General features: G+C 43.3%; 2 protein-coding genes across 2 annotated transcripts; one reads left to right on the top strand and one right to left on the bottom strand.

The window, feature by feature from the left end:
* Positions 1-24,221: 24,221 nt before the first annotated feature.
* Positions 24,222-34,829, bottom strand: Clrn2 (clarin 2). Its single transcript, XM_031341918.1, has 3 exons — positions 34,517-34,829; positions 28,499-28,678; positions 24,222-24,694 (listed from the first exon to the last, which is right to left on the bottom strand). Exons 1-3 carry the CDS (start codon positions 34,767-34,769, stop codon positions 24,429-24,431), a joined length of 699 nt encoding a protein of 232 aa, XP_031197778.1. The 5' UTR covers positions 34,770-34,829; the 3' UTR covers positions 24,222-24,428.
* A 4,498-nt stretch (positions 34,830-39,327) lies between these two features.
* Qdpr (quinoid dihydropteridine reductase) lies at positions 39,328-56,487 on the top strand. Its single transcript, XM_031342172.1, has 7 exons — positions 39,328-39,539; positions 41,911-42,003; positions 45,180-45,276; positions 46,142-46,282; positions 51,136-51,244; positions 52,638-52,721; positions 55,835-56,487. The coding sequence occupies exons 1-7, from the start codon at positions 39,444-39,446 to the stop codon at positions 55,938-55,940; spliced, it is 726 nt and encodes a 241-aa protein (XP_031198032.1). The 5' UTR covers positions 39,328-39,443; the 3' UTR covers positions 55,941-56,487.
* The last annotated feature ends 15,602 nt before the right edge of the window (positions 56,488-72,089 follow it).

The following is a 72,089-nucleotide window of genomic DNA, read 5'->3' as shown; positions in this document are numbered from 1 at the left end:
AATCTAAAAAACTTCTGACACAAAATATCTAGAAAATTCAGGACACTATGAAAAGGCCAAACCTAAGGATAATACATGTAGAAGAAGGAGAAGAATCCCAGCTCAAAGGCCCCCTTCATGATAAAAGTCTTGGAGAGATTAGGGATAAAAGGGACATACCTTAATCTAATAAAGTCAGCTTACAACAAGCCCATATCTAACTTAAATGGAGAGAAACTCAAAGCAATTCCATGAAAATCAGGAACAAGACAAGGTTGTCCACTCTCACCACATCTATTCAACACAATACTTGAAGCTTTAACTAGAGCAATAAGAAAACTGAAGGAGATCGGGGGATACAAATTAGAAAGAAAGAAGTCAAAGTATTGTTACTTGCAGATGATATGATAGTATACATAAACAACCCCAAAAATTCTACCAGGGAACTTCTACAGCTGATAAACACAACACCTTCAGCAAAGTGGCTGGATACAAGATTAACTAAAAAAAAAAATTAGTAGCCCTCCCATATGCAAATAACAAATGAACTGAGGAAGAAATCAGAGAAACAATGCTTTCCTAGTAGCCTCTAATAATAGAAAAATATTTTGGGATAACTTTAACCAAGCAAGAGAAGGACTTGTATGCCAAAAACTTCAAGTCTTCCTAAAAAGAAATTGAAGATATCAGAAGAAGAAAATATCTCCCATGCTTGGGGACTGGTAGATTAACATAATAAAACTGGCCATTTTACCAAAAGCAATCTACAAATCCAATGCAATTCCCATAAATATTCCAACACAATTCTTTACAGACTCTGAAAGGACAATTTTCAGCTTCATATGAAAAAAACAAAATAACCCAGGACAGCTAAAGAAATCTTGAATAATAAAAGAATACTGGAGGTCTCATAATTTCTAGTTTCAAGTTGTATTAAGGTTATAGCAATAAAAACCACATGGTACTGGCATAAAAACAGTCACATTGATCAACGGAATCAAATGAAGACCCTGACATAAATCCATACACATATGAGCACTTGATTTTTTAACAAAGAAGTCAGAAATACTGGAAAAAAAGAAAAACATCTTCAACAAATAGCTCTGGTCAAACTAGATGTCTTCATATAGAATAATCAAATAGATCCATGCACACTGTCCTATGCAAAACTCAAGTCTCAATGTATCAAAGTTCCCAACATAAAACAGATACACTGTATCTGATAGAAGAGAAAGTGGGCAATAAACTTAAATGTATTGGCACAGGAAATGACTTTCTGAACAGAACACCAATAGCACAGGTATTATGATCAACAATTTATAAATGGGACCTCATGAAACTGAAAAGCTTCTGTAAGGCAAAAGATACTGTCAATTGGATAAAGCATCAGCCTACAGAATGGGAAAAGATTCTTACCATTGCCAAATCTAATAGAGGACTAATGTCCAAAATACATAAAGACTTCAAGAAACTAGATATATAAAAAACAAATAATCTCTTTAATTATTTATTTTATGTATATGAGTATACTGTCGATGTCTTCAGACACACCAGAAGATGGTTGTGAGCCACCATGTGGTTGCTGGGAATTGAACTCAGGACCTCTAGAAGAGCAGTCAGTGCCCTTAACCATTAAGCCATCTCTCCAGCTCCATAAGCTAATTTTAAAACGGGGTACAGATCTAAACAGAGAAATCTCTATAAAGGAAACTCAAAAGGCTAAGAAACACTTAAAGAAATGGTCAACATCTCTGGTGGTTTGAATAGGTTTGCCCCCCATCAATTCACGTGTTATGATGCTTGGCCATATGGAGCAGCACAATTAGGAGGTATGGCCTTATTGGAGTAGGTGTGGCCTTGTTGGGAAGAAGTATGTCACTGTGTAGGCAGGCTTTGAGGTCTCCTATGTTCAAACTTCACCTAATGTGGAATCAGAGCCTCCTCCTAGCTGCCTGTGAAAGGCAGTCCCATTCTGCTGCTTTTGGATCAAGATGAAGGACTTTCAACTCCTCCAGCACCAATTCTGCCTGTGTGCGTCCTGCCATGATGATAATGGACTGAACACCTGAAACTGTAAGCCAGTCCCAATCAAATGTTTTCCTTCATAAGAGTTGCCTTGGCCTTGTTTCTTCACAGCAATAAAATCCTAACAGAGACAACCCTAACAATCAGGGAAATGCACATTAAAATGGCTTCTAGATTCCATTTCACATGGTCAGAAGTGCTATGATCACAAACACAAGTAACAGCTTATGCTGGAGAGGATGTAGACCAAGAGGAATAAACACTCATCCATTGCTGATGGGATTGCAAACCTTGGCAGCCTCTATGGAAGCCAATATTGTGGCTGAACATAAAGTTGGGAATTGATCTACCTCAAGACTCAGCTATACAACTGTTGGGCATATACCCAAAGGATGCTCCATCCTACCACAAGGATACTTGCTCAACCATGTTCATTGTGACTTCATAATATCCAGAAGCTGGAAGCTACCTAGATGTCCATAGGCTGAAGAATGGATCAAGATGATGTGGTAATTTACACACTGGAGTGCTATTTGCCTGTTTTTAAAAATGACATCATACAATATACAGATTAATGGATGGAACTAGAAAATCATCCTGAATGAGGTAACCTAGAGTCAGAAAGACAAAAATGGTATTTTTTCACTTACATGTATCCATATTAGCAGTTTAAGAAATGATTGTTTACACAGTGTTTCAGCTGGCTATCTCTCGTAGCCACGTGAGGATTGCATTCAATTGAGCTTCCATGGGCCAAAGGGGTCCCATGGAAATCTCCAAACAACCTATGCTATTGCTAAGACAAAGTCTTGCTTTCTGAAAACCAATAGGGGTGGCCTCATTGCTGAGGACAACATCCATACAATTCATCGAACACAATTCACTTTAAGTCAAGTCAGTGCATACATGGGACCTTCGCCCATACCTTTTAGTCTCTTTGGTGTGGGAAGGTACTCTGCAGGCTACTGAAAGAGAAACATGGACACCAACCCAGTCACAAAACCTTTGATCTACTTTATGTTCTGCCTATAAAATAGGCTTGAGCAACGATGGCCCAGAACTTATGGGGGTAGCCAGCCAATATCCGATTTGACGTAAGGCCCACTCCATGAGAAGGCATCGGTAGCTGACACTGCTTGGGTAACCAAGAACGGGAGACTAGATAGCCCAGAGACCTAAGGTAACACCAAAGACTACTGGTCTGTAAATGACTCCTAGTGATATTCTGCTGTAGTCATAGATCAGTGCCTTATCTAGTCATCATCAGAGAGGCTTCTTCAGGCAGCAGATAAGAACAGAAGCAAACATCCACAGCCAGGCATTATGCGGAGAGAGAATCTAAGTACATTGGATGTCTCCATCCTTTTCCCTCAAAGACCAGGGAATGCTGCAGAAGGGGAGACAGAAAGATTGTAAGAGCCAAGGGACTGGAAGACAAAGCCTGTTGAATCAACTAAGTAAGGCACAGATGAGCTCACAGAGATTGAAGCAGTAAGCCCAAGGCATACAAAAGTCTGCACCAGATCCTTTGTGTCTATATTATAGCCATTGATGTTTTAGGATTTATTATGTATAATACAATGTTGCTGGTCTTTGCTACTTTGTGGGTTCTTTTTTATCCCACCCTTTATCCCTTGTCTGACCCCTGTCACTAGATGGAATAGAAAGAAGGATAGAGAGAGAGAGAGAGAGAGAGAGAGAGAGAGAGAGAGAGAGAGAGAGAGAGAGAGATCCCTGAATCTAATTTCTTTGCTTTTGTTTCTTCTTTGACCATGGCTACTAGCAAACCAAACACCAACCTCCCTAAGTGACTAACCACCACCACCACCACCACCACCCCTCACTTTGGGGCCCTAGTATTTTTATAACCTCTAAAAATTTCCCAGAATTCCAAACACCATACACTTGTAGAAACTATCTGCTGCTGGCAAAACCATGCCTCTGCTACAGCATGAGGCAAATCATCCATTGCTCAGCTGCTGTGGGCAGTCTGAAGCAGCCCCACATCCCTACACCTGGGATTAAAATGAAAGCACATTTTTGTAAATATTTCTTTGTTTTTTTAAAGAAACCAAAATTCCAAAATTGTCACTACATATATATGATATGTATTATACAATAGACAATTATATGATATATACAATATAGTATAACTTGTTATGTATTATAAATAAATAAAATTATATTATATATGTCTATATCATAACTAATCGTTTAGTGTTTTTATAAGACTCCTGACTATGGGAACTAATGAGTCTCTGACTCTTGTACTAGCTCTTGGGCGTCTTCTCCTTTTGCATTATCATTGTCTACGTTTGATATGATAATTTTGCTTCATCTTATTATATATTATTTTGTCATGTTTGTCTGTTATCTCTTAGGAGTTTGTTCTTTTCCAGTGAGAGACAGAAAGAGAGTGGATTTGGAGGGAGTGGAGAGGGAACTGGGAAGAGTAGAGGGAGGGGAACCATAATGAACCATAATCAGAATGTATTGTATGAAAAAAGAATCTATTTTCAATAAAGGAGGAAAATTGAAGAAGGAGGAAGGAAGAGGAGGAGGAGGAGAAGGTAGAAAGAAAGAAAATCAAAAGCCAAACAACACAACAAAATAAAATTCAAAAATTTGAGACTAAAACAAACCAACCAACCAAACAAACAAAAAACAAGTGGTAATGTGGAAGTCCCTAGAAATGGGCACACTCAGGAGAACCCTTGCCTTCAGGTTAGTGCCAAGGACCCTACCTGGGGTAACATGTGAGCTGAACCACAAGATACCTCAGGAAAAAAATATAAAGAATAAAAACAAACGATGGACACACTGAATTTGCTATCACAGACTGAATGTCAGAGGCATATGGCCGAGGGACCTAAGCAGCTACCAACCTCGATATTTCTCTGTGTGTGCTGCAGTGCCGTGTTCCCCTTGTGCTGTGGTGTAATGATTAGCTTCCATTAGTGTTGTGTGAATTGGACATTCTTTGTTCAGTAGCATCATTGAACTGTGCATGACTGGGTGCACAGTAAGTCCATTGTATTCCCAGGAAATGCACTAACTATCTGTTGCTTAGGCAGTGAAACTTGTTCCATGGTCTTGTGCAACAATCTCACAGGGTTTCTAAAAGCATGACAAGAGTCCTTGAAGGTGGTTATGCTCATTCCAGCCACTGTTGTAAAGTGCATGGCTGGGTAAGGGTACATCTCTTAAGTAAGTCAACTCCAGGGGTTTTTTTTTTGAGACAAGGCATTTGCCTTAAGGCTCCAACAGTCATTAGGAGTTAGGTTTTAATGTTTCAATGCTTGTTTTATAAGCATTTTAAAGTCATAAGAATCAGGCTCCAGGTAGCCAACCATCTGCCTGTTAAATTGTTGCTTTTATTTTTGGCCTTTTAAATCTCTACATTGAACACATAGATTCATCAATTCACAGCCTTAATTTCCTTGAATTTCAAATAAACTAGGAGCCGAGCTGATGAAGAAATTTGGGTTTATTTACAATTTTTCCAAACCAGAGAAAGAGAAAGGCTCTCAATTTTTCTCTACCTTCTTTTTGGCAGTATATCAACCTTGTGGAAGAGATGGGCAATCAGAATATGCTGAGTTAGCCATGGGACAGACGGTCAGCACTGGGTAAAAGCTCTTCCAGCTGACCATTCCTTCTGTGCCTTTAGGCTCCAGGACTCCTGAGGAAATTTCAACTCCTTGGGGTCTACTTTTATAGGAGCCCTATTTTATTCTGAGATACTGAACACAAGAGGTTGGTTTTGTAGACAGGAAAGGGCAGCAGTAGAAAAATAGATGATTGTTTCAAAGATAACTTGACTTGTAAAGGTTAAAGTGGAAGGATTTTCTTGTGATAGTGCTCTTGTTAAGACCTAGGTAGACATTGCCTTTATTGTAGCCATTTTGTTTTATGCCTCTAGCCAGCAAAGTTACATTGTTACAGAGGCTTTTTCTCATGTCCAAACTAAAGACTAACGGCATATCCTGTTAAGTTTCTATGTTTTGGTGTTCTTTGAAATCCCCCAGACCCTCTTCTTCCTTTCGAGCCAATAGCAACAAACAGCGTTGTGTAGTTAGCTACTATAAGCTTGGACTCGAACCAACCTCCACAACTGCCTGGCAGTACTTTCTGTACATTCGTATGAGCTTTTATAGTTGTTATGAGCTTTTGTTGGTTTTGCCTTTATAAGTGCTCCCTGGGAAACAGTCAGGGTTGTAGTCTCAGTTTCTAAGTCAGACCTGCTTGACCAACGAGTCCCGGGGTCTACTTGACTGAGATTGGTGTCTGAGTGGTCTGTGGGGTGATCTCTGGATGCCAACACTCAAGTTGGCCTATGTAGAGACTGCTTTGATTTCCTATAAGGTAAAGTAGGTCACCTGGTCTCTGATTCTAATTTGGGATTTTAGCATACATTGTTCTAGATTGTTGGACTGTGGGGCCTGGTGCAGTAGCTTAGTCTAAACCAGCAGCTTCTAAGAAATGTGTTAACAAATGAAAGAAAAGCAAGAGGAAGGAAGAGAGGGAGTGAGGAAGGGAAGGAGGAAAGGAAGGAAAGAGGGAAAGAAAAAGGAAGGAAGGAAGGAAGGAAGGAAGGGAGGGAGGAAGGGAGAGGAAATATTTAGTGTGTGGTATTTGAGCACCTGAAGGAATCAGAAACCCACATTCCAGTCCTTTCCATCATCCTGTGACTGAATCTGGGTAATGTGGATGAAGCTCTTGGTGCCATCTTGAGCTGTGAAGTCAAACACACACAGGGTGTGGGGCAGAGTAGACGTGTACCTGGTGGCTACGTGGATATTACATATTAGTCATAGATGTGACCTCTATGCTTCTAGTCACTTGGTGTCAAAGTGTAAATCCTACTATTTCAGCTGCTGTTGATTTAGACTTGTTACATGGTGCCAGATAAATTATCGACTCTCAGAGGTATGACGTGTCCGGTCCATAGCTGAACTATAGTCCTTAGAACAAGAATTTGGATCCTGGCCTCCTAGTTCTAGAGTTTGTACCTTTAACTCCCAAGTTCTAGAACTTCCAAGACATCAGAAAAGCCGAGAAGGGGAAAAAGAACTCAGAAACTTATGTTGACCGCAGAGAATACAGTGAACTTTGAACTTGTCATCAGTAGTAGCGATTGCCTTTTATTGCCAGGGCTCAGGAAGAAAGTGGTGGCCATTCCTTATCTTGTTTATTTAAACTGCTGACCCATCTGAAGGCCTGAATAGGCCTGCATGAGACATTAGAATAACTTCCCTATCAATTGTTTCATGGTCATCCTGTGATTGTGATGGCCAAATGCAGCATCTGTTTCAATTATTTGCAGTCAACAAAGGGCAGATATCTCTAAAATCAACAGAGGGCTTCCCTGTTCAAATCCTTTTGTTTGTGGGAAATTGACATAAACAAATGAAGTTACCTAAACCGTGTTTAATTAAATAATCTAATAAATGCATCTTTTTGCTTTGGGTTTTAATCTTGCCATACAACATTAGTTCCTTTCTTCTAGACAAGAAAATACTGGGAAAGCATCTCAGTAAGTTTATAGTCTTGTGTTGGGCTGCATTCTCAGCTGCTTTTGGCTGCCTGTGGGCACATGAGGCCTGTAAGCTGAAAGCTGGACAGGCCCATAAGCCAGCTGGTATTGGAACCTGGAAGTTGTGTGTAGCCATTAGGACAACCGATTTGCTCCCCAGGTGAATGAGGACAGGATGATACAAAGACCTCCAGAGGAAACAGCAGGCACTTCAAGACACAAGTGTCTGATGTAATGGTCATAGTTACTCTGTATATTTTTTTCTATGTATTTAAACATGAAGATTAAATGCTTAATTTTATCATCAGCAGAGTGAATGGAAGTGCAAATTAAAAAAAAAGACTCAAAGGTTATATAAAACACATTGTTATGTTCTATGTGGGAAAATTACACTTTTTAAAAGTTGAGTTTAATCTTTGTTTTAGCATAGTAGGTCTTTTTTTTCAATTACACACAAAGCAAAAGGGAAATTTCTGAATGTTTTTAGAAAGCAGATTCCTAAATATGACCTGAGACTGGTCCACACTGTTGTTATTGATGCTAGCTTGTTTGGATAGCTTTTGGAGATTCATCAAGCATTTACAGTGTTGAAATCAATGCAATTGTATCACATACCGTAGATGCTGAGTGAGTTCCCTGTGGCGTGTGGATCAAAGTTTGTTGTCCTATGATAATGTGTGATAAACTTTGTGATTCACACTTTAATAAAACAATCTTGTAAGTTGTTTTCCAGTGAGAAGAAATCTCATGTGCAAGGTTCACTGGCAGTTTATCTTCTGAGTAAGACCCACAAGGCTATAATTTGTTAAGAATCTAATCTGAGCAAGTTAAAACAAGTCATCCATTTTAATATCAACTTCCTTTCTTTCCATTTCCTTGATCCTTTGGTTTATGAATATATCATTGCTGCTATCAAATATTTAATTTTCAAGAGCTTTATTTTCTTGTTTGTGTGGGATTTGCTGTTACCTGTCTACAAACATTAGTTATACTTTCTCTAAAACTTTGTTCTGCTCTCTGAACTGTCTATTTCTTCTTTGTTTTTGTTTCCAGTTTTGCTGTCAGATTTCCACTCCAATGTGGAGTGATCTTTGGTTGTCTGGTAATATTTAAAAGTGAGATATCAAAGGTTAAACCAACCTATTTTATGCTCACGGTAGAAGCTTCGCAATAATTGTTGCCCTGGCATGATTGATAGAACCCAGTCCCTTCATCAGCACTCCCCAAAGTATCAAAACCTGCAGCCTTTTCTTTTGGTCAGTCCTTTGCCCTAAATGGGCTCTTCTTGATTTGTCTGTGCTTCAGTAGCCCAGCTGTTAGTTTTCGGAGCAAGTCAGGATGAAAGTGCTTAGTTTGAATAATCTAGTTTCTAGCTTTTTACCATAATTTCCCTACATTCATCTGGGTATTTTGTCCACCTTGAGCTTTTCCCAGGGCCCTGAGATCCAGAGAGTCTCCAATCTACTCATTAACGTAGAAGACTTGAGGAAAATACATTTACCAGAGGGAGGGAAAACAGACATGTGAAAAACTATTGCTGGCATAGGAAGGTGGCTTAGTGGCTAAGAGTGCTTGCTTTGTAAGCCCAAGGACCTGAGTTCAAATCTCCAGCATGGGGCATGGCTTAAAATGAAGTGCCTGCAATCCCAACATCAGGGAGAGGAGACAGGCAGATATCAGGAGCTAACTGGTTAGCTTCCAGTCCAGTGAGAAACCCTGTCTCAATGGACTAAGGTGAAAAAAGGTCATAGGCCTTTGTTGCCAGTGAGTTTTTGCTACATCACATTGGCTTCTGGCAGATTGAATGTGCACACCCTCCCAGGAACTATCTTTGGATCTGAGAATGAAACACATACACACAGACACACAGACACACAGACACACAGACACACACACACACACACACACACACACACACACATAGACACATATACTAGCTTATTCTTAAAATGCCTTGGCTACCTCAAAGGCTAGGCACTCCTAAACCTGCTCCGGCTACCCCAGGCTCAATCAGGGAATTGGCCAGTGGCCACTTACCCAGTCTCAGATGGCTGGTTGGCTTTATTTCCTGAAGCTCCTGTGCCCCAACCTTCTACCCAAAGTCATGGCAATTCTGCTCTGTTCCTCTCTGCATCCTACTTGTGCAACTCTAAGTATCCTACCCTGTACTCAGTCATTAGCCATTGGCATCTTTATTGATTGATCAAAATGCAATTGGGGACAAGGACTTTAGAGCATTAGAACCAATCTCCACTGGGCCCTAGGGGAGAACCTACTAAAATTACTCTGGTAAATGGCACAGTATTAAACTGACTCCTAATGGCACTATACACACAGAGTATAGCATCTTTCAGCTCTTGTGGAAGAAGCTTCTTACAGTCGATGGTGGTCAACACAGAGACCCACCACTGGTCAAGGTGCAGAAAGTAAGAGACTGGGGAGTGCTCAACCATAAATGAGACCTCTATATTATACTTCCTCCTCCACCCAAAGCCCTGAGGTCATTGCAGAAGAAGGCAATACTTTTTTTTTTTTTTAAAGAGGTAGAGATGATGGTTGACTGACTATGAGATATAACAAAGCATGTATGTCCCCACAACAGTTGTGATAGCATGCACAAGAACTGTGCACACCCTAGCCAGACAGAATCACAGCATGAGAGGGCATGTTGGCACAAAGTCCCGCCCCCAGCTGAGAAACAATTGGTAGCTGCTAGCTGCTCGTAGGAGAGTTGGTTTTCTTTAAACCTGTCCCGGTAAGTTGGCCATGCAGCAGTGGATGCCCACATACCCAAGAATATATGGGTAGCACAAATTGCCCTAGCTGGATCAAATCAAAAGGGTACATACATCTGTGTGGATGTGGAAGGGAGGTTGGATCTGAGAGGAATTGGGGAAGTGGTGCTCAGTTACATACATTGTATGAAATTCTCAAAGAGTCAATAAAAAAAAAATAAGCCAGAAAAAAAAAGAAAAACAACAACAACAACAACAAAAAGCCAGGAAAAAAGGATTGAGAGATATTTCTCAAGGAAGCCATATCACAGACCGAGTAAATGATCACACTTCCATTCTTACTGGATGCTTGCTCTCTAGCAGGAAGCCATATCACAGACCGAGTAACTGATCACACTTGCATTCTTACTGGATGCTTGCTCTCTAGCAGGAAGCCATATCACAGACCGAGTAAATGATCACACTTCCATTCTTACTGGATGCTTGCTCTCTAGCAGGACTGTTCCAAGTCCGAAGATGTAGCAGTTAACAAGACAGAAAAAGGTGACCTGAGTTATGTGAACCACGGGAGCTAGGCATTCACTTAGGTACTTGGAAGCCAGCTGTGCTAGTTAGGTTCCCAACACTATAGCAAAATACCAAAGACAATCAACATAATAGGAGGAAAGACTTATATTCACTCTTAGTTTCATAGTTCCATGATCAATTGACATTTTTTGATGTCATTACAGAGATTGTGTGCTGAACTAAAGGTGTACACTTCATAGAACTGGGAAGTAAAGAGGGTGGGCATAGACTGTGTCCTCAGTATCCCATAACTTCCTAAAACTAGATCTTACCTTCTGAAAGTCACACTACTTCCCAATGGTGCCACAGGCTGGTGAGAAGATCTTTATACAGCTTTGGGGAACATTTTAGGTCTGAACCATAGCACTTATGGCATACCATATGGCAGGTAATGAGCTAGACACTAGAAATCCAAGATAAATAATAGTCAGTCTCTGCCTTCACTCAGGGCATCATGCAACTAGGGAAGAAGGAAGATTTGATGGGCAACACCAGTGATGTGCAGTGAGTAAGGGCTAGACAGGAAAGTCAAGGGGTTCTTACCTATGTGAATCAGGAAACTTGTGTTAACACTGTTACGTGACAGGGGACACTGAAGCTGCCACCTGAACAGCACATGGATCTTTAAATAAGTGAGGAGAGAGGAGGCAGGTGAGGGGATCGTGAAAAGGCAAAAAGAGTATGAGCAGGCCATTGTGGCTGTAGGATGGACAGAGCAGAGACAACAGAGCAAGACTGCTAGGCAGAATCCAATGGCTGAGAGCTTGGTGGCACTCTGGGAAGAGCTGACGATGCTAAAGCAAAGAGGAGGTGATGGGAATGCCCATGCTAGTTGCAAGATGGGTTTGGTAATGGACTGAATTTGAAGAGTGAAAGATTTCAAAATGATCAAAGACATCTAGCTTAAGCCACAAGGCACAAGCCTTGCTTTTTAAAAAAAATAAATCTTGCAGGCTGGCATTAAACTTGATATGTAGGTAAAGGTGATACTGGATTACTGAGTCTCCTGCCTGCACCTTCTGAATGCTAGGATTGCAGGCATGTGCCACCAGGCCTAGCTTTATGTGGTGCTAAAGATCGAGCTCAAGGCTTTGTGTACGGTAGGCAAGCAGTCTACCAAGTGGGCTGTATTCTCAGCCCTATATGTCCTGCCTTTAGCTAGACAAGGATTTTCTGAGGAAAGCTGGGAAGACAGCCCCCGTAATTCCCAAGCTGATTTAAAGAACCCCGGGCCACCCAAGAGGGAGCATGCCACGGGCGTCTAGATGAGTAGGTGGCAGCTCAGTTGAGCTATCCTGGAGTGCTGCCAGTGAGTGACGCTTGAGCACATTGCTACACATGAGTTAGCCAAGGAAGAGCACTTATGCTCATAGGCTGTGAGCGTCACCTCCGTAACCATAAGCACAGGAGAGGAAAGGAGCCCGGGAAGTGGTCCAGACAGGTAGGTGGTAGACCTTGGCCGAAGGATAGGAGGGTGAGGAAAAGCCACCCAACAAGAATAACGACCTAAGGATCCTACAGGTTTATACTGTGGAGGTCATTCTTTATCTTGGCAAGAGAGAGTACAGTGGTTGATGTCATCGCCAACAGGCTCTGGAGAACTGTAAAGCAGACTAACGCCACTTCTCTGTTCGAAACTCCAGGCCTTCCCAGCCCCTTGCTTAGCAGACTCACAGGAAGCTCACACAGCCTTGGATTTGTGTGAAGCTCTTCACCAACAAGCAACCACTCGTGGGCCCCATCTTTCAATCTCTGCTCGGTTGGTCATGCTGACTCTTTCCGGTTGCTGGGAAAGCCAGAATGCCCTGGCACCTGTTTTGCTGTCAGGAATGATGCTCTTAGATCCTGCTGAACTCATGTCTCTGTTTTCTACAGGTTTTTCCTTAAATGCTACTTGTAAGTGACCTCAGCAGACACTTTATTTCAATCATTGATTCCCTGAAAGCTCTGTCCTTATTTCCTACTAAATAGCATCGTTTACCATTATTTTTAAAATTTATCTCAGCGTCTTCACAGTATAAGAAGAGCAGCCATACCTGCTTTATAAAGGCTATGAGAAATAGTACATCAAAAGCCCTTCGTATAGAGATTTGCCCATCACATTGGCAATAACTGTGTCCTCTCAGCCTTCAAAGACAGGCTACAAGGTTGGTGCAGAGTTTAGTGTTTGGCCTACTTTTAGTATCTGAGAGAACTTGGTGGATGTAGCTGGCAGTGGCTGTGCCTGTGAAGGTGTGACTGTTGACTGGAGCTCATCCTTTCCACAGTGACTGAGAATTATTTCTCTCCCACTCAATAATGCTGACACCTTCATAGTATTTTTTAACAGCAACTACAGCACCAGTGGCAAACTCATACAATCGTAACTTCTACCAGTATTATAGTTGGACAGCTGTCTTATAGATCCATACAGAGTCTCGAGGGAGTAGAGTTTGCTGGCATTTTGCTAACATTGGGGGTTTGCGTCAGCTTAGATGTTTCCCTGTCTTGAGAGCATGCTCTCTTGTCAGCATGAGTCACTGTTCTCTGCTGTGGGTGGCAGAGACTGGAGATCATGCCTCCACACTTGGGAGGCTTTTTTTTTTTTTTTTTGGCTGCAGTTCAATAGGCAGTTTGCACTGCATTATTCCCTAGCCTGGCGTGTTCCTTGTGCAATGGGAATGCTTACAAAGCCAGCCCTGCCTTGGGGGCTGTTAATTAATCCATCTTCACTTTTTGGGAGGTGCCCAGGAATGTGTGTGGAGTGATCTTTAATAGGCAGAAGCACATCTCTCAGAGGAAGCCATGTCCAAAAGCATAATTTCACCCAAGGGTTTACTGAAGAGACTGACTTCCCAGGTTCACCCTAGCCCCACCCCTCAGAACCCAACATATAGCCTCAAAAATCTGCTACTTTAAAATACTTGGTTAGGCCAGTTTAATACTCGTTAACTTTGTCCTTAATTCCCTGAACTCTGGTTCTAGTTAGAAAAATCGGTGCCAGACAATATGAGCGGAATACAGCCATAGACAGAAGCAACCACTTCCATCTATGCACGAATGCATTCTGAGGAAAAGGGAGTGTGTGTGCGCATGCGAATGATGTGCATCGGGTAGTGCACACTTGGCAAGGGGCAGGCCTGACTATGCTAAAGCACAGGCGCATGCCATCCTCTGAGAAGAGACTGGCTCGGAAAAAATAAATAGATTCCACTTTTACCAGTTCTCAAGTAAGAAGAACGCAACCTCACATTTCCCTCCTGAGCCCTTGAGATCTGTGTATTTGGCTGATGCTCTTACTAGAGGAGGCTACTGATCACTTACGGATTTGGGTAACTCTGCACTTATATTGGAACGTGTAGGCTGAGAGTCGGTGCGCCTGAGCTTAGGAATAAGTTCATCCCAGGCGTCCTTGGTATGGCTCACACAGCAGTACCCTCTATACTAGGGCGGTACCTCACAGGCATAGGGAGGCTTGCAATGCCTGACTGCAAGGAGGTACAATTGTCTGTCGGGCCTGTGAAGAGACACTCTCTGATTCTGTAGGACTGGGGTGGCCCTCAGATGGTTTTGCATCAAGTTCACTAATGTTGCTTCTGCTGCTGCTGTTGTTGCTGCTGCAGGCTCAAAACCTTGCTTCTCTGTTCTCCTCCCTTTTTGCATTTCTTCCTGCTTTCCTCCTTTGCCTCTTCTTCCCTTCCTCACCTTCCCCTCCCCCTCTGTGTGTGTGTGTGTGTGTGTGTGTATGTGCTGTGTATTTTGAATGCACCCATATATTCACATGTTCAGAGACCAGTGCCTTCCTCTCTCAACCCCTCACCTTATTTTCTGAGACAGGATCTCTCAATGAACTGTATAATTAGTTTTCAAAAGCATTTTGCTGCTGGGCGGTGGTGGCACACGCCCTCAATCCCAGCACTTGGGAGGCAGAGGCAGGTGGATTTCTGAGTTCTAGGCCAGCCTGGTCTACACAGTGAGTTCCAGGATAGCCAGGGATACACAGAGAAACCCTGTCTCAAAAAACAAAAAACAAAAACAAAAACAAAAAAAGCATTTTGCTGCTACTGGATGACTGGATGTAGCTTAGTGGTGGTTCAGCATTTGCCCAACATGAGCAGGGCCTAGTTTGGGGCCTACAAACAAAATCCTCCTGATAGATAATCCTGAACTTTGACCAGGGCACTTTGAACTTTGCTACTGGATTAAGTTCTTGTGTCTCCATATTGATCTCTTTACTCCCCCCAAATGATGTAACATATCGACTCGTCATAGTTGTTTAGGAAATCGAGAATTTAAGGAAATAAAAATACAACCAGTGTTTTAATCTTTATTTTCTTTCTCTTAAATTTGCATTTTATGAGTTTTGTATTATTAGAATGATAGGGACTCCCCCAAAAGGTGGGCATTTATAGGCAAAATATTGAGCCCTGTCATTTGTCATCATGCTTGATGGATTGTTATTTTAGTTTCTTCTTTCTGCGGAAGATCAGAAGACTTTTGTTATGTTCTGATGACAGATGTCAGATCTCTACAATCCTTTTACTGATCCCAGGGTCCTGCAATGCCCTGAGAAATGACCCCTACTATACATAGAAATAGTGCATAAGATGTGAAAAGGGTTTTCTAATTCAGTTGAGGTGGGAATTAGCATGTTAGAATGATGATTCAAAGTCTATTTATCCACCAGCCATCCAGCGACCCAGGCACTAAGGATCATGAATGAGTTGATAGGCGATAGCCTGCTTCCCCCTAGTGGTGTAGATGGCTCCGGTACTTGAGTTCCACATGTGTTTAGGACCCGAATTGCTTATGAATTATTTTGAATTAGTGACATGGATTGCTTTTATTATGACAGTGACAGCATATAGATTTGTGATGCTGTATCATAATGCTGAAACCATTTTGCAGTTACTTAACAACTGAATCAAAAATATCTAAGGCAATCAAAGCTAATTTCTGACTCACCATCTCAACTCATGAAACAAATGGAGTTCTGATTTGCTGCAAAGAAATCTTAAAGAAATGCATGTGATTGTGTTACTTACTGTCCTAGTAGATAGCTTCGATTGTTAGCCTGAAGTGCAGCCACCTGAGAAGAGAACCTGAACTCAGGACTCTCCTTCCCTACTCTTTTCCTTCCCCAGTCAAGCTGGTGTCCGACATTACTTAGGGGAGGTCCGTTGTGCTCTGTTCAGCGGACCAAGTTCGAAGAGGTGGTCCTGTTTTCACATTTGGCCAATTCCAACTTCACTGCAGTAACTGTGTCCATCCCTTTCTAACTTTTAAAATAAAATCAGCCAAGCACTTCTGTACCAGCAATTTCTCTGGAAACTCACTTTTGCCCTGGCACATGGTTACTGCTAATTATTTCATTTTTAAATCTACCACTGGCGGAGCAAGGCTGTGTCAGGATGGGGCTGGTCCAGTGCCCACCCTTTTGTAATGATCCAATGAAGTTATTTGTGCTTCAGCCTCCAAACAATGTCATATTCATCTTTGTATCCTCAGGACCCAGAAGCACTCAAGGGATAGTGTGATACTCCCAAGATATGGAGAGTAAAGCTAAACTAGTTGGATTTAGGAGAGAACAGAACAGGTGCAATACCACACACACTTGACAGTATTAAGACTGTCTTGCTAAAGGACTGGGAGAATAGGGAACAGGGTTCAAGGTTTGGCCGAAGCAAGAACAGATCAAGCTGATGGTCTGGAAACATGCTAATCAGCACATAGACTACATTGTTGCAGTCTCTCTGCTTTTAATTATATTTGAAATGTTCCCCAGCAAGAAGTAAAAACTCACATCTGTTTGAGATCCCCAGGTGCAAGAAGGAGCTGGCAGAGTGATAATGAGCCAGGATGTTACTTCTGCCTGGAAAAGCTTGTTTACTTTGCATTTTGTCACATGAACCCTTTGTGGGGAACAATGATTATGATACCCACCTCTTTTGGTGGAGAAGCCAAGATGAGGGTGCTGACTGCCTTGGCTTCTCAGCCCTTGCAATGGGTCTCAGTTTCCAAGGGATAAAACCCCCATTCAGCTGTGAGAAGTAACAATCGGATCATAAAGGGGGTATGGTTGTACGTCACTCCTTGGCTCAGATTCTGTAAGCCGATTCCTCTTTAACAATAGCCGGAACAAGAGATCACAGGAACTAATGGCATTGTCTGATGTGAGATGCCTGGAAATTTCCACTACAGGGGGATGATGTCTTGATACCAAATTTAGCCATTAAAGAAATGAAAGGATGAAAACTATGTACAAGTAAGAAGTAGATTTGATGTTTTTTTCATGTGAAGAATACAGACTAAAAATAACTACATGGCGGATCTATAGATGTGGACTACTGTGTTAGCTTATCTACAAGAATCAAAAGGTTGAGGTATACAGTACTACACCAGTGGATGAGCCTACAAAACCTTTGGCTGAATGGAAAAGCATAACCATAAAAGGTCACTCATGTAATGTTGTATTTCTTTGGAATGCTGAGATCTATAGAACATCTAGAAAATGAGTGGTTGCCAAGGTATATGCAGAAAGAGAGAGAGAGAGAGAGAGAGAGAGAGAGAGAGAGAGAGAATGAGAATAAATGGGGGTTTCTTTGGAGGTGATGACAGTGCCCTGAGGCTATGATTCTGGAAACACACTGAAAATGACCGAGTTGTCCATTTCATTTTTATGTAGTTCTTAATTATATGTATGCATGCGGTCTATATGGGGTGTATGAATCTAAGTAGAGTTGCTTTTAGAGTCCAGAAAATGTTGGATTTCCTGGAACTGGAATTAAAGGTGGTTGGGAAGCACCCAGCATGAGACCTGAGTGCTGAACTAGAATCCTCTGCATACACTTAATACTATCATGAGAAAAGTAGTACATTGAAGAAACGTGGCTGTGCCATTCAGTGAATCTCAGCACCACGACGAACTGGAGGTGGGTCTTTTGTAGGATGGGTAAAAGTCGCTTTGCAGATGTCTGTGCCAAGGATGCAATCCAAGTCTGAAGGGGAGAGCAGGAACACTAAGCTGAGGGAGACCCTATTAGGCAAATCTGTGTTATTAAAAAATATTGAAGTCATCAACAATGACCCAAGGGCTTTTGTGTGTAAAGGAAAGGAAAGAACTGCCCAGCCTAGATGTAACCTGGTCGCTGCATCACGAGAAATAATAATAATAATGATAATAAAAACCACGATCGAAGGGCTGAGGCAATGGCTCAGTGGATACTGTGCTTAATGCGTAAGCCTGGGGGACAGTTAGGATCTTCAGCAAACTCGAATAAAATCTGCAGAGAAGAGAAGAGACCTGTGGCGACATTAATTTCTTGAGTTTGGTCATTGCACTGTATTTAGTTAGCTTTTAGGAAACACAGACTGAAATGTTTATGGGAAAGGAATATTTGCACTTGACACTCAAAATGTTCAGTAACAAAAACTCTGTGTGTGTGTGTGTGTGTGTGTGTGTTTGTGTGGCATGCACAATCACACAACCCAAGAAACATTATCCTTTAAAATTCACTGTAGAACTTTGAATAGCCTGATTGAAAAGCAGAAGTTTCAGGAGGGGGAGGGAACAGGGGTTTGTTTTAGTTTTTGCTTTTTTATTTTATTTTATTATTATTTTTTCTTTTTTCTTTTGGAGGGGAACCTGGGAAAAGAGATATTGTAAATAAAGAAAACATCTAATAAAAAAAAAAAAAAAGAAAAGCAGAAAGTCCCCCTTAACAATCCAGCTGGTAGACAGCAAGCACATAAAGAGGCACCTCCTAGATGGACCTATTAGGAGAGCATCCCCAGCATACACAGGCTTTCCTGAGAACAGTGCATTGCTCTCTCTGCAGCAGTGCGAAGAAGCCTGCTGTTCTCATGAACATATCTGTTCATGTTCTCTGCCTCATACCTGCTGCACCTCACTACTAAGGTTGTAGTCTACCATGTCCAGACAGCTTTCCTGAGCCAAGCACAAAATTTTCTTAGCAGGGGCTTCCTCTTCTCTGCTTGATCTCTGGAATGCCTCTCCATGCAAATGAGATATCCCTAGAACATTAAACTTCAGCCAATGAAACATCATCCTAACGAGAATTCCTTCCCACTTTCCAAGGTTTATATAGCCCTTGATTCACCCCAATAAAATGTATGCACATGAACTTCTTTGACTAAGAGAGCAGTTTTTTGTTTGTTTTTAAAATTATTTTATTTATTTACATTCCAAATGTTGCCCCCTTCCCAGTTCCTCCTCCCATAGTTCTTCATCCCCTCCTACCTCTCCTTTGCCTCTGAGAGGGTGTTCCTCTACCCACCTCCACTCCCCCATCCACCTACCCCAACCTTACCATTCCCCCAGAATCTCCGTTCCCTTGGGCATCAAGTCTCTACAGGATTAGGCACATCCTCTCCCATTGAGGTCAGACAAGGCAGTCCTCTGCTACACATGTGCTGGTGCCACAGATCAGCCCATGTATGCTCTTTGGTTGGTAGCTAAGTCTCTGAGGCTCTCAGGGGTCTGGGTTAGTTGATACTGTTGTTCTTCCAATGGGGTTGCCCTCCCCTTCAACAAGAGAGCTGGTTTTTAAAAGAGCTGTAACACTGAAGAGCTGTAACTCTGAAATCTTTGGAGACCTCCTTCCCTGCAGCAGATCACTGCCATAATAGCTGATCCGCCTGTTCCTGACATTGCTTCATCCTTTGCCACCTGATGTGCTTTGGGCCTCGGACACTTCAGGGAAGAGGTGAACCTTGGAACTCGGCTCTGCCCCACCCTTCCCCACTTGGTGTGCAGCAGCGTCTGGACATCCTGAGGGAAGAAATGGAAACATGGAACCACACCTATCTGAAGTCTCTAAAGTTGAGAAAATTGTTGTGAAATGAGAAAAGAAACACACAATAACCAATGTATATTCTTTCTCAAGAGTTCAAGAGCAGAAGAAGGATTGCTTTTGTTGGATAGTCATTTGTCATTTTGATTACTATCCTGCTTTGTTCCCCCATCATCATCATCATCATCATCATCAACAACAACAACAACAATAACAGAAACCTCTGTGGAAAAATAACTTCATGCCATGTTTTTATATCAGCTTTATTAAGCCAAGAACATGTAAATATCACAAACCATGTAATCAACATATAATAGAGATGATGCTGGGAATCTTCTCACAATGTTGAATTCCCAGAGTTTCCCTCTTGCTACCCTAGATTTTGCTTAATTTCACACAAGACTTTCTCCCATGGTATGTATGAGAGGTGCTCTTCCAGGTTGAACCTGATTCTCTTTGGAATGTTTGAAACTTCCAAGAGGTATAGATGCTTCTTTGACTCTTTCAAACACTTATGGGTCCTGTCACTAGAAACTCCCAGAACCCTGCACTCCCACACACCAGAACACATCCACCTTGATGCAGGCCAACCTCACTTCTAGTCTTTGAAGCAAAACCACGTTCACTCTGCCCCCTTTTCCATAAGGTGGTATGCACATGTCTGATGGCAGTCAAACACCAGACCAGTGCTAACTTTCCTCCAGCACTGGCACTCTGCTTATGAATGAATCGCCCCAGCCTCAAAGAATGAGGATTTGGAAGGCAGAGGCTTGTGCGTGCTTGTTCACTGCTGTATGCTGACTGTCTAGATCAGTTCCATGCTTGTTGAATGATTATATGTCCCAAGACCCTTAAATACTTACCACATAAACTGTTTTCAGATTTTTTCTATGTTTGTGTTGATTTTAAAAAAAAGAAAAGCCCTGGTCAACAGGTTTTTTGCATTCAATATAACATTTCCTCTTGTTTTCAACTCAGTATGGCTGTCCATTGTTTTCTTTTGGATCTCTTTCTTGTCGGATTCACTGTCTCATCTAGTCATGCACCACCTATTGTTCATAGATAATATAGATAATATTGAGGTCTGGGCTGGGCTAAGGGTGGAGGGGTAGAGAGGAGTCAAAAGCATTTAGAACAGAGAAGACACCATGAAATCTTCCTGAAGTCTGGTAAGACCCCACCGCTAAAGACACCGTGTGCCATGCTTTCAGCAGATAGAGAAATCAAGCTGAAATTATATTGAGAGCTTCCTACCTCACCTGTGGTGGTTTGATTGACTATTGCCCCCATTGGCTTGAATGCTGGAATACTGACTTCCCGGTTAGTAGCAGTGTTTGGGAAAGTGTAGGAGATGTGGCCTAGCTGAAGGAAGTACTTCACTGGGGCTACCTTTGAGGTTTCTAATTTGCTCTGTCTACTTTGTTTTATCACAGGAGTAGAAAAGCGACTCATATACTACCATAGTACTAGAAGGTGCTTTGACATTGCAGTGAGTGAGCTGTCATCTTACCCAGCATGCAACCCTAACGTGAGGCTAGTCAAAATGCTCCCACTGGTATAACAGCGTCAAGTCTGTGCTTACAGGGGTAAGCAACCATGCAGTACTTAATTTGAGGTCCACTTTACTGGAGGGAATCTCCATCTGGTACTGCTAACCTACTCAAAAGACCATGGATGGTGAGATCAAAAGTCCTGGTGGGGAAACTACCAATGCTGTTTTGCTAAATAGACATGCCATGGCCATCATATTACTTTCTAAATAACCCATGTTTATACTGAAAGATTATTGATGCTTTCTACTTTGACCAGAGAAGCTTCACTATGCAATGAGCATCAGTGGCTACAGAGACTCATAACTGGCCAATGTGATGAGAAATAAATAAATGGCAGCTTATGGCTGAACATTTTATCACTTGTATCCTATGCTTCAAGGCACAGGGATGCTCACAGCACAGGGTATCCTAGTTTGCTTTCTATTGCTATGATAAACATCATGACCAAAAGCAACTTGGGGAAAAACTGGATGTCAAAGGAGGGAAAGATGTTTGCTTCAGTGGCATAGGTGCTGGTAAGGTTCCCAATCTCCTGCAAAAAAATAAAAAAAAATAAAAAAATAAAATTCCTCACCTTCTCTTTTATGAGCAACCCTAGGGTAACTCACCATGTCATCAAAAGACAAAAGAAATCATGTGAATACGTTAGTAATATTAGTTGGATAGAGGAAGGGAGTCAATGGATGTGGGAAGAGAGTGTAATAACCAGGAGTGAATATAATAATCTAAATGTATCATATAAATGTGAAAATATCAAAATGGGGTCCATTACGTATAACTAATATTTGCTAATAAAAAATAAAAAAGTCATTTGGAAACAATAACAAATTATAAATAATAAAACAAAGCAACAACCACTTCCAGCATTCCTGAAGTCATCAGGTAAGTTTTTTTTGTTTGTTCGTTTGTTTTTGCTTTTTGTTTTTTTAAAGAGGTAGGTAGTTTGGGAGATAGATAACCTTTGCCTAGCCCAAAAAAGATGAATGAATATAGTTAATAGTAAAGCTTCTCCAGAAAAATAAAGCCAATAGTGTGTGTGTGTGTGTGTGTGTGTGCACTAAGGAGGGAGTCTGCATCCTTAAGATTCTGACCTTATTATCATATCATTTGCATTATGATCTTCCTTGCAGCTTTCAAGACTACCATGGGAAGAATTGTCCTACAAAGGAAGGTTTGACCTCCCATGATTTGGGAGAGAAAAGAGGTCACCTTACCCCCATGAGTGTAACATCCACTTCATAAGTATTTATAAACCTCTTCAATGCTTGACCCATTGGCCTGCTCCCTCCTTTGGGACTACACACTCCATTCTCTCTTTGGAGTATATGCATTACCGTGCTTTGCTAAATGGATGCCTGCTTAAATTGTCTGTACTTCTTTCTTCAACCCTTTCCTTGAAGTAGACGAGAGCTGAGAAGAACCTTTCACCTGGTAATACCAATGGCTGAATGAAAACGCGGAGATCCAGTCCAAAGGGAGAATTCTCTCTCCCATTTGGGAATTCAATTGGCTGAACAAGGTTCTGGAACTTGTAAAAGGTCAGATGCAAATGTTAACTTTATCAAAAAGTGACTTCAGAGAAGCATCTAAAATTTTGATTGTTAGGGCCCATGTGAGCTAACACACTAGATTCACTCTCGCAGCTGCTTAGAATGTCACTCAAAACAGGTCCATGAAGGCCACATTCTCATCCCAGGCCTGGCCTCCCTGGAATTTCATGCCTGTGCGTTCCCTCATTACTCGTTCATCTTGGGATCCTTTACCAACCTTGTATCCCTCACCACTGGAAAAAGTGTACTCATCTTTCACAGTTCAGATCAAATGTTAGCTCAGAGAAGCTTCAATACTGCACTGGATCCAGACTTCCTTCCTTCCTGTCCCTCTATTCTAGGCTATTTTACATTCTTACATTGCCTCGCTTGTACACCAAACTGTAGATGGGGTGGGCAGTTGTTGGAAGGAACTACTGACCCTAGGAGGAACAAGGGGGGAAGACATTAGACATTAGAATTATGAAAACTTAGAAGCTCAGAAGTGGGTTCCGTGAAGCTGAATGACCTCTAGAAATGGCTGCTGTTGGTCTGGTCCTGGTTTACCCAACCTTGCTGGATGGGCCTCATGAACCAGAGACCCTGACCTAGAGAGAGTGGGCATCAACTGTTTGCTGTTCAGCACACCTTACCTGTCACAAGTGTCTAGAGGTGGGAAATTGTAAAGATATTTTGCTTTCTTTGTTAGTATGGATATTTAATCTAGTAATGTATCTTCTGTATTTTCTTCTGTCTTTGCATAACTTCTATCATAATTGAAGTAAGATTTTAGATTAGCTAAAAGTAATATAGATTCTGGTACTGGGCTTACTAAATTTCATCCCTCATCTCACCCACATTATATAATGTGTCTGTACCTTGGTTTTCCCATCTGTCAAGTGAAGCTAGAATGGTGCTGGCTACTTGGGAATATCAAGAGGATCTAGCCAGTTAATAAATAGGTGGGAAAGTCTTGGAAGAGTGCTCTGGGCTATTCCCAGAGTGCTTGCTTAGTATAGGCAACGTATCATCAGCACCATCAGGACCACTCCCCCTGTATCATCAGCACCATCAGGACCACTCCCCCTGTATCATCAGCACCATCAGGACCACTCCCTCTGCCCCCCCAAAATAAAAGGTTAAGCAAACAAGTCAATGTCTAGCACATGGTGGCCGCATAGAAACCTATACTCATTTCCATTCTTAGATACTTGATTTTGCATCATGTTTATACATTATTACTTTTCAAGGGCAGAGACATCATAGTTTTCTTTGCACCCCTCTAATACTATAAAGAACAGAGCAAGGTTCTACTAACTCTTGATGAAGTATATATATAACTTATTTGCAGAGAATTGTGCTCGCAGCATCACCAGCAGCACCACTGGAACCGGCCAACAGAGCGGGCAATGCTGTTATTACCCCCACTTTTGATGAATGAGGAAACTGAGAATTAGTGAGTAAGTTGTCCACTGTCAGAGACAGCTGACAAGTTCAGGAGTCTCCAGTTCATCTCTAAGGGCTTCAAAAAGAAGCACAAGTACACCGGTCACCAGGAGAGTCTTTTCCTTCTGGCCCAACCACCCCTTTGTCCCCCCATAGCCATCTTTTTACTATCAAGAATGTGGACATTGTGGAGCGAGAAAGCTGGAAAAGGCAAGCATGTCCCCCGCACCCCATTGACATCACAAGGTGTTGGCAGGAGTCCGTTATCAGTATAAGATGTCCTCGGGGGTAACGGTGGCCTCTTCCATTTTAGTCTTGATTTCTGGGAGGGGAATTTGACTGATTGCCACCACAACCAAGTTTGCTGCGTGGGCTGAGGCGCTCGCCACACAGATCCAAAATGATTCTTCATACTGTTCTTCCACCACTACAAACTGAAAGAGCCTCTCCTGGAAGTTGGCAATCCTTTCTGTCAGGTCGTGAAATTTCACTGCAGCCATGAAGCTGCTGATGGCTAGTGCCACGACTCCACCTGAAACCAAAAAGACAGAGCCTTTATTTACTATGAGTCTCTGCAGTTGTGAGGTCTCTACTGAGGTGGTATTTCTATGCCATGTGAAAGAAAATCTTTTGGGTTTGAAGAATTGATAGAGCATCACAAATTTGAATCTGAGTTTAGAAGCAGTGGATAATCTACACTTGTGTGAAAGGCAAGAGTGAGGATTTTCTGGAACAAAAATAAGAATGATGACCGATGGACCTGAATCTACATGTCTCACACCTCTCTTATCCAGCAGTATCCCCATTAGAAGAACACTCTCTAGGCATCTGTACGTCTGTGTAGATAGTGAGTTCCCAGGTAGGAAGAGGTAAGATCCTATTCTGCAGGATGAGGTTCACACTCTGACTGGCCTGTTCTACAGAAGGTGGGAAGTAGCAAGGAAATTGGGGAATTCCATTTATCTCCCTAGCAATTGAGGAAAATTGAAGTTGTTGGGTAGGTCTCTCCCACCATTTTAATTTAAATTGATAATCAAAAAAGACAGGTTGGATTGAATCTGGTAGTACATGTTTGTCACGTCAAGGCTTGTGACACTAAGAGAGGAGGATCTCAAGTCTGAGGACAATTGACCTATGTAAAGAGAATCAGACAGGGAAAAAACTGGCCAGGCAAAGTGGTATCCCAGGATTTGGGAGGCAGAGAGAGGTGGATCTCTGTGAGTTTGAGAGCAGCCTAGTCTATACAGAGAGTTCTAGGCCAGCTAGGTGCTGAGAACCTGTCTTGAAAACAAAACAAAACAAAACAAAACAAAACAAAACAAAACAAAACCCCATTCTTAGCTGTGTGTTTAGATCTACACCTGTAATGTTAAACACTTGGGAGGCTGAAAAAGGAGAATCACCATGAGTTGGCAGTGACTGGGATACAGAGTAAGACCTTATCTTAAAAAAAAAAAACAGTATAAAGAGATATATCTTTTGTGTTTTTAAAGGATTGTTACATCGTCACTAAAGAAAACTTAAACAACAGAGACAACTATAAATTCAAACTTAGTTTCATCCTGAAGGCCACACATACTTTGTACACATCAGTATATTTCTGTACATTTCATTCTTTTTAAGACAATTTAAAGTTCTCTTAATTAAAATTTAAATGTGACTTCTTTTTCCCTTCACCTGAACATTTTCCTGTTTCCTGTGAAGGCATGACTTTAAAAACATGTCCACTATTTTATTCTTGAGCCTTGCCTACTTCTTTGAAGGATGGCCTTGCTTCTGGGACTCTAGATAATATGAATGGCTGCAGCAAAGCCTGTATCCTATGTATCGCTGTATTCTCTTCCTTCCATTTTCTTTTTATAAGCAAGGAAACTCTGGAATTCCAAACATCATTTATCTCCCTAGCAATTGAAGAAAACTTTGAATCCCATATGGGATTCTTCAGTAAAAGAATCTAAAAATGTACAAGTCTAGTCACGTTTTTATTCCTTTTGACAATATGTTTCCTCTGATCACCTATTTGTCATGATCTCATCAGTGGAATTAGGGCAGTGGTTCTGAACTTTCCGAACACTGTGACCCTTAATATAGTTCCTCATGCTGTGATGACCCCCAACCATAAAATTATTTTGTTGCTATTTTAGAACTGTAATTTTTGCTACGGACCCGAATCATAATGTAATTACTTGATATGCAGGATATCTGAAATGCAACTCCCCAAAGGAGTTTTTCTATCCACAGGTTGAGAACTACCAAATTAGAGAGTCTCTGAGGAAGGACAGGTATGGAAATAAGTATTTATTTAGTGAATAGAATTGAATTCTGTTTACAATGAGAGTCTGCACAGATATAAGAAACCTGCAATCCTGGCTACCTTTTTTGCACAAAGGCAGACACAGAACAACTGATGCACTATAATATATATGTTACCAAACCAGCTCCCGCATTTCTACTTTACGGTCCTCTCATACAAAGCAAAGGAGGTGAGAGGTTATTGCCACAGCGGAAGCTTCACCATCCAATATGGGTTTTCTGAGACATTAATGTTTTCATAGGCCTTTTTTATTTTTATTACAGATGATTTATTAAGTACATAATTAAAGGTAAATTATTTGCTAATTATTATTAATAAATTATTAGCTAATCAATATGAGCACATACTGATACACTGCTACTTTCAGCAAAGAAAACATTCATTTTCACTAAGGTTATGGACCCAGCGAAGTGCATGGGAAGGGGTGAAGCATAAGTATTTTAATTTCTTTATACTTTACACCCAACTAACTACTTATGTTTCAGTGCTTGGTGGCCTTGAAGGCCATTAAGGTGGATCTTGCCTTTTAGTCAGTTTTGGACTTCGCAGCTCCTGGATATCTTTGCGCCCTGCCTTCTGTTTCCTGTGTAGCACTGGAAAGGCAAGATTCTGCTTAGGCTCCTAAATGGCCATATGCCCTGAGATACCTGGTTGAGACCCATTAAGGGAAAGCTACTTTTTCCTGATCAAAAGAATAGAATTTAAGTTCTACCTCTGGCCCTGGGTGGAGATCTACCATTCTAAATTAGCCCCAAACATTACATTTTAGCGTCCCTTCTGTGGAGGAGTTATCCAGCCAAGCCTGTCAATGACCTGATTAGGTGTCCACCCTTTCATGTCCCTTTGGAAATCTGACTTCTGTGAGAATCATTCTCTTACCTTTTCCCAAAGCCCTTTCTTTTGTGTAGACACTTATGCAGCCTGCCCACCCTGCTGAAAATGTACCTCTTTTTCCTCTTTTCACTGTTTGGATTCTGGCCATGGCCCCTATCCAAGGCCTGAGCATTTTTGTCAGGACACCTTGGGCTTTCTCACTCATTCTCTGAACAACACAGCTTACTGACTTCCATGGCTGAAGCTGCCTGCTTTCTTTCTTTTTTTCTTTCTTTCTTTCTTTCTTTCTTTCTTTCTTTTTTTTTTTTTTAGATATTTTCTTTATTTACATGTAAATTTCTCCTTTCCCAGTTCCCCTCCCAAAAACAAACAAACAAACAAACAAAAACAACAAGAACAAACCCCTGTTGCCTTCCCCTCCCCATGCCTGCCACCCCACCCTCTCCCACTTACTGGCCCTGGCATTCCCCCTACACTGGGGCACAGAAACTTCACAAGGCTGAGGTCCTCTCCTCCTATTGATGATCAAATTTGCAATCCTCTACTATACACAAACCACAAGAAACTCAAGAAGAAGGAAGACCAAAAGGTGGACATTTCATTCCTTCTTAAAAGGGGGAACCAAATACCCATGGAAGGAGTTGCAGAGATAAACTATGGAGCAGAGACTGAAGGAAGGACAAGCCAGCCTAATATAGCTATCTCCTGAGAGGCTCTGACAGTACCTGACTAATACAGATGTAGAGGCTCACAGCCATCCATTGAACTGAGTACAGGGTCTCCAATGAAGGAGCTAGAGAAAGGACCTATGGAACTGAGGGGTTTGCAGTCCCTTAGGATGAACAACAATATGAACTAACTAGTGCCCTCAGAGCGCCCAGTGACTAAACCACCAACCAAGGGATGCCTGCTTTCTTGATATCATGGGCTTTCTCTTCTCCATCTCCCTCCTCCTGGCAGCTGCTAAGGTTTACAGCTCTCTCATTTTTTTCTTCCAAACCCCAATAAAAATGCCCTTTAGCTTTCTTTGAGACTATTTTAAAATTCTTTCATCAACAAGACTAAGAATCCCCAAAAGTAACTCCCAGTTTCCCTGGTTAACACTTGGGAATCCAGCCTGATGGTTACCACTTGGGAGTCCAGCCTGATGGAGTGGACACCAGTTTCTCTCCCTTGGGGGCTTCTTACCTGCAAGGACATTCCAAAGGCAGATACCACCAGGGCCATTGACTGCTCTGTAGGGGACCTGAATGATGTTCAGAATAGCAAAGCCCATGCTCACCAGAGCCAGGGCCAAGGCCAGGAAGAGGAGCAAGAGAATTGTGATGTGGAGGCCTGCATTGATCTCCTTCACCAGATTCGGGAAGACTGCAGAGAGAAATGTTATTTCAAGGTCAGAGTGTAGCTCCTTTCACAAATGCCAGATCTTGCATATCCCAAGGTCAGCGAGTAGAGGGTAAGAGCAAGACACAAGAATGCTCGGTTTTCAAAAACCAAGAGAACTCCTGACATGGGTCCATGGATCCTAGAGCTGCCACTTGTTAGCTGGTCAGTAGTCTTGGAGTGGATACAAAGTCCAAATGTACCTCACAGTTGACATTGCACTGACCCTGCAGTCCTGGGATCTGATGTGGACTGCTGCACTTCCCATAGGCCCAAGGCACTGGCTTGGTAGAGTAAATGTTATTGCCACCAAGTATCAAGGACACATAATACTCTTCGTTATATACTACTTCATGAAAATATTGATTTTTCCATATGAATGTGGCAGAAGGGGTTAGTGAAATACTCATTTGTGTTTTATTTCTCTATGCTTGCCTCTGGTGCTAGTAGAGAAAATGACAAACTGTACTAAAGAGTATTTCAAAGACTGCCCGGGACAATCTGTTCTTAGAAATGAGGTCTGCAGGTATTGCTGTCATTAGTTTTTACTCTCTAACTTGGGAAAGGCATGTGGCCTCTCAGAGTCTCCTGTCGTGGCCAGTATAGTGGAAGCTAGCAATGGTTGAGTGAGATAAGGGTAATTGCCTTTTGCTGATCACAGTTATGGGTTGAGTAAGCTCTTTAGGGTCATCACTTCATTCAGTGTTTATAATAAGGGATCTGGTGGAGGTTGTCAGCTCCCTTCCCCCCACAAGCTTAGAGATACCAAGTTCATTGTCTTTGGGCAGGGCAACCCTGAACTCTATTTAGAATCACAGGCCTGTGCATAATGTGGTATTAAGAGTTGAAGGTCAGTTCTTAACGATTCTATATGGGAAATTTAAAAGCACCAATACTGAAGAATCCCTGAGCACACGCCAAGGTTGGCATCCCTCAAGCCTGAGAACCAGTGTTACCACTTTAGACAGAGTTTCATTATATAGCTCTAGCTGGCCTGGAATTGGCAGTGTAGACCACGGTGGCCTCGAACTCACAAAGATTGACCTGAGTCTGCCTCCTGAGTGCTGGAATTAAAGCATGCACCACCACACTGGGCAGGAGTGAGAGATCTAGTTCTTACTCCTGTACTGTGTCCTTCCCATTCACATGTTTCCAGGCACCATCCACATTTACATCCTGGGTTCTGAGTCAACTTTCTTTCCACTTCTGTTTCCACTTGTCATTATCTCTGCAAGGTCATCTCCATGAGTTTGGAAACTTTGACCTGGAAGATGGGCTCCTTTCCAAGGAGTTTGTCTTTCTCAGGCATGTTATTTCCTTTGTTTCCATTCCAACTTCCTTCTCTTGAAGACCCAACATTCATTTTTCGAACCCCGAGCCTCTTCTTATTCCAGATACAGTAGCTTATACCTAATTGCCTGTCTCATCATCCCCTATTCTTGATCATGAGATCCTGAAGACACATGACTAGCACAGGAACCCTCACTAAAGCCTCAAAATCCAAATTAGTCATTCACATGATTGGCAAAGCTCAGAACTCCTTGTTGATGGTGGTATAGGAGAAAGGCATGCTTGAATCTTCTAGGGATGCTCATTCCTACCTCCTCATTAAACATCAACTTGATTAAAGACAACATCTATCAGAGCAGTTTCATTGCTAGTCAGTGTTCAGACAGACCAATATATTCAGAGTTGAATATATTGGCTATTCATAACAATAGCAGAAGTTTGAAGATAGACTAATTTCTTCAATCAGCAAATTGGCTGAATACATTTAGGTTCAACATCACAATGCAGATTTTGGAAAGAACCACCCATGGGCACATGATAATACGAGCCTATATATGGAGTTGATGAAATGAGAAATTGAGAACCATATTATGATGATGAAGAGGAAGAAACTTGAGGCACAAAGAATACTGTGAGTAAAGAGGTAAAGAGAACCCAATCCAACCCACAGTTGAAGTGTCTTAAGTATATGTACACTCCATTGGTATCTGGTGAATATTTCCTACACTTGTGGTACTTCTAGCTCAGGATCTGCCATGGCTTTAATTACCTTTTATATATCACTACTTAAAATTCCAGTGTTTCTTTGGGAGTTTCAATGCAAAGGCTCTTTCCATTAGTTTTTGAGAGGAACTCTACGTTGTACCATACAGCAACCAGAAAGCTGCGGCTCATTCCTCTTTCGTGTTTGTTTTAGAGTTTTAGGCATCTCTAACATAATGAAACAGAAGTTTAGTTTGCAGCTTAGAATCCACAGCTATGAGTGCAGCTGATCCATGGCTCCATTGATAATTAGGTATAAGCTGTGTACAGGCACTTCATAATTCTTTCTTTTGCCTTTTTCCCCCCGTCTCTGACTCTGTCCCTCCTCTCTTCTCTGTCTCTGTCTTTCCCTCTCCCACTCCTCCCCTCTCTCTGTATGTACATATACTCATGAGTGTGTATGAGTATGCATTCATGCATGTGGAGGCCAGAGGCCAGCCTCAGGTTGTTACTCAGATGCTGTCCACCTTGGTTTTTGAGAGTCTGTCCCTGGGACCTAGGGCTCTCCTATTAGTCCAGGCTCGCTGGCTACCACGCCCCAGTGACCCTCCCATCTATACCATTCCAGCACTAAGAGTACAAAGAGGCATGCCACCATAATCAGTGTTTTACATGGCTCGTGGGGACTGAACTGATCATGTCTGCATGAAGAACATACTACTGACTGAGCTCCCCAGGTCACCCTCTCTCATTCTTACAGATGTGACAACTGAGGCCTAGATAAGTTAAATAGTTTAGCCAAGACCACACAGCCAGGGAGTAATGCCTTAACTATTCTGCTAAAGGGGCTGGCAGGAGAGAAATCAGAAACCTTAGATAAACAAGAGTTTAAAAGTTTAATCACGATGCGGTTCTAGAAGGCTTGCTTTGAATTTAAACTTTTTTTTTTTTTTTTTTTTTTTTTACATACAGAAGTGATACCTAGCTTGACTATCAAAACTGATTATTTTATCAGCAGCTGAAACTTTGATGATTTGTTTGTTTCTGATTCCAGAGACATGAGATCTTTTGCCCGGTGAGATAAATAAACAAGCATGGAAGTCTACCCAGGTTTTTTAGCCCTCAGGGAGATGCTTGTGGGAGGGACCATCGATCTAAAACTGCAACATACTGTATGTTAGGCACATTCACAGAAGTTGCTCCATGTCTTGGTTTCTCTGATCCTCATCTTTTCCTTTAATAAAATGTTATGATAAAGTCAGGATAGAGGAAATGAACCATAGAGAGGAATGTGCTATGTCTCTAGTGACTAGAGTCTCGTATGCTTCATGTCTTCTTTGCTACACAGTAGCCTTCTCTGGGCAAGCCCTTGTCTTCTCCATTCATCCCTCTTCTTCTGGTGGTGCCTGGCTTGTATCTATTCAACAGTATACCCAAAGGCATGCACATCATTAATTAATTTAATGTTTGTTGCTTTCTTTCTGCAGCCACTCAAACGTTACTTATTTCAGATATTCTAGGTATAAAACGGACCTTAGTGGTTGGTGGTGGAAAATTTCTTGGTTTTCTCATGACTAATGTGGGAGTTGAGTCTCTCAGATGAGTCCCTAGGTGAGGCAAGCAGTTGCTTGCAAATGAGACTCAATAAAAAGCTCCCTATTATACGGTTTACAATGCACTTGCACAAACTCTGATGATTTGCGTACAGCCTTGAGAACAGGGATATTTTTCTGTAGCCCTTCAGAAAGTGGGAAATCCTGTTCAGGGTGGGAGATGCTAATATACCCCATAGCTACTTCAAGTTTACCTTGTACTGGGCTTGAAAGCTGTGACCGTGAAAGAGAGGTAGTAATACATACAATGTCCCTAAACTACAGCATGCAAAGTGAGCTGATTATAGGAAGAAAGCTGCCTTGGGCTTCCTGAGACCTTTCAAGCATGGCCTCTTTCAAGGTACTGTACATGAACACTTATTACATCCTCTGGGATGACCAGAGAGCTGCTGAAAACAGCATTCTCAAATACCGCCTAACTAGAGCTGAAAATGAAACACCTTCTATACATCTCACACAGTGTTGATGCTTGAGACTGGACCACTCTAGGGGAAACAAGGATGGCGCCTGTGGATATCTTTTTAGAAGGAAGGAGCAGGATAGAAAGAGACATTTGCTTTTCCTCAAGGGCAAACATTGTTCCAGCTCCCATTAGAAGCGGTTTAATTTCTGGGAGCTGAGGGTGGCAGGGCCTTACTATTCAGGTACCAGTAGCACATTAAAGGACCACAGACGCATGCATGGCTGCCCTGCCATTCTTCCACATATTAAAATTTTGTAAGTGTCCATTAGACGTACTAGGCAGCAGAGTGCACAGATAAAGGGCTGTCATCATGATCTCCTTTAAACATATCCTTCTCTTTGTTTGTGTTACTATTTTTCAACTTAAACTGTGTGTGTGCATGCGTGTGTGAGTGTGTGTGTGTGTGTGTGTGTGTGTGTGTGTGTGTAGCTTGCACATCTGTGTGTGGCCTTTCAGAGACCAGAGGTAGACATTGGATATCTTACTATTATCAATCGTTGGCTTATTACTTAGAAACAAGGTTTCTCAGTGAAGTCAGGATCCGTCTGTCTCCATTCCCGACAGCACTGTAGTTTCAGGCGTGCATGCGACCATGCCCGATCCACCTAGACTCCTAGACTGTAGTAATGATGAAGCTATTTCCCCAACACTTAAGCTCCATTTTAGTCACCGGGTGAATATAAATATAGTCAGATTTTTTTCTCAATAAACATAATGGACATGTATTCTGTATAGACAGGAAGACCATTTGCATTTTGTAGTCAAGGGGTACAACATTCTATTTTTTATGTATTTAATGAAATATATGTGCTGGCCAGATTTTTAAACCTTGCCAGAGTTTTTTGGGACACAAAAAAAGCAAGCTATGGGTAAGATTTCTGATCCCCACATGCTAACAAGCCATTGATTAACTATAGTTTTATTGGACACTAGTTTTACTAGTGATCTACTTGCTTGATTCCAAGGACTGCGGAATATTGTTTTGCTTGTTTTGTTTTCTCTTTCCCAAGGCTTTTTTTGGACTCCTGCCTTAGGGCTTCATGGGACTACTCCGTTTACCTTCTGAAGATCTCTGAATGCAGGCCAATGCGGCTGGGTGCTCATCTTTAAGCCATTGAGTGCCTTCCCCAGCCTCCCTGCCAGGAAACGTGTTAATTGCTCATCAGTGCTCATAGAGAAGTCCCTCTGCTGTTCCTCACGCTATGCAGCTTTCATACACATGGATGTGGGAGCAGTTACCCTGCTTCCTGAGGGCCCCTTCCACAGGCTGTCTGCACCTGTAGACTGTTGGGGACAGGTTAAGACTACCAGAGTCACGTGGTATGGGTCTGCTATCTGACTCTCTGTTGTTTCCTGGAAGAATGAGTGACCTCAGGTGAATTACACAACTTCCCAAGACTCAATGTACTTTGCTGAAAAATGGGCACATTCACCATGTTTCCCTTGAAAGTGTCTTGCGAAGCATAAGTGAATCAGGCAATGTGCAGCTTCTAGTGGGATGCCTGACACATGAGCACTTGGTATTTTACTAGTTACTACTACTAGAAGTAAACTACAAAATACACAAATTCCTATTTCTTGTATTTTTATTTCTTTTTGAAAAGAAAGTTCTCTTTGCATTGCTGTATAGGAAATGTTGACTGTATAGGAAATGTTATGTCTTACATAGGCTATACTCAAATCCCACTTTTAGACATAAGCACCCTGTCAAACAAAAAGTGCACACATCAGTTTACACACCCCCAATATACTCACTTGTAAACTGGGACTGGCGGCCTCCAAGTCCACATTGTCGCACCTTGCATCCTCGGAAGAGCCCGTAGTAGATGTCTCCAATGAATTTGACCAGTTCTGGGTCTGTGGCATTGACCAAATCCACTCCAGTCTGACACAAGATTTTCCCACTCAACCAATGAGGCAGAGACAAGGCAATGATGATCAGAAGGAAGGAAGAGAAACTGAGTAGAGATGCCAGCCCATACCACACCTTTTTGAACCATCCAGGCATGCTAGTGTGTGCAGATCATCCCCCAGGGCTCTGGGCAACAGTTGGGCAAATGGACATCTTTCAGACAGTCGTTAATAGCCTGCTCCATACACGCTAGCTCATCCTCCCTCAGTGCCTGCCTCCTCAGCTTCTGTTTACTCCACGCACATCCCCAGCCTCTGCAGACAATCTTCCCCTTGCTTGATATAGCAGAGTGTGTTACCCAAGGAAGTAACCCTATATCTCCCAACAGACTAGGGTTTCAGCAGAGGCTTTAATTGTTCCTCCGTTCAAGTATTTACGTAATCCTGATGTGGACATCAGAATGACCAGAGAGTTATTATTAAGTAAAATCATGCAGAACTGCTGATAAAGAATGCTAACTAGACTTTGAAAAAAATACAGGGCAGAAACAAAACAGAAACGGACCTATTAGTGCTCACGTGTGCCAGCAACAATGTGCGGGATCAAATGTCGATCTCTTCTAGGCGTGCCCTGGCATTTCTTTCTCTAAAATGTCACTGCTGTCAGAGTCCCCAGAACAGTTACTGTGAATTGACCCTGGTTCATAAGACTTAAATAGACATGTATAAATTAAAACTCTATGGGTTTGTTGCCGGCTGAATTGTAACATGAAATCTATTTATTGTGACTCCACTTTTCCATGGCCTCTGACATGGGTCAGACACTTTTATTTATTTTTTTCTTTGATGGATTCTCCCTATGCAGATGAATTTGCAGTCCTCCAACCTCAGCTTCCGGGGTGTTGGGATTAGGGAGTGAGGCTCTTGTCGGGATGAAAAGTTATCATCTAAAACTCAAGATCTATTTCTATCTATCTATCTATCTATCTATCTATCTATCTATCTATCTACATCTCTATGTATCCATCTATGTATCATCCATCCATCCATCCATCTATCTATCTATCTATCTATCTATCTATCTATCTATCTATCTATCTATCTATCTATCTATCTCTGTGTATGTATGTATCTATATCTATCTGTCTAGGTATGTATGTATATCATCTATTATCTATTCATATCTCTGTATATCTATCTATCTATCTATCTATCTATCTATCTATCATCTATCTATATCTGTGGGAATGTTCTTTAGTATAGGGGAAGATTTAGGGGTGACCCCTCTGCTGAAAGGCCAGGAGGGGGCACCTTCTGATGATCTCCCTGCAGCTGAAGACATATCCGCTCCATGAACCCAAGATGTTTTTGGAGGAAATTCAAGGCTCTTGAGAGCTGTGTGTGCAAGGACGAAGGAAACAAATCTCATGCACCTGGGTGTGGGAAAAAATATTTACTGTAAGATATGAAGAAGTGGGCATGCTTCTGCCATGAGAAAATACTAAGAAACTGTGCTACATGATTGTTGTTAGATTCTATTTTTAACCTCATTGTGCTTTACTATAAAAGATTTCTTACATTAAAGACTTTTTGCCATTTGCCAGTAGAACGGTGGTCCTCTCGTTCTCATTCAGTCGCCCTCTCTACTTCAGCCTCACTCTTGTTGGCTGGTTCCGACATATATCTGTGTATGTATGTATTTATAACTATCATCAATCTTTCATCTATCTATATCTCTCTGTGTGTCTATCTGTGTGTCTATCTGTGTATCTATCTATCTATCTATCTATCTATCTATTTCTGTGTGTATGTATGTACTTATATCTATCAATTTCATTGGTGACTTCATACATGCATATAATGTTATTTTGCTCATATTCTTCACCCATTTCCCATTCTTAGTCTCTTCCCACTTCCTCTGGATCCCTTATTTCTAGCAAGTCCCTCTGTCTCTATAATCTGTAGACTCCAGGAATGAAAAGTTTCTGTAGAGGCTTTTAGAATTATGACTTTCACTGTCTTGCCAAATGTAGGGTCCTGTGAGACTGGCAAAAGCCACTCTGTGAAAACCTTGGGGAGCAAAACTGGGTAAAGGCAGCACAGTAAACTCGCCAGTGTCGTCACTGATTTCTGGAAGGGCTTCTCAAGTTTCATTGTTGGTCAGTGGGAAGCTTGAGATTCTTTCATGGAGACATGTGAGCATGTTATAGGAATGACACGTTTCCCACTTGTGAGGGGACTCACTACAATGGCCTCCCCAGAAGGGGAATAAAGAGCAATATTTCTGAAGCTTGTTGGGGGCTCTACCAGGTACAAAGGGATTTAGTGTATGACTTAGCATCTCTGATGCTCCAGCAACCCTGTGGGCTAGGCCATTGTTTTTCTTATGGCAAAGCAATGTGGACACCGGGCTGGAATATAGGTCTTTGAAATACTGCAGCTTATTTTTACCTGGAAATAGAAAATGTTTATCTGCCAATAAATGAGACAGTACATACAAAAGCCCTAGAAGACTGCTTAGCATATTAATGCATGGCACATAATGTTAGCTGACATTCTTATCTTAACACTCAGAATGTTTTTAGAGAATAGGGTATACTTAATGCCTTGGAGTCATAGATCTGAATTAAATGATGAACTTATATCAAATTTCGATGTTTTGAGGTTTTCAGAAGGATTCTATGGGTTTATACCCTCATGCCATGCTGACTGAAGTGGTGGTCAAGAGGAACTCTTAATTATCGAAGAGTAGGTTCAGTGTTGCTCTCTTTAGGCAGGTCTCTGACGGAGATTCTCGTGCTTTCTCTTTACAGCCAGCCATAGGATTGTTGTGTGTACGGGAAAGTGAACTTGCACACACAGATTGTGTGAAACAGTGCCTGGCCTGTGGAGGGCACTACACAAATGTGCCTTTCTCTCCCCCTCAGTCTTCTCAACAATTCTACCTTGTAGCTCCGGACAGCAGAATATTCTGCCAGCCACATCCTGCTGCCTACTGGCATAGGTCTGCAGGTCTTATCTGTTACAAGTGAAAACTGTTGTGTATAAGGTGCCGCGTGGGCTGGAAATGCACAAAGCAGCTCCACATAGCATCTCTGCAGGTTACATACAACAGCGACAGATTAGTCGCTGGTCTTAGTCAGTGGTGATTTTTACCCATCAAGGGATCTTTGGAAATGTTTAAAGTGTTCCCCCCAACTTTTCCTTCTTCCTGGCTTCAGAGATTGAATTTAAGTCCTTGGGCATGTTAGGCAAATACTCCATCACTGGGTTATATATCCCCACCACTCTTTTTATTTTGAAACAGGGTCTCATTAAGTTTCCTAATCTGGCCTTGAATTCAGTCTGTTGTCCAGGCCTGGAGCTTGTGAGATCCTCTTGCCTTAGCCTCAGGAGTAGCTGGGATTCCAGGCTTGTACTACCAGGCCTGGCTAAAGATATTTTCGATCTCTGTGACAGCGGGCAGGGGCTTGCTACTGACTTCTAGGGTTCGAGCCCAGGGATGTTGTGAAGACTATAAACATACAAGCAGTCTCAGTTTGATTTATCTGACGCTAACTGTCAGCAGTGCATTTGTTAAATACCTTGCTCATGAGCAGAAGTAATTCACTTACAAGTGGTGGGTAACACCAGGCTCTGCTGGGGATGGCTGGCATCACTTGGTGGGTCTCATGCAGCCAGGGACCCATAGCTTAGTAGGCACACAGTTTAGGACAGGCCTAAAACTTAACGTCGTTAAATTTGTGCTCCTACCAGACCAAAGGCTGTTGTGCTATATACTAATACTATTTTAAATATAGTAGTAACTCCTCATCATATTCTTTGTTTTAAAGGAGGTAATTCCAGAAACGAAAAGGTTTAAACAACAGAGCACTACAAATTTTGTGTCACTGTTTTGGAAGATTTTTCACCTTTAAATGTATCCCCATTTAGACAGTTGTCTTCCTTTTGGAACAAATGCGACAGACTTCTAAGATGCTCAGTGAATTTTAATAACCAGTATTGATAAGACTAATACTGATAGCTGAGCACTACTCGATGTACCTTTTACACTCTTTTTCTCCAATTCTAGGCACAGTCTATGATTCACATTTTATTTGCCAGGAAACTGAGGCACAGCACAAAACAACCGAAGTTGCTTAGGCCATGCAGCTCTTAGACAATGGGGCCAGGCAAAGTTCATCTCTTATCTGGGAGTTAAAAATACTGTGATCAGTTTGTATCTGTAATTACTTTCTCTAACTAGAGCCCAGCGGCGTCTGCTCTAATAAACCCTTGCTTCTGACTAGGCCGGTAGGGCTCCAGAAAGCTCGCTGCCTGAGGGCGGAACTTTGCAATGGTCTGCACCCTAGGTAGGGTTCACAGCCTTGCATGGAGCTCGTTGCGCGCTTACTGGGCAAGGAGAGGAGGCGGGGCGGGTGGACAAGGCACAGTTTAGAGCACGCGCCCAGGTTGCTACACTCCTATTGGCTCCGGGGCGGTGAAGGTGGGGCTATAGGCGGGGCGCAGTAGAGAGCGCGCGTCTCTGCCGCTTAGCTTCTAAAGGTTCACTGAAGGAAGGCGTGGTTTACTGTAAGTTAGCCTTAGGGCGGGGAGGGTAGGCGGGGCACAGTTGAGAGCACGCGCTCTGGATTTCGCGCTTCTATTGGCTAAAGTAGGAGGCGTGGCTCTGCAATGTCTCCGTCTCCACCTCGGGGCGGAGCTTTGGGGGCGGGGCAAGGCAGGGGCGGGTGTTCTGGGCAACCTTTCTGAGTTCCGCACAGGGAAGCGGCGAGCACCGGAGTGCTTTTGGGCTTGGCGTTTAGTACCGCGGGAGTCTATCAGAAGCAGGATGGCGGCTTCAGGCGAGGCGCGCCGGGTGCTGGTGTACGGCGGCAGGGGCGCTCTGGGCTCGCGCTGCGTACAGGCCTTCCGGGCCCGCAACTGGGTAACACTGCGAGACGGCCGCTGCAAGCGGCAGACTCTAGGAGTCGCGGGGAGATTGGGGACTGTGGGCTATGTGCACGCGTGACTAGGCTGCATGCGCGCACACAAGTCCGCTCCGGGCCACAGGTGCCTGGCCTTTGCCCTGCAGAGAGCGTGGGGTGTAGGTGCTCTTTAGGCCTCCTCCAGGCCCAGAAAGTCCAGCGTGACTTGGGAAGGAAGAGGAGCGGTGTGAGCGACCTGGGAGGGGAAAGGCAGAAAGAAGACTCTGGAATTGGGCTGCCCTAAGTTACTAGTCTAGTGACCTTGAGTTGATTCCCTAATGCCCGCTAGTCTCAGTTCCCTTGTAAAATAAAATGACAATAACGTTCCTGATTGTTCTTGGGCCAATCGTGAAGAATAAATGAGATAATAGGTAAATGCCGTTTAAGTGCTAGCTGTTACTGATACTGCAGCCTGTGTTGCAGGCAGTATTATTAGCCTTGTTGGAACTCGAAAGCTCAGCCCCGCAGCTGCTGACATCTTTGCTTAGTAAAGGATATTTCATCGACTTTGTCGAGTCAGGTGTCCGCTCCCAGAGGGTGGCAAGTGAGGGCAGAGCCGATCGTGGCCCCAGCCTCTTAGCAGGGATCAGAATGGCTCGGCATTGGACACTTCTAGAGTAAGCCTTGGAGTTTGGAGCACCTTCCTGAGAGTTTAGTTAGCTGAAGCAGCAGCCTGGGCAAAGGATCTCCTGGGACTGCAGAGAGGGACACAGGATTTTGTTCTGACTTAAGTGTGGTACAAGGATAATACCACTATCTATTTAGATCCTTGGAAGACTGGGGTGTCTTCCACAATCTTCGAAGATGGAGAGCGTGGAGACTGAGGCAGCACTGTAGGTGCTGCGGGGTGTGTCTGCCTCCATTGGGCTCTGTATTCCTACATATCCGCTCTCCCTGACTCTAACTTCATTGATCCTCTTGTGCTGGCTGGCTTTTATTGTGACATTGACAATCTAGAGTCACCCTGAAAGAGGGACCCTCAGCTGATGAATTGCACAAGTCGATTTGCCCGAGTCCGTGTCCGTGAGAGCTTGTCTTGATGGATGGTTGATATGGGAGGACATAGCTCATTATAGGTGGCACTATGGCTAAGGCAGGTTACATGAGGAAGCAGCTGAGCATGAGCCAGGGAGCCAGCCAATAAACGTTGTTCCTCCTTGGCCTCTGTAGAGTCTGATCTGCTGATTTACCTGAGATTCTGTTCCCTTTCCCTCCTGGCACCCTAGGGAGAGCTGGGTGGAGCCGGCTTTGTATTATTCCCCCACGGTTTGTGGTATACAAGTAATGAGTGCTGAGTGAGGCTGTAATTGCTCCTAAAGGAAGACCCTGACAACTGGGTCTTCAATCTGAAGGACCTGGAGGTTTCTGAAGTAAAACTCCTCCATGGAGGAGTGAGCATTCTCCGTGTCATTTTGTTCTTACTGACCCTGTTAATCAGTCACCCGCTTTCTATGGTGGAGAAGATCGCCACTTTATGGCAGAGCCCGTCTTAATATCTGAAGGCTCATCTGCCTCTGCTGAAAGGGGGGGGGGGGGTTGTTCCATAGGACGGCTGTCATCTCTCCGAACCCAAGAGTTATGAATTGCAAAGAGTTTTACCTTTTGAAATTGTTTTATAACATGAAAAGTGTAACAATGCATGGCACATATGGTTTCCATTTCAGCATCTGTCATTTTCAGGGTGGCCCATCCCTGCCCCTTCAACTCCATGTTGTTTGTAGCTGTCTCCCATGCTAGCAGGTTTAAGTATTGGTGGCAGAGATCAGGTGTCTCTAGATACATGTAAGGTTTGGCCTTCAGAGTCCAGCAGGGAAGGGGAAGGAAGGTTGTTGAGAGCACCCTGGACTGGGATGCCATGCGGTAGACAGTGGACCAACTGCAGTCAGTGGTCCCTGAAGGATGTCTGGGAGGTCATTTGTTATTACTTTTCTTTAGTGGGTTTGTGTTTACATGGTAAATAGCCAAAGATCTGAAGTGTTTCTAAATCCTGAGCTTTTAAAGGGCTGTATGATGCCCCAGATGGGAAGTTTCATGCCATGAAACTTGTTGCATGTTCAAGATTATTAAAAGTACTATGTAAAATTACTTTTAGATTGAGTATACAGAGTATATTAAACATGTGAATTTTGTGTTTAGACTTTAGTCCCATCCCCAAGATAAGTATATGCAAATATTTCAGAATCCCAAATTGCAAACTGGAAACATTTCTGGTCCAGAGTATTTCAATTTAAGTCTCTTCACTAAATTTTCTTTGCTCCCATTTCTGGAGGTTGCTCTTTAGAGAAGTCACAGCCTACCAACCCTTGACCAAAGCTGTTTTCCTTGCTCCAGTGGGTTGCCAGCATCGATGTGGTGGAGAATGAAGAGGCCAGTGCCAGTGTGGTTGTTAAGATGACAGATTCATTCACAGAGCAGGCTGACCAGGTAATTCTAAAAGATCTCTCACTGTGACAGGAGAGGCCCAGGGAAGGTTCCGCTGTGTTCTTTGTCTGCCAATTTCTCTAGGGGAAAACTTAGAAAACATGAAAAACAAAAGGTAAATTCTAGCATCTATTTCTGACTGGCTTATTTGGGCAGGTTTCCTTGTCTGTACTGTGTATGTCCTGTGTTACTGCTTTTGTGTATCTTATGTTTTATATTTGAGTGTTACTGCTTTTGTGTGTCTTATGTTTTATATTTGAGTGTTACTGCTTTTGTGTGTCTTATGTTTTATGTTTGATAGTTAGTTTTTTAAAAAATGTACCCTTTAGTTTAAATACCTTATCTCACTTAAACACTGATGTATAATATTTTATTTTGTTGGTTGGTTGTGGCTTACTTAGTTTCTCCTTATTGTATGCTTCAGGTTTTCTTATTTAAATTAATTTACTTTTACTATCTAATATGAGAATAGTGTAGTCAAATATCTTTGTATATCTGATGTATTTTGAAAAGTGAAGTTAAGCTAGTTCAAAGCATAAATACTAACAACTTATTATTTCCAGTTATGAAATTATGGGCAGATTGTAAAACAGGAAAAACAATAAAACTCTAGGAACATGTAAGTAAATGGTAATATCACCTTTTCCCCCAAGATATGGCTACTCCTTAGAAGCAATGGCATTGCTCATTTCACGGATATCTTACTATGAGTATCCTAGATGTTCTTTTTTTTGTTTGTTTTGTTTTTTGTTTTTTGTTTTTTTTGTTTTTTGAGACAGGGTTTCTCTGTATATAGCCCTGGCTGTCCTGGAACTCACTCTGTAGACCAGGCTGGCCTCAAACTCAGAAATCCACCTGCCTCTGCCTCCCAAGTGCTGGGATTAAAGGCGTGCGCCACCACTGCCCGGCCTAGATGTTCTTAAGCAGTTCTGCTTCTGGAGCAGCCCTCTGACCCACTGCCTGGAGGACTCAGGCCCATGTTCCCACCCTCATTCCCAAGGAGTCCCTACCCCCTTCTCTGCCTGTTTTCAGGATTCCTGGGCTGGGCGGCAAGCGGGCCATTTCATAGTGGGGTCACTTGGTTTCAGCCAGTAAGTGACAGTCTGAAAAGCTAGTTAGTGCTACAGCTAGTGCAGCAGTTTCCTGACACAAACTTAGTCTGTAAGTGGGTCTGCTCTGTTGTGCTTTCTCTGGTGGTCTCAGCACTGGCTATATGTTCCATGTTCCTTGACTGTTTTAAATCCCAAATGTGGGAAAGAGTTTGCCTAAGGTCACACAGGTAGGAGAGTGGCATAGCTTATGTCTGAGCCTGGGCAGTGGACTTCATGGTTGTGCCCTTCCGTAGTGAGCTATACTGCCTCAAAACAAAATAACGTCGTGTGGATAAAGTAATGAAAGGTAAAACCCAGAGGAAGAGCAAGGCTTGGTCTTGGAAAGCCATAGTTCTTCCAGGTGAGGGTTCTGTTTTCAGAGTCTCTTCAGTTCTTGTTGAGTGTAAGTTCTGACAGTGTGGGCTTATCTATTTATTATCATTATTATTGTTATTATCAGAGACGGGGAAGGAGGGGAGGTGAATGAATGAATGAGAACGTTATTGTGGGCGCTCATGCCGTAATGGATGTATGGAGACCTGAGGGCAACTTTTGGGTGTCAGTTCTTGCCTTCCACCACTGGATCCAGGGGCCTAACTCAGCTAACATGTCTGTGCAGGAAGCATGTTTATTTGCTGAGCCATCTTGCTAGCCACCATATAGGTTTTTGAATGTCAAAGTTGTCCCCACCTAAGACTTGACTATATAGAATGTATCAGCAGGGCAAAATGCCTTATTATAATCTATAGCTTTTCAAATCTCTACCTCCTTCCATTCTATTGTGAATTTCTGAGCCAACTACATGATACTTGGTTTTGAATTTTGAGGTACCAGAAGAAGAAATTTAATCCTAGCATGTGTGAAAGTGGTCTCCTGGTCAAGACATTCAGTGAGGGGCAAGAGATCTAGAAGTGAGAAGAGAATTAAATTTCTAGAAGACTCGAGGGCAGAGAGCAAAATTTAAGAGGCAGGGATTTGGAATTGCCTTACCTTATTGTAAGAATGAAGAAAGGTGTTAAAAAGGCAGAGTTCACAGTTGATGTGCTTCTTGAAGAGTAGGTAGGATGGCAAGGATATTGGGCCCATCCATATGGGGAGAGTAGATTCAACTTCTGGCAGTCAGGGTCCAGGTTCTGGCCAGAGAGACTTGGCTTCTGAAAGAAGGGAGGAGCCTTTAAGATTGTTCAGGGGCATAGGAGGAAGGTCAACAAATAATATGCCCAATTAGGTAAAAGGCACAGGGTTCTAGAATCTGTCTAAAAGGAAAGCATTAGGTGTGGTGTGCAGGAAAAGCTTGTTTTTCATTGGCTGAGCATTCCTTTTGAAGAAACAGTTTGAGTCTTCCGAAAAGAAGTAATGGTTCCATGGAGATGCCACTGGAAAGACATTGGATCTTGACATTGGATCTTGGTCTGAGTTTTCAAAAGATGGCACATTCTGAACACCTCAGAGGCATTACCTTGGACATTCCAGCAGATAAGAGCCACAGTGGCTGGCCAACATGGCCTGTCTGCCACACTCCCTTTTAATAAATGATAATGAGAGTGTGTGGTATATTCTCAGGGCTTTAAGATTTCAAACATAGAGACCATTGAAATGAACTCTGTGTACTTAGCACATACTAGCATTTTGCGATTGACTGTTTTTTTTCCCTTCTTTTGTTGCTTAGTGATATTTCTTTGTTAAAGTGGTTTTTGTTTGTGGTGGGGTAGGATGAGTGAAATGAACCTTCTCAGATCATGAGTTTCTGATTCCTGAAGAAAATCTGGCTTTAAAGGCACATACCAGAACTTCACCTGTTTGTCACAAGGCCCTAGTGATGTTCTTAAAAACCCTTTCCCTCCCTTTCTTTATTATTTGATTTCAGGAAGTGCTTATGTTCCTGCATTTTAGAATGGTCATGTAGAGGCACTGCTTTACTGAAAGCCATATTGAAAGGTGGTTGGCTTTCCTATCCAAAATGCATGGAACTTCTTCTATCTAATATTCCAGGCCAATTGCTAGGCTTGTGAACTGGCTTAAAAAGAAGGGACAGATAAAGCAAACTCACCTTCCAGTTTATACATATTTTTGCCTCTTTTGTTTAAGGTCACCGCTGAAGTTGGAAAGCTCCTAGGTGACCAGAAGGTGGATGCAATTCTCTGTGTGGCTGGAGGATGGGCTGGAGGCAATGCCAAATCTAAGTGTGAGTCCTTCTCCGAGTTAATTATTGCTCTGCTCCTTGTCTAGCTGACATGGCTCTGGTATAGATGAGGAGGCAGGCCAGCTGCCTCTCTGTTTGTCTCTTGGGATCCTTGCCATAGCTGCATCGCTTTGCTTGGTTTGTGGCAACAGCAGTGGGTGATTTGTAGAGACTGAGTGCTCATAGTTCTATAGGCTGAGAAGTCCAGAACCAAAGGCTGGTGTCTAGTGGGCATTTTCTTTCAGCATTATCCCATGGTGGAAGGTGGGAGGTCAAGAGAGCGTGAGAGCTAGGGTGTGGGGAGGCTGGCGGTGTGACAGTGTCACCACCTGCTCCTTTCCAGTCTGTGGCAGGGCCAGAAGGCCAGCACAGCTGTGAAGTGGTTGCTGTTTCAATGCTCTTTTAGAGACTCCTACAGGCTCTCATTAACTTTATCCATGAAAATGTAACTCTGTAAAAACTGTTTTTTTACGGCTGTACGGCCCTTGTTTCATGGATTTTTATCATTGTTAAAAGCCAGAATAGGGATATGCGTTCCTATTATTAATCTAAGCGTCCTTATAAAGTAAAGCCATTTTTGAAGCCAGGACCGGCTGGTGAGTCTGTTGACCCCAGATTTATTTGCTAAAGTCTATTGGCTGAAAATTTGGCAGTTAGTGGGTGAGGAAGCCGAGCCTTGGGAGATGGCACAGCCTGTGTTTGAATCTGCAACTCTGACCATTGAGCCCTGTGCTATTTTTATTAGACCCTGTGGCAGACCAGCAGGGTCTGGAGGGCTCCCTACAGTGCAGGCAGTGTGAGTTGAGCTTGCCTTCTGGGTTCTTCTCTGGAGATGATGAGCTCATATTGTTTTTGTCCCATTCCCCAGCTCTCTTTAAAAACTGTGACCTGATGTGGAAACAGAGTATGTGGACATCCACTATCTCCAGTCACTTGGCCACAAAGCACCTGAAGGAAGGAGGCCTCTTGACCCTGGCAGGGGCCAAAGCTGCTTTGGATGGGACTCCTGGTAAGCCTTCATTTTCCATGTGTTCAGTGTGAGTGATTCTCCTGCGCAGCAACTGGATACATCCTGGGTTGAGGAGGTACAAATCCCTTTGTGCCTCCAGAACTTTCCCATTGAGTGGATTTAGTGCCTTTTATGCCAGAATCTTCTTATGAGGAACACTCTCAATCTTGTCAGGGAAATAATCTTGGTAGGTAGAATCTTGACCCCGATTCTCTGGTCAAATTTCTGCCACAGTTTCTTTAATTGTAAAACAGTGACCATATTACCTAATTTAGGAGCAACCACAGAGTTGTTGATACATAAATGGTGTCTACCACATTGTAGGTCTTATATTCACGTGAAATATCAAGTATTCATATACATACTTTCTACTTCACACATAGATTTATTGAATACTGGTATTGGCATCATTATTACCTTTTCAGTTCCTTGGTTAGGAAATTTAGAAAGCTAAATGAATTGTCCATAATTATTTAATTAATGTGTAGTGAGTATACTTTGAAGCAAACCCTTGGTTGTTTCTGCTATGTGCCACCATAAAGACCTTTTCTTTTGCATTTCTTTTTTTTTTTTTAAAGATTTATTTATTTATTATATGTAAGTACACTGTAGCTGTCTTCAGACACACCAGAAGAGGGTGTCAGATCTCATTATTGGTGGTTGTGAGCCACCATGTGGTTGCTGGGATTTGAACTCATGACCTTCCGAAGAGCAGTCGGTGCTCTTCCCCACTGAGACATCTCACCAGCCCTCTTTTGCATTTCTTACTCCCTATATTTGTTTGTGGGGGCTGTCATGTCTTGGCTTGATCAAACAACAAACACTTCTCCTAACAGTTCTAGAGGTGAGGTATTCAAGACCAGGGTGTTGGTAGGTTGGTTCTGAGACCTTGCTCCTCACTCATTGGCTTGTAGATGGCTGCCTTCTTGCATCCTAGATGGTCATTGCCCTGTGTGTGGTGGTCCCTAGAGACACCTTGGTCATTCTAGAGGAGGGTTGCATCCTAACAATCTCACTTTAACTTAATTACCATTTTAAAGACTTTGTCTGTAAATACAGTAACTTTCTGAATTTAGGAGGGTTAGGACAACACACAAATTTGGGGGATGGGTGCATTTTATACATTCATTTACGGCCAAGGCTAAGTCCCTCTAGGACTTAAGTAGGTGACACAGAGGGGTGGGAAGCAAGTCTCATATGTACTACCTATAGATGTATTCCTTTTTAAAATGTATTCCTTTTTAAATCTAAGCGGTAGAGCTCTTGGGGAACCTTCTCAGTTTTAAATTTAACTCTCTGAACCATGAGTCTCTTGCTAATTACTAATTTCTTGCTGCTCATTGCGTTTCGCAGAGCACAAGGGCTAACAGGTCCATGCCTATTGCAGTAATTAAAGCTGTGTAAATGTTAGGTGTCTGTCTGCTTGAGAGCTGCTTTTTATTAAAGGAGACATAGGGCAGAGGCACTAGAAAGTAAACAGAGAAATGAGTAATAGGTTGACATTTCAAAAATAAAACTCTAGGATTGAAAGACTAATTTTTCTAAAGGACAAAGCAGGTTCCCATTTCCTTTGGTTTATAAGTGCAGATAGTTCGATGTGATGGTTCGTTTTAATGGATCCTTCGGCTCTGCAGCCATTCTGTGCGGTGGTTGGAAGCCACTCTTAAGGGAATGTATGATCATGTTATAATTTGGAAGAAAGTGTTCATAGTAGTTGTATGTACTTTTTAAAAATAATTTATAGAAGACCTCATATCTGTGTTGTCCTGTTGAATTATGTCTTGGGTTCTTGGTTGCTCATTTCTTTTCTCTCAGAGCTTCCCAGCTTTTACAGTGTTGGAGTGGAGAGGTAGAGAGTTCCCTGTACTTTGCTGAGTTCATTGTATATTTAAACCATTGGCTCCCTGCCCACTGATTAGACAGAGAAAGGAGAATGGTGAAATCCTTCTCTAAGTAACTTCTTGAGACCTTGACCCTCTTTGGCAATCTGTTGTCACGGAAGCTGGTCAGTGATTGGTTCCTGGACTGGGCTGTGAATTCCACCTCCCTGGACTTAGGATGTCCCTTGAGCTATTACACTTGCAGAGCGTCTGTGACTTCAGTTAGAGTCTCAGTGAGTTATGGGAGGAGAGGAAGCTTAAGGGCACCTGTGTACTTGTGTCAAGTTGTGCTCAAATGGGACACCCTGAATACGCGTAGCTTTTTATGCACATTACACCTTGGTACATTTTATTTTAAAGTATAAGATTTTAGGCATTCCATGTGTAATGTTTTTTTGACTTACCAGAAAGAAGTACCTGGAAAATATGAAAATGACTGTCTCTTGATTACAGTTGAGGAAAACCTTAGTGATTCTGGGTAGCTGGGTGTGAGCTGGTAGATGGCAGATTGATCTGGTTCATAGATTAACTGCTGACAGTGTGTTGAGGGCCTGCAGCAAGGAGCAGGGAGAGGGAGCGGGGAGCAGGGAACCTGTGTTGCTAAATTACTTTCTTCTTTCTTTCTTTCTTTCTTTTTTTTTTTCCGAGACAGGGTTTCTCTGTATAGCCTCGGCTGTCCTGGAACTTACTCTGTAGGCCAGGCTGGCCTTGAACTCAGAAATCCGCCTGCCTCTGCCTCCCAAGTGCTGGGATTAAAGGCGTGCACCACCACTGCCCGGCCCTAAATTACTTTCTAAGCAAATACCCTGGATGAGTCAAGGGGAGAAATAGGGGAAAAGGAGAGAGTAGAGAAGGTTCTGTTCCTGGAAATGTTCTGTGGAGAAGCTGATATGACCAAGGGATGAGTAGAACTTAAGGGAGAAAGTGGATGACAATGTATTATTTCTATTAGTGTAACTTCATTAGTCTTTTTTAACCAGTACATACAGGAAATTTCACATGGTGCTGAAAGATAGACATTGAACAGGGAGGTGGTGCCTGCTCAAGTGCCTGATCCCTACAGCATTCCTGAGGTACAGTTAGTCACAGACTTCAGGCATCCGGAAGCACTCTATATGCGCGATTGTGTACATCCAAGCACACTCTCTTTCTACTCACACATTTTTATATTAGAAACGTTTTTTTTTTTTTTTTTGTGGAGTGGAGTTTATCCTACATATGTTGTAATGGGCTTGAACTCACACTTCAGTTGCTGGAAGGGAAGGTGTGTGCCACCATGACCATCATGTTCATATGAGGAAAAGTGTATTGAGGACTGGGGAGATGGGCTCTGTGGGAAAAGGCATTTGCCACTAAACCTGATGACCTCTGATGACCTGAATTTGATCCTTAGGACCCACGTGGTAGATAGAAGAAAAGAAACAACTTCCACAAGCTTTTCCTCTGATTTCCATACGTGTGCTATGATGTGTGGACATGTGAACAGTCACACACACACACACACACACTAAATAAATAAATAAATATATATGTATATATATATATACATATATATGTATATATATATAAACAAACCTTTCAAAGAAAGAAAGAATGAATGAAATTTAAAATATATATATTTTAAAAATTTAAAAAATATATTTCTGAGGCTGGACATGGTGGCTCATGCCAATAATTCATAGGCAGAGGTAGGGTTGCTGCAAGTTTGAGGCGAAGTGTATTCTACATAGCTGATTCTTTTCTAGCCAAGACCACATGATGTGAACCTGTCTCAAAAAAAGAAACAGAGGCTGGAGAGACGGTTCAGTGGTTAAGAGCACAGGAAACTCTTGCAGAGACCTGAGTTGGGTTCCAGGCACTTACATCAGGCAGCTCAGAGCTCCCTGTAACTCCAGCTCTAGGGGAACCGATGCCTCTGGCTTCCAGAGCTCCTTGTACTCATGTGTAGAGGTGGCTGGTGGCAGGGAGGGCTGTTGATTCTCCTTGAATCACAGTGCTGAAGAACCAGTGTGGGTCCTTAGCCATGACCTTCAACTTGGACCCTAGGTTTTTACGCTTGGAGTCAGAAATGCCTTGCGTTTCTTCATGTGCCTAGCACTGAACCGGGGGATTCATGGTCGGAGGAGGCTCAGTGGCCTATGAAGGTTAAGCAGGGGTTTGGTGCCTGGAAACAAGCAATCCCATCAAGCACTAGACTCGATAGGCAGCAGAATGATGGTGATGAGCATGAAGATCATAGAGAAATAATACCACGGTCTGAGCTGTACTAAGGCCGCTGTGTCGGAATACACAGTCTACTGCTCTGCATGTTGGATAAGGAAGGGAATGCCCCCAATGGACAGTAGATGCCTGCTCCACAGTGGGAATAACTGTGCTAGTGAGGAAGCCATGAGTAGTGATGAGTAGGAGGGAGAGTGTGGGAGAACACCTTCCTCTAAGCTCCTGGGCAGGCAGCTCGTGGAGCCGCCCAGTGCAAAGCTGAGCCCTCAGCAGCTCAGCAGTCCCTCGCACCCCCTGTTCCCCCTGTGGCCTCCCTGGCTTCTTCCTGGCTGATGTCTTCTTTGGTCCTCAGTGCAGGCTTGTTGATGGTTACAGCTGAGTTATGACTTTCATGTACACATAGACAACCAAGGCTAGACTCTGTGACCATGACTGTCATCAGGAAAGCAGATGTGAGAGCCCCACTTTTGAAGTGCTCCACCCTAGGATCCTTTGTACTCCTCCATGCCACCTAAAGAAGGGGAACGGCTAGTGGCACTGTGCCCCTTAAAAACCTGGATTTCTGGAAACTGGCCAGAGGCCACACCCCTGCCGACCTGTCCCATCACCTTCTGTTTGATGTCATTCTGGCAGGGCCAGCGAGGGTTCCATGCTAGAGGGCATAGCTGCGACTAAAGTGTTAAGGGAACAGAGAGGTTGAGGAGATACAGCATCCAGCATTGACGTAACCAGCTGTTTTCTGCACCTTCCCAGGGATGATCGGCTATGGCATGGCCAAGGGCGCGGTCCATCAGCTCTGCCAGAGCCTGGCGGGGAAGAACAGCGGCATGCCGCCCGGCTCTGCCGCCATTGCTGTGCTCCCGTAAGTGCTTGGGACGGGGGTCCCATTGTGTACACCTCGTTCACTGCTGAGTGCTGATGATTTGAGAGTCTCTTTCTGTCAGGGCTTCGAGTGCGTGTCACCAAAGACCCTTCAGCTCCTGTCTGGGTGTATTCCTGCTACTGTACAAAATACCCTAGGCTGGGCATTTTAGAAACCACAGCATTGTACTGATCACGGTTATATAGGCTGGAGAGTCCAAGCAGAGGATACCAGCAGGGTTGGTGTCTGGTGAGAGCCTGTTTCTAGATGATACCTTCTCTGCTGGCATATGGTAGAAGGTCAAAGGGGCTCCCTCAGGCCCTTCTGAGAGTGCCCCATCCATTGATGGGGCCACACCCTGACCTAATTATCTCTTAAAGGCCCTACGCTTGTTACCCTGCAGGCTCAGTTTCAAGGTGAGAGTCTGGCCTGGGAGGCACATTCGGACCACAGCAGTATCTCAGAATTTCAACTATCTGTCTTGAGGACAGATAGTTTTTTTTTTTTAATCTTTTTTTAAATTTTGTGCCTTCTTTTCAATCCCACTCTTACTTTTAAAGTCTCTACGCACTTTATTTTACTTTATATAGTTCTCTTTTCACATTGCCATAAAGTCAGTGCATGTATAGATCCAGGCATGGGCAGCAGGGTGGGGAAGTTATGTAGGAGATTGTGGGAATGTGCAGGAACATTTCTAACTGACCAGGAAGCAAATCCCTAGTCAGCTGTCTCGGCTGAGGCTGCTGCCTTGGACGGGGCGTGTTCTTTCTCGGTGGGAGAGTTCTAGTGCTAACTGGCTTGCGTTCTGTCCTGTAAAGGGCTCCCGGGGCAGCACTGGGACTGGCTAGCTTTCCAGTTCTTCACTAGTGAGGTATTTATGACTGAGCTGTCCTATGGTTGTTCTGACTGATGTCCGAATGTTTTGTGCCAGTTCTGTATTCTCTTCCTGACTATCATAAGTTTCCTGGAAGGCATCCATATACTTAAAAAATAACATTTTACAGTTTTGATGTTTTGAGGAATATTATTTCCCATAAATCCTTAGAAATGAGTCTGCTGCCACTCAGAGAGTATACGAGGACTTAATGAGGCACTTGCCTTTGATAAGGCTGTGTTTGACATAAAGGTAAAATGTGACTCTCCCTGTTTTGTTTCTGTCTGCCCCAAGTGTGAGTCACCAAGAGCCTTATTGGATTCCCCTCAACTGTGATTTTTGTTAATGTGGACAGCTTGCAGGTCCCTGATTATCTTGTCTGATCTCTTCATGTAAATGTCACTCTCAGTGCCAGAGGCTCCCTGTGGTGGTGCTGTGTTTGTCTTTTCATGGTCAAGAACCAGACTCCTGTTATTACGAAGGCGATGCACAAATGACACACTTATCTCTCCATTGCAGCGTTACCCTGGATACTCCAATGAACAGGAAATCAATGCCCGAGGCAGACTTCAGCTCCTGGACACCCTTAGAGTTCCTGGTGGAGTGAGTATCTCAGGAAAGGCGGTGACCAAGCAGGCTCTGTTCCCTGCCCTCTGGGAACTCTCAGTGTTCCTGGGTGGGGTTCTGGGGCTCTGAGGGCCTGAGGCAGCTGGTCTAGAAGAACAGTTATATGAAGGGGTTAATAGTGCTCATATGAGTCCTGACTCCATTTCTTATCCCCGTTCAACCAAAGTGTGCATGTCTGTAAGCTGTCCTAGCACACAGATTGCTGGCCTGTGTAATGAGGGTCCACGATGAGACGGAAACAGGATCGTGTGTGTTACATACTTGGCAGTGTGTCTGACCCAAGTGTTCGTCAGCCCCATCTCCTCCTTGTAAATTGGTAAGATATCCAGGCGCACCTCGGAGGCAGGAAGACAGGAGGAAGTCACAGTCACATGTCTCAAAGGATGCTGAGTCACAGGTGTATGTCTTCATTTCCAAAATCCTAGTCAGCTGTTAGTGACCATGGAGACAGCTTGAAAGCTCAGTGGAGAAGGACCTGGTCGTCACTTTCTGGTGTCGCTTTGATCTCAGTTCTTTAAAGCCTGCTTTAATAAGTCTGGGTTCACTGGGCACGTACCACAGCCAGGTGCTGCCTGGACATGAGATGGCTAGGTCACCGTCCCTACAGGAGATGACCTTCCCCATGGTGACAGTGTCATAGCTGCTTTGATGTCTGTACTGGATGCTTGCAGTTCAGACCTGCTGTTAGAAGTCATTTAAAGTAGATAGAGAGAACTTCTGTTTAATCACATAGTGCTAGTTATATACTAAGCACTATTCTAAACCCTTTCTATTATTGTGTGAGAGTGTGTGTGTGTGTGTGTGTGTGTGTGTGTGTACATGCATTGGGAGTCAGAGGTGATCGACACTGGGTGTCCAGCCATTTTTCACTTTTTAAAAGATGTATTTTATTTTTAATTAATGTGTGCGCTTGTGTCTGATTGTGGATATGTGCCCATGAGCGCAGGTATTGGAAGAGGTCTCTGGGGCTGGACTTAGGGGAGAGATGGTCCCTGGAGCTCGAGTTACAGGGGGTTACGAGCTGCCTGATGTGCATGCTGGGAGTTGAACTTGGCTCCTCTACAAGAGCAGTATACACTCTTACCCACTGAGCCACCTCTGCAGTCCTTCCACCTCAGTGTATGAAAGTCCCTCACTGAACTGGAAGCTCACTGTCTTGGCTCTACTGGCTGGAACACACACCAGAGAGCTTTACATCTTCACCTCCCCAGCATAGATCAGGATTAAAGGCATGCGCAGCTGTGCCTGACTTATTTTTTCAATGCACTTTCTGGAGATCTAAATTAGATCCTTTCATGGCAAGTACTATACTGACTGAACTGACCACCCCCCACCCCCCAACCCACCCAGCCCACACTTCCTATTACTTTATTTAATGCTCATAGAAGATTCTTTTTATTTAAGACTTGAGTAACCTGCTCAAAGAATAGCAAGCCCAGGCTCCTACTTAGTATGGCTGCAGGACCCTGGGCCTGCTAACCACATGGTGAGCTGGGAGTCATGCTTTAACATGTGATTGAAAAGAGAAGTTGAGAAGACACCATGTTTTGCTTTGTGGTTGCTTTTCCATTTCTCTTTAAAGGCCAGTGTTCCCACAATACTTGAGTGACATATTAACCTAGAATCTAGACTCTGGACCCAGCACTGAGGCTCCTGGGCCTGAGTACCCAGTCATAGACAAGGGGTATCAGGCACCCTTTGCTCTAGTAATCAGTTTACCCACTTGAATCTATGAACTTTGTCTGAAATACTTGTGAGCACAATACCTTCTGTATGTGGGAAGCATGCCTTCGCTCTCATCTACTCCACACTGATGGAAAAGCAAAGGCAAGACAGACAGACATGTGTGATGAAAACAGAAACCATTAAATCCCCAGATGTCACTTTTGTTTTTCCCAGAGACACTCAGCTCAGCTCTAGCCCCAGAGATGGGACCACGATCTGTGACAATATTTCAGGATGTTTTATTAGTGCTTTGGGTTTTGAGTCCATGCACTTTATTGGCTTTTACAGTATTCAGAGAAGACACCCGAGTGTCTGGCAGTTGACTATGAAACCTAGTCCTCAAGGTTACACACTGGGACCACAGTGTCCCAAGAGCCAAGTGCTTCCCAGTTAGAGGTCTAAGATCCTGACAGTGGATCCTCACCTCAGGTGGATGGCACTCCAATGGAAATGCCTCACTGTTAGAAATTGTCGTCTATTCTTTCATTGCTTTTCCACACAAATTTTGAGCTTTTTTTCTCCTTTTTTAAAAAAAGCGTTATAAACAGGGTCTCCCTTGTGGCCCAGGTGGGCTTAGCTGCCCCCTCCACAAACAGCTGGTTGTTTTAAGCCCAGTACACTTCACTATAACAGCCTGCGTTTTCCAGCTTGTTTTGGGCACCCAAGACATATTAGCTAAAATTGAGGGACAAGTTTGTTTCTTTTTAAACCTGAGAAGGAACAGAGCATAAGCGGGCTTTCTTCTCTGTGTGTTCTCATGGCCACTTCAACCAACTTCACATCATATGGCTGGATATGCTCAGTGCTAAGTAGGTGGAGACTACCCCGCACCCCCAACTCCCCACCAGTCGCCATTCCCTAAAGACAGTACAGTTTTAACTGCTGTTTATTACAAAGCAAGCGTGTCATGTGAGTTACTGTCAGTCGTCTGGAGGTGACTTGGGGAGCATCTGGGAGAATATGTGGGCTATATGCAGATGGCATACCCTCTTATCAGACTGACCTCCTAGGATGACAGAGCCCTTAGCAGTCTGGAAACCAACCCCTTGTAGGGACACCTGTCTGGTGCATATATCTGTCTCTTACAGTTAGCCATCTAAAATTGTCTTGTTAGTTAAAATCATACTATTGTGCTGTGAAGCATTTTTGACCATGTAGAAAAGGGCAAAAGTGAAAGCTAAGATTACATTAATTCTGAGCCAGGTACTGAGCTCTTTGGGGACCTGTGTATATGTCTCTGATGCCTAGTGGCTTTCTCACAGTCCCTTCTAGAAACCACCCTTCACACCCAAGGCTACCAGTATGAATATTAGCATGTGCCCAGAGAATGCTTTAAGAATGTAAAATATCTCCTGTTATTCTAGAACCTTCCATGACTGGATCACTGGGAACAAACGGCCAAACTCAGGAAGCCTAATCCAGGTGGTGACCACAGATGGGAAGACAGAACTCACTCCAGCGTATTTCTAAGCAGCATCTCAGTGCCTGGGCGAGCCCTCTGGAAACAGCACTAACCTGCCTGTGTCGCCGCATCTGGCTCCGTGCTTTCTGTATTCCTGTTTGTGGTACTAGATAACGGGTCTTGTTTGTCTCTTACATAGCATTCCTTTGTTGTCCTGGGATGGTGAAGGCTGTTTATCAGAATGAGCAGAAGCCTGTAGGTAGCACCATCAATGCTGAGGGCCCAGGGATGTGTGTGGGCAGGCCTGCATCACAGCATCCTAGACTTCTATGGAGACCTGCTTGATAGTCTTTTCATTTTTTTTTTTTTTTTTTTTTTTTTTTTGGCATTTGGGCACTTTGAAATCCAATTTGTTTTTAAATTCCATGTTGGTGCCATAGTTTTTACAGCCTGAAAATTAACTGCCATGAGAATTCTTTGGTGATGTAAGCAAGCAAAACCCAATGGACTCTGTTGTGATATCCTTATATGTTCCAGCCTACACTAAGTGTTTGTGAGAACCATTTGTGAGTGCTTGGAGTGTTCTTCCTAATAAACACACTTCACGTCCTGTGTTGTCTTTTTCACTCAAGTTCTGGCTCACACACAGGGGTCATGGGAGAAGGGAAGTATGAGGTCTAGGGGTCTTTTCTCCTGCTGTTGTAAAAGAGGGTAGAGTCCATCTGAGATGAGCATATTTCACATGGCAACACAGGCTCCAGCCTGTCATGTACATGTGACTAGAGGGTGGGATGGCTTCTTGAGGTCAGAAGCAGCTCTCCATGTGACTGATTGAGACCCTTCTGGTTAAGGACTTGGGATTGTAATCCAGTCTGGTCAATTTACAGATGGGGAAACTGGGGCCCAGAAAGATGCTTAGCATCATCATTGCCACTAGGACTTGTGTGAGCCCAGAATCCCATCCCCTGGGTCACAAATTATAAAGCCTTTAGTTTGCTTTCTCGTTTCATGGAACGAAACATCACTGCCATTGTAAGGCAAGGGCTTCAGCATTTACGATATGACTCTGGTGTCTAGCTACCACCTCTAGTTCCAAAGTATTGTCATCGGCAAAATCAGATCCATGGCCCTTACCAAGTTCTCAGTGCCTTACTTCCTCTGGTTCTTGGCCACCACCCATCTTCATTCTGTTCCAGTGGGTTTTTCTGTTCCAGGTATTTCGTAAAGAGGCAGTTATCTGGTATTTTATGCCTGGCTCACATGTGACATGGTCTTCATACTATCTCTCTCTAGACCATGCCTGAGTACATTTCTCCTGATGATGGGTGAATAATGCTCCCTTGTATCGAAAGACATTTTATTCGTCCAGTTGATCCTTGGGCCCCTCTCCTTCTTCCTGCTGCTGTGACTAATGTTGTCAACATTCATATACATGTATTCACACATCATCAGTGCAGGCAATGGGGTGACTAGAGCAGAGAGGAAATAAGCTGGTAACTGGCACTAAAGGTACACGGAGAAGACCAGGGATTGAGTTTGCTAAAATATAGGGAGGGGCTAGAGAGATGGCTCAGTGGTTAAGAGTACTAGCTGCTCTTTCAGAGGACCTGGGTTTGATTCCCAGCAACCATCTGTAACTCTAGTTCCAGGGGATCTGATGCCTTCTGTGGGTACTAGGTGCACATGTGGTATGCAGACAGACATGGTGGCAAAACACCCATTCACATCAAAGTGAACTTAAAAAGGAAAAACTACATTAGTCAATCCTGTGCTACTGCAATGGAAATCCTGGGGGCTGGGTAACTTTATAAAGAGAAGTTTATGCTGCTCACATTTTAAGAGGTTCAAAAGCCCTCGTGAGATGAGGGGTTAAATTTCAACATGCCAACAGTTAGGAGACACAAATCATATCTCAAATATAGTAGACACTGGGCTCAATCCCCAGCGACTGATTCTCAAATGTTTCAGGGAACAGTCAGGAAGGCAAGAGAAGAACTCAGGGTGCAGTGTGTTGGGGCTTGTTTTTTTGTTTTTTGTTTTTTGTTTTGTTTTGTTTTTTTTGAACTATTTTATTGGGTTCTTATACCTCTACTTCCTTCCAACCCTTATTCCACCCTAACCCCTTCCAACTCCTCCAGCACTAGGTAGGAGAGAAAGAAGGTTAGAGGCAAAGGGGGTGTAGGCCTCTTAGTCAACAAAATAGACTTTCCTTCTGACCACAGGCATTGAGTTCCTTGAGGCAAGTATAATCTTTGTAGTCAGGATATCTCCAGTTTCTCTTCAAATGGCAACAACAGCAACCAGGAGCAGCAGGGGGAGCAACAGCCTTCTCGGACGATCCCCTGGGGCTCTCTCATTTGTATCCTCTCCAGAGTTCCAGAATAAACTATGTGCAGCTGGCAAAGATCACAGTCCCTGCTAGAGCATGAGGCAAATCATAATCACCTGCTGTGAAGCAGCCTCTACTCTCACACCTGGGATTTAAACAAGACCCGTATTCACATAACAGAACTGGGTTTTTAAAGCAAGCAAAACTGTCATGGCAAACTCGTCAAGGAGAGGTATATGGTGGTGTTCAATGCTGCTGAGAAGTGTACTGAAAGCTGGAAATTAGCTACTGACAACTTCTGAGGGGAGGCTTCAGGACAGTATCAGGTATGAGAAGATGAGTGAGCCTTATATGAGTGGAGGAACTGGTGTACAGACACCTTTAATTCATACTGGGTGGGGTCTGTGAACTTAGTCCTTGCATATAATCTAGTATTGTCTACCAGGCTTTGTCTCCGTTTTGTTCCCAGGTAGGCTCTACTGCTAAAGTTTATTGAGGAGTCGATCTGATACATGGACTTCGAATTCTGGCTTATTGAACTTTCATGTTCCATCAGCCTGTCTGGAGAGTGTCCCCCTAGGTACTCATTTTCAGCCAGATTGTTCTCAAAATGGGCTTTACTGGCTGGGAGGTCAGCCTGTGAGTTTCCAGAAGCCCAGCTTCTTCACAGCTTCTGGGAATGCTCAGAGCTGCATGGCATGGCTGTAGAGTGCTAAGGAAGTGCCCGTTGTGGTCTTTTAAGTAAGCAGTTGAGATTGAGTCTAACTCACCCACAGTAGTGGAATGGAGAACTAGGGAGTCTGAGGAAGGTGATCTGCACTGGGATTCAGTTATTCCATTTATTTCTGTATAAGCTTGAGACTGTGCTTTTCTCGCATGTTTCAGTAATAGGATGAGGTCAAAATGATCTCCAAGGGTGAAACGAATGCAGGCTAAGGGCCTGGCATACTCACATGCTCGGAATGTGGTGCCATCCATGTGATAGTGTGTATCAACAGCTCATTGTGTGTGTGCATATATGTGTGTGTGTGTGGTGTGTACATGCACGCATGTGTATACACATGTGTACGTGTTAGTACACATGTATTAGCTGGTATGTGAGCAGGTGTGTGCACATATGGAAGTCAGGGATCAACCTCATGTTTTATTCTAACATCACCCATAGGAAGAGACTAGCTGGCAAGTGAGCCCCGGGATCCACCTGTCTTCACCTCCCAGCCCTGGGATCACAGGTGTGCATCATTGTGTCCAGCTTTGCACGTGGTGCTGGGGATTGAGCCTCGGTCCCCTTGCTTGTGTGGCAAGCACTTTATTGACAGAGCTGTCTCACTGGTCTTTACATTTTTAATTCATGTCTTTAGGTAGCATACAAAACAATGCATTTCATGATACTTTTGTACATGTATGTCATTGCACCTTGCTCAATCTCCCACCACCTTCCCTGATTCCCCTCAAATAGCATCCTTCTATTTTCATGCTACACGCATGTATATATTATATATACATATATACACATGTGTTGGGAGACCCTGTTATTAAGGGTCTCCATGTCTGAGTAGCTCTCTGAGCTCTGCACAAAATGGAGGACTCCCTTTATGAGTGGGGCTTCCCTTTCTCTGCTGACCTTATCTGGAGGATGACCCTGCATAGAGCTTCCTGCAAACGCTGCATGATTCAGCACATAAGTCCCACCCAGCCCTTCCCAATAATGATAATTGGGTACTGTGTTATGACCAATCAACCCTTCCCACTCATAACTCCCCGACCCCTTATATACCCTGGAGTATAGCTGTCTCACTGAAGCTGTCTCCCTGGAGGTCCTCACAGCATACTCACAGCTGTCTGAACTCTGCTTACCACTTCTGCTCCCTCTGCCCTTGTGAGCCAGTGACCAGTGACCCCTGAGAAGGGAGATCCATACTCATGTAATATGTATAATACATACACATAGATGCATATAAATCAATCTATATTCTGCATATGGGAGGACATTTACCTTAAACTCTTGTCCCCTCTTCTTAGATCTCTTCCTCCTTTATAATACCCCTCTACTTTGATATGACATATATTTATGCCTGTTTATTTCTCCATATGAAAGAAAATATTTGTTCTTTTAGTCTCTGTTTTATTAACTCCTTCTCTAACCTTCATTATTTCTTTGCATACTGCTTTGAGTTTTGCTTGTTCTTGGTTATATAAAACAATGAGGTATACCATTAAGTTATTTTTTTTTTATTTTTTTCTTTTTAAAGATTTATTTATTTATGTATGTGAGTACACTGTAGATGGTTGTGAGCCTTCATGTGGTTTTTGGGAATTGAATTTTTAGGACCTCTGCTCGCTCTGGTCAACTCCGTTCACTCAGTCCCTCCTTGCTCCGGCTCAAAGATTTATTTATTATTATACATAAGTACATTATAGCGGACTTCAGACACACCAGAAGAGGGTGTCAGATCTTATTATGGTGGTTGTGAGCCACCATGTGGTTCCTGGGATTTGAACTCAGGACCTTCGAAAGAGCACTTAGAGCTCTTACCTGCTGAGCCATCTCACCAGCCCCCCATTTTTGTTTTTAATGTAACCACAGCTATAAGCTTTCTTTATAGAGCTACCTTTGCTGTTAGTGACTCAGTTTTATTTCCAAATAACATCTCATATGGATATATCACGTCCACTTATCAGTTGGTTGACATTTGAGTCCCTTTAGCCTTTTGGCCATTATGAAGTGTGCTGCTATGAATATTCACAAATTTATTTGTTTGTTTTCATTTTTCTTGCATCATCTGAGCTAATAATTCCATTAAATGCTAGGTAAGAACCAGACACTAGGACAAAGACTGGTAATGGATGTATCCTATGTCATAAATTACTGAAATCTTAGAAACAACCCTAATGACCTACAGTCAGATGCTGTTAGATAACCACCACATTAACATTTCTCTAACATTTACCTGTTGTAGGATCTACTTTATGAGCATTCACTAATCTTCACAGATTCAGAAAGGCACCTTTTTTGTTCCTCTCTATTTTGCTGAGGAGAATAAAGAATAGATAGTTACTGTCTCCCTCCTAACCCCCACCACTAGGAAAAGAGAGAACTACTTGCCCACATCACACAGCTACATCACATAGCAAATGCCAGCTGGATTTTCAGGGCTCTGCACTCTATCGGACTGCCAGTAAGTAGTGTACTTAACTAGCACAACTGTGCTAATAGTAAACATGATGTTGCTATTAAAAACCTGTTTAAGATCATTCTTAGTGATGTAGGAAAGCCCTCATCACACACGTCATATGTGATGTCATCCCAATCACACTAAAACATTTTGTCATCATAAAGATTTCACCATCACTGAAATCATTGCTGTTCTGTCAGGGCTAGTATAACTGGCAGTGTTCGAGTAATGGTGACTCTGTAGCATAACTGTTATAGACTCAGTGAGATACTGTGTAGCATAGATAGAAAAAGCTAGATGAAAATGTAAATATCAACATGAACTAGGGGCCCTGGTCATAGGAAGTGTTATTTTAAAATTATTATTTTTTAGCTTTTTATTGATTCTATGTGAGTTTCATTCACAACATACATCCCAGTCCCACTCATGTCCCTATGTCCTCATATCATATCCACCCTTTGTTCTTGCAACTTTCCCCCAAAATACACACACACACACACACACACACACACACACACACACACACACACACACACGAGAGAGAGAGAGAGAGAGGGAGAGAGGGGGAGGGAGATAGAGAGAATATAAAAACAACTCCATCTCACCATGGAAGCTGTAGTATGTCAGGGTGTCCCACAGTATATCCCTCTGTCTGTACATCTTCACTTGCAAATGTTCACTGCAATGAGCCTCTGTGACTCAGTCAGTATTGGATCTTCACTGGGACTCGTGGTTATCCTGTTGTTACTCTGTGTTATGGAGATCTGGAAACCTTTGGGTCAGCAAGACTAGCCCTTTTATGCATCCCTGTTGTTCCCAGATGATATAAATTTGGGTTGGGCCAACTCAGAGTCTTGGATCTAGGCCTGGGTTGTACCCAAGGTAGTCAGCGTTTGGATTCTCATTTATCCACAACACCAGGGCAAGTTCTCCAGCACTGCTCCAGCTGGGCCACCCCATGCTGTCATTAGTACGAGGCAGAGTCAGTCCTAGAATTATTATTTTAGTGTGTGTGTGTGTGTGTGTGTCTGTGCGTGTCTGTGTTTGTTTGTCTGTCTGTCAATGTATATTAAGTAGTTCAGTGTCTGCAGAGTCCAGAAGAGGGCACCAGATCCCCCAGGAGTTGGAGTTACAGAAGGGTGTGAGCAGCCTGATATGGATTCTGGGAATCAGACTTGAGGTCTCTGGAAGAATCACAAGTGCTCTTACCTGCTGAGTCATCTCTCCCACTCCTGTGGAGGCTCCTTAAATTTACACACAAGTTTATCCTCAGTAATGCCTTCTGTTGGAGAAATAGGATTCATTTAATTATTTGTCCTCAGATATGTATCGTTCATTTTTCTTGCTGGCTGATGAGTAACAGCAGACCTTGTTTTTCTAATGAAACTCTCCACCCTGGTGTTGAGTTATGGATGACCTAAGCAAATGGCTAGCAGAGCAGGTGCCACGAATACCGACTTGTTGATTGACCCTTTCTTTCTTTTACTTGTCTCAGGAGTGACAATGCCTGGTGACTACTGTGGGTCATGTACTGTTCTAACTCCTCACCACTTACTTCATCCTCAAAGTGACCCTATTGGATAGGCATTGTCTTAGTCAGGGTTTCTATTCCTGCACAACATCATGACCAAGAAGCAAGTTGGGGAGGAAAGGGTTTATTTGGCTTACTTCCATATTGCTGTTCATCACCAAAGGAAGTCAGGATTGGAACTCAAGCAGTTCAGGAAGCAGGAGCTGATGCAGAGTCCACAGAGGGATGTTCTTTACTGGCTTGCTTCTCCTGGCTTGCTCAGCCTGCTCTCTTATAGAGCCCAAGACTTCCAGCCCAGGGAGGGCACCACCCACAAGGGGCCCTACCCCCTTGATCACTAATTGAGAAAATGCCCCACAGCTGGATCTCATGGAGGCACTTCCCCAACTGAAGCTCCCTTCTGTGATAACTCCAGCCTGTGTCAAGTTGACACACAAAACGAGCCAGTACAGGCATTATTAACTCCCATTTTACAGATAGGAAAACAGGTGAAATGAAGTATAGCCTACCCCTACTAGGACAGTTTCACCTTCTCTCGTTAGCCTTTCTGGGGTTTGCTCTTTGAGGAATCCTTTGGACTGTGGGACATCGAAGTGCTTTAAGTCCATAATAAATCATAAGTTTAAACAACTGACAGGAAGCTCTGCTACTTACTGTCTGCTGATCCAGATACTGGGGGACTCATCAACAGCCTAGGTAAGGGGTCAGGCTCTACTGCCCAGCACTGACCCAACTCGATAGTGGGATGTGCTGGCCCCCTGCCTTCCCTGCCTCTCTGTTTCTTTTCCTGGGTTTCCTGCCATCAGACCTTCTATCTCAGTTCAGTTTGCCTGCAACCTTTATCTTTACTGTGTCTTTTTGGAGGCCAGTGGCAACGTAACCTACCTTCAACCTCTACAACTGCCTTTGTCAAGTTCGCTATCGTTGAATTCCTGTCTTATCACACTGCAAGGTCTTGTCAGCAGAGAGGGCTCCATCAGTCCTGTTGTGGTTCATAACTGTTTAATCTAGAAACAGAAAGATCATGAATCTGTAAATGGCCCACAGGGTAGGCACTGGAGGCTCATGACCTCCCTAATGAGCTTTCTGTTTAATCTCCTTGAATCTACAGTAACCACAGGTAGCAGATGCTATTATTACTCTTATTTCACACATAAGGAACAAGGCAAGAGAGGTTAGGTCACTTATCTAGAGTCCTTTGGCTTTGGGAAGGAAGTACATCAATTTTGAGCTCCAGACAGATTCCCAGGTTTACTTTGTCTGTTGAATTTCCAAGGAGCCATGGCTGAGTCTTCTGGGAGGATGCAGGCTGTGGGAGTACAGAAAGAGGAGGAAGACTTGGGAGGCTAGGGCCACATCATAAAATGTGTTTAGCTAGTAGTTTACAGGGCACATTGGATCACTGAAACCAGGTCCTTCAACAGAGGAATGGATACAGAAAATGTGGTACATTTACACAATGGAGTACTACTCAGCTATTAAAAACAGTGACTTCATGAAATTTTTAGGCAAATGGATGGAACTAGAAAATATTCTGAGTGAGGTAACCCAATTACAAAAGAACACACATGGTATGCACTCACTGATAAGTGGATATTAGCCTAAAAGCTCAGGATACCCAAAATACAATTCATAGACCACATGAAGCTCAAGATGAAGGAAGACCAAAGTGTGGATGCTTTGGTCCTTCTTAGAAGAGGGAACAAAATACTCATGAGAGGAAATATGGAGACAAAGTGTGAAGGAAAGACCACCTAGATGTTACCGCCCAGCAGTAACGTTAAAGAGAAGGTTATTCTGGAAAATGGAGTTACAAGGAAAAGCAACAGTAAGAGAAAGTTTGGGAGAATATAGGATGGCCAAAGTTATACCTGTCCACATGGAAGCTTTCAAAAAATTAGACGGGAGTCGTGACTGCTCAGCCATCTTGAATTTAATGCCCTGATTGTTACAAGCCAACAGATAGAATAGGTGAGGTAAACCCCTCCACAAGTTCATCAGCATGCTGGCCCAATCAGCGACTTCTTTTTGTCTCTGTAGAGGTGGGACTTCCGATGTAACTGGAACCAGGAGTGAGGTGTAGCAAACAGCAGGAGGTGGGCAGAGAGGTGTGGTTATGAGAGGCAGGCCTCAAGGCAGGAGGGTTACACCTAGAGACTCTGGATGGCCTTTCCAGAGACTGCCCCACCTGGGGATCCATCCCATAAAGTCATCAAATCCAGACACTATTGTAGATGCCAAGAAGTGCTTGCTGACAGGAGCCTGATATAACTGTCTCCTGTCATAAGTACAGAAGTGGATGCTCGAAGCCCAACATTGGACTGAGCATGGGGTCCCCAATGGAGGAGTTAGAGAAAGGAGCTGAAGGGGTTTGCAACCCCATAGGAAGAAAAACAACATTAATCAACAGACCCCCCAGAGCTCCCAGAGACCAAACCACCAACCAAGGAGTACACACGGAGGGACCCATGGCTCCAGCTGCATAAGTAGCAGAGGATGGTCTTGTTGGGTATCAATGAGAGAAGATGCCCTTGGTCCTGTGAAGGCTTGATGCCCCAGTGTAGGAGAATGCCAGGGCGGGGAGGCAGGTGGGAGTGGGTGGGTGGGGGAACACCCTCATAGAAGCAGGGGTGGGGGGGTGGGATAGGGAGTTTCTATGAGTAACTGGGAAAAGGGATAACATTTGAAATGTAAATAAAGAAAATATCCGATAAAAAAGAAAAAAAAAGAGAGAGCATTTTGAAGGCTGCATACAGTTTGAAACATTTCCACAAGGGGGCAGGCGTCGGCAACAGATGCACACAGGTACTGGGCGGCTCTGTCAGGAGCAAGGCTCCTTACTACTCAGACTCTATGCAGACCTCGGATGCCAAGCCACCTGTCATTGCTGGAAACCTACTGCTGTGCATGCCGCCTTCTTCTTGTTCATGTACCTCCCCTCCCCCCATTCCTCACGTTTACTTCTTTCACCAAAATAAAAATTGGTTGACAACATAGCAAATGCTTCCTAAACATCTCAAGGTAGGTGCTTCTAAATGAGTTGTTCACACTCTATGGGTTGCAGCCCATTTGGGATTGAGTTAGAGATCCTGCATAGCAGATGTTTACATTACGATTCATAACAGTAGAAAAGTTACAGTTATGAAGTAGCAACGAAAATAATTTTATGACTGGGGTCATGACAACAGGAGGAACTGTATTATTAAAGGGTCACAGCACCAGGAGGTTTGAGAGCCGCTGCTCTAAACCATCACTCTTGCAGGTCCTTAAAGTCTAATCCCGAAAGAGAAGCACAACACAGCATGGACAACGATAGTGGCCTCCATGTTAGTACATTTCTCCAGAGTATACCCCAGCCCCAGAGAAAGACCTGGTCCCCTGCTGTTTGTATCAGGATCCCTGGTATAGGTTCCGTCACTCTCCATACTTAGAAAATGGTAAGTGATCCTAGTTTATGCCCAGTTAACATTTATTGAGTACTTACTATGTGTCAGGCTTATGTCCATCCTGAGATTTTCGAGAAAAAAACAGTTTCACAATTTTGAGCCAAATTTAAAGCAAACTTTAATTAAATACTGGTCAGATAGAGGACTCTGGCAAGGTCCACCCCTCAGTTCCCAGGAAATGTCCACAAGTAATATTTTTCAAGGACTCAAAAAGGCAAAACCCACAGTTCATTGCATTTCTCATCAGTTCCAAACCAGGGGCTAACATCCTGACATATTTTTCTGCCTATGTGTCTCCCTCCTACATCCAATCAAACACATCTGGTATAAAAAAATAAATAAACTTGTTTAGGGGAGTCAAAACATGTGGTTTGTTATTTCCCAAGAACTACAGCTCCCAGAATTCCAGGAATGTCCTTGCACAAGTGGGGCCTACAGGTAAACTCCAGTTCTTACACTTGGCGCTGGGAAATCTAGCCGAAATCTCTCCTCTCCCTTTTTTCTCTCTTCCCCTCCCCCTTCCCATCTCCCTCTCTGTCTTCTATTTTATCATATGTGTAAAGACATTTTGTGAATATTACAGACTTAGATTCTAGGAATTAGACTCTTTACATATTGGGGGCATTATTTTGTTCTAAGGTAGATATGGATGAATATATGGGGACGTCTCCAGGTGAAGGTTAGCAAATACGGCCTTATGTCGTCACAGCTGCCTCCTTACAGGCCTTTTGGGGGAATCCTCATTATCTTTGGGGATCTTTGTGGATAAGGTTTAGGCAGAGGAACACTTCAGTATCTGAAAGTGAAACCACGTCATGTGGAGGCCATGTCATGAGATCTCCCTTTGGGGGCACTGGTGACCTGGAGTTAAGCCTGGAAGTTAAGGGTGTAAAGAGTTGATCTGTGCACACAAATATTTGAGAAGAATTAGAGTAGAGGCAGCACTCAGCTTTGCTGAGGTGGGACAAGGCTATGCGCACTTAGGATGCTCATGATTTATCTGGAGGATTGTCATCTTTGCCATTCAGTGTTTCTGTTACTTGGAAAAATTGTGTGTGTGTGTGTGTACACGCATGCACATCACATGTGATTCCAAAAAATGACTAATTCCTGCTGGCTAAAGTTTCTCTTCCTGCTCCCATCTTCTCCCCAGTATAGGGAAGGCTGATTTCTATATCCGCAGAGAACACAGCCCATGCTGATAAGTGACACAGGCCTAGGCAAGCCGGAGAGCAAACCTCAACCAAACATCAGGGAATCCTGGGTCTTCCTCCCATGTTAATCCAGAAATCCTTACCATGACCCCTTGGATCCGCAAAGACTATACAGTGGCCTTGAAAGAACCAGCTAGAATTCCAGTCAACTCTGTGTGACTCCAAGGGAGTTCTGGAATTTGAAACAGATATGCTGGTGCCTGCTTATCGGAGTGCTAATCGCAAGTCTTGCTAGGGCTTCAGCATTGTAGCAAGTTGATCCTTCGGGGTCAAGCTGGGTAATTGTACCCTGATGGTGGTTTGGTATGGAGAATGGCTCTTGATGGGGTGTCAAAGATCAACAAAACCAGACACTGAAGTGTTAAGGATGGATTCAATCAGCAGCTGGCTAGCATAATGGGTGAGAACTGGAACTTCATGCAGAGCTGGCTAGTTATTTTAAAGGAAGGATGAAGAGGAGGAAAGGCTTGGGGAAGGGGCAAGAGAGTCTGGTCAGTGACAATTTATGAAATGTGGAATGGAGGACTTGGTCTCTGCCACCAATCTAGGTTTGCTAATGGACACTTAACGAGGTCAGACTCCTCCCACAGAGGCTGGGAGATGAGCCCTATCTTTAGAGACTCTTCAGAATAGGCAGCATATTCTTTTGGAAGCTTCTAGTTTCCTCTGGGAGGCACTATAAGGTGGCCTAAGGTCATCCTGAGGATATAGCCTTGAACTGTTAGAAACTATGGAAGTGGATTTTTTCAAGTCTTTATGGGTCAAGCTTGATATTCAGGAAAGAGTTCAGAGCTTGGTTAAAATGTAGGTCAGGAGTATCGTCTATGCCTTGACCAAGAGTGTTCCTTAGTATAGCATTGTGTCATAGTGGAAACAGAGGTTATGACAACAAGGTATCACTGCCAAGAAAGATACCCAAATCTATCTATCTGTCTGTCTGTCTGTCTGTCTGTCTGCCTATCTATCTGTCTGTCTGTCTGTCTGTCTGTCTGTCTGTCTATCTATCTATCTATCTATCTACCTATCTATCTATCTATCTATCATCTCATTTTCTGTCAACATATTTGCAATATGCCTATCATCCATTGCTAATATCTAATCTCTATCATCTATGAATTGATCTATATCTATATATGAGCTATGCCTCAAATCTGTATCATCTGTTTTCTTTTTGTCATTATCAGATATGTATGCATATATCAATTTGTGTGTATGTATATATGATTGTATATATATAATTGTGAATGTATGTATGATTGTATGCATATATGTATGTGTGTGTGTGATTGTATATGTGCATACATTGAACTGTCCCTTGACGAACTTCTCTGAGCCTCTAATATGTGCATTACAAATCTCCAAGAGAGAGTTTTTTTTTTTTTTGAGGTCACTATCTAGAGAAGCCATGCCTAGCACTGAGCAAGTATTCTGTTATGTGTGTGGCATGAGTTAATTAGTAGATGTCATGAATGATTGACTTCAGGAGGCTAAAATGAGAAACATGATTTTCCCCATAGTTCAGTATAACCTTAGCTATGGCAATGATTACATTTATAACTATAACATTTGAGATGAGTAGGAAAAGATGCCAAGAGACTTGCCAGCTGCTGTATAGCATAGTGGGCCATAGACACACAGAGGGCCACCTGCCACCATGCTAGGCAGTGTGGGCAGGAAAAAACTGCCCAGAGACCCACCCACTGCCATGCCACATGGGCAGACTGTAGACACACAGAGGCCTGCTTGCTGCCATGCTAGATGGTATGGGCAGAGGAGGTCACCCAGAGGCCTACTGTGTGGCCCACTGGCAGTGTGATAACTACATATACAACTGGGAGAGAAAGAGAAGCAGAGATTGAGCATTAAGAAGAAAGACAGAAGTGGAAATGTGAGGGAAAAGAGGAAAAGCCTGTTTTGAATAGCCACACCAGCTACCTGTGGCCTTGATTAAGTCCCAGCCCATGGTCCTGATGAGGGTCATGTTTGGGTCTGTGGTCAGGCAGTGGTAGGGGTTGGTCCGTGGCTTGTAGTATCACTAGAGACCATGGGGAAATCTCTGGTGTGGGCAGTAGCCTGGAACCACATGAATGTCCAAGGGCTGTGCAGAACTGGCCCCAGTCCTCCCTGGCTACATACAGTACAGCACTTAGGAGAGCAGGCCCCTGCCCCTTGCCTGAGCAGCACAGTAGAGCTGGCCCTGGTGGTGGGGTGGGTTGGTGTTGGTGTTGGGAGACTGGGAAGGTTGGGAGGGTACAGGGTTGGAGGGTAGGTGGTGTAGGTTGTGAGGGCGGTTGGGAGTATGTGAGCCAGCTCGTAGTTCAAGAAAGAGGGAGAGGTGTTCCCACCACTTGTCTACTGTGATATGGCATGGGCATGAGAGTGATACCCCCCTCATGGCAGTTGGGAGAGCTAGCTCAGTGGTCATGAGAACAGAAGAGCTGACTCTGCTCCTCACTGGCTGCAGCATTAAGAAGGGTAGACCCTGTACCTCTCCTGGGCAACACATTGGAGCTGGCCCTGAAGGCAAGGATGAGCCAACCCTGAAGGTGTGAGAGAGGGGAGCTGGCCCTGCTTCTTGCTGGTTATAGCACTCGGGAGAGTGAGACCCGAGTTGACTGGGCAGCACAGTGGAGCTGGCCCTGGTGACATGGGTGCAGGTGAGCTGGACCCCAAGGTCATGAGAACTGGAGAGCTAGTCCTGCATTCTGCATGTAGGTGGCATTGTGGGAGCTAGCTGAGGCAGTGCTAGAGAGCTTGCCCTGACCATCTCTAATACCACCCAGGAGATCCAGGGCTCTGAGTTGGCCCACCCCCAAATCTATATCATTTGTGAACTGTTGGGACATGTGAAAGGGCCAGTCCTGCAGATCCAAGGCTGCAGGATCTCCACAGCACAGGACAACAACAGGAAAACTGGAAGGAGTACCAATGAGGATCTGCTCTTGATGGCGAGACAGAAGCCAGAGGCCTGGAACCAGAACAATGACTCATTGCAATGAACATCTGCATGTGAAGATGTGTGGGCAGAGGGGTATTCTATGGGGCACACTGTGACACACTACAGCTTTCATGGTAAGAGGTTTTCCATGCTTTGTTTTGTCTATTTCTTTATTTAGTTTTATTTTCTTTTATAGGGAGGTTGCAAAGGCAGAGAGAGGGCAGATATGAGGGGCTGGGGAGATGAGTGAGACTGGAGTACATGATGTGAAACTCACAGAGAATCAATAAAAAGTTAAAAAAAATATATAACATTTGGGGCTAGAGAGATGGCTCAGCCATGAAGAGCGCACATGTTCTTTCAAAGGACCAAAGTTTGGTTCCCATCGCTCATGTTGGGCATCATACAGCTGCCTAAAACTCAGCTCCAGGAGGATCTGACCTCTCTGACCTCTGACCTCTGAGTACCTGTACTCATGTCATCACCCTCCACCCCACCACACAGGGACATGTAATTAAAACTAAGGTAACTATTTGAGGGTGTAAACATTCACTATGCTTATAACTACAGTTTATAAAAAAAGCTATTATGTGCTGGGGATGATGCAAGACTTTCTTCTTTTGTATTTTTAGTTGAAATGGCATCAAGAAACATAATCAGTCATTTCACAGATTGATGGGATGAGTGTGGGGGCCTCATTCAGTAGAAGTCATCATTACAAAGCAGTTGTAATAGGCTGGGAAAAATGCCACCTAACTTGGTATCATATATGAAGGACCCAAATCCTGCTGACCCCCAGGCTACTTGAAAAGTATGTAATTAATGATAGTGAGATGCATAATTAGTCACCAGTAGTGCTCAGCTCTTTGACATGAGGCATTTATTCTGGATGTAGATCTTTCCTGCTTCAGGGAACTGTGGAGTCTTGTACGTCATTAGGTGAAAGCAGGCAACCAGGTTAAACTCTAATTAAATGTTACTGTTGTTATTTGGAAAAAAAATGACAGTTTAGCATTGATGTCATAGTGACTTTATCAGTGGATGGTATTAGAACATTTAGACATTATGGGCTGTCTAATGCATGTCTCACATTACCCAGAAAGCCTTCCTTGACTTTACAATGAAGTTGAAACAAAGAACATTAATGTGGTGAGGATGTCAATGAGAATGTCAGTATAGGGAAGGGATTCTGTTGTACCTGGTTTTCTTTGACCCTCTATCAAGGCTAGGCACTTTCTGAGCTGTGGGTTCCAAGTTGGAAGTCATGTTTCTAAAGGACAGTTTGATGGTCACTGTGCTTTGTCTTCCTGTGTAGCATTCATGGACGGGTTGTCTGTGCAGGAAGTGAAACAGCCTTTCCTAAATAGAATAGAACCTTGAGTCTGGACAGGACACTGCGGAGGATGCTCGCGTTATATACGACAGTGAGCAGAAGGCAGAATCTCCCATAGACCTAATGTTGAGGAGTCAGCATGACAGGGCTTGAGAACCACAGAGGTTTAGTAACTGATTATGGACAGATTCATCATGTCATTGGCATGTCATTGTGCCTATGGGTGATTCCTGCCTTCTAAGCTTTTAGA

Source organism: Mastomys coucha, unplaced genomic scaffold (genome assembly GCF_008632895.1).
Source record: "Mastomys coucha isolate ucsf_1 unplaced genomic scaffold, UCSF_Mcou_1 pScaffold22, whole genome shotgun sequence".
In the NCBI taxonomy this organism is placed as follows: domain Eukaryota; kingdom Metazoa; phylum Chordata; class Mammalia; order Rodentia; family Muridae; genus Mastomys; species Mastomys coucha.
Note: the sequence above shows the minus strand (reverse complement) of the source record. Positions and strands in the feature narration are given on the sequence as shown.

Coding starts and splice junctions, on each gene's coding strand:
- Clrn2 (XM_031341918.1), bottom strand. CDS start 34,769: ATGCCTGGATGGTTCAAAAAGGTGTGGTATGGGCTGGCATCTCTACTC. Junction 28,679..34,516: donor CCGCCAGTCCCAGTTTACAA/GTGAGTATATTG, acceptor TTCTCTCTGCAG/TCTTCCCGAATCTGGTGAAG. Junction 24,695..28,498: donor CCTTTGGAATGTCCTTGCAG/GTAAGAAGCCCC, acceptor TTTTGGTTTCAG/GTGGAGTCGTGGCACTAGCC.
- Qdpr (XM_031342172.1), top strand. CDS start 39,444: ATGGCGGCTTCAGGCGAGGCGCGCCGGGTGCTGGTGTACGGCGGCAGG. Junction 39,540..41,910: donor CCTTCCGGGCCCGCAACTGG/GTAACACTGCGA, acceptor TCCTTGCTCCAG/TGGGTTGCCAGCATCGATGT. Junction 42,004..45,179: donor TCACAGAGCAGGCTGACCAG/GTAATTCTAAAA, acceptor CTTTTGTTTAAG/GTCACCGCTGAAGTTGGAAA.